Consider the following 72,089-nt stretch of genomic DNA (forward strand, 5'->3'; position numbering starts at 1 on the left):
GCCTTCTAGTCTAGGTGGTGTTAGTGGGGTCATAGCGGATAAGGATGGCAATACCGAATGAAAATACCAACACCGGTATTTTGGTATTTCTTATTGAATACCAGTATTCGTAAAATAATTGGAAAAAACAGAAGTAAGTATTTACCAATAAATATAATACTTATATGTAAAAATCTCTTTAAAACTTTAATATTTTATAGCATGTGTCATTGCTGGTCACCAAGGACGAAAAAGGGCTACGAAAGTAAACCAGACATCTCATGACTTGACAAAAAATTACAATCCTGTTATGCCTTTTATTTTAATTAATATTGAATAACCGGTATTTCGGTATCGAAAAATACCGGGATACCGATTTTAAAATACCGGTATTGCAATCCCTAATAACGGATTTACCCGTTGTCACTCTATCTTTATTAATTTGGTGATAATAGCGTCACACGGATTATGTATCTGCAACTCTATCAATGGATTTTTCCTATATGCAAATGGAGATGTTTGGAATTCACTACAGCGATGACAATTTATCGTATCAAAATTTGTAAGCATCCACGTACTCCAAACATGGAATCTCCATATTTATTTTGAAGCAACCAACCTCTAAGAGCGTACTTCAATGAAACGGCAAATAATATTCAACAGTAGGTGCGACGAAATTTCTCACTAGTCGCCAATCGGAGACCGACAGTGGAGGTGTCTGCACGTCGATTTGTTTTGTCATGGCGTCGGACGAAAATATTCTTAAATCGTGTAAAGATGACCAAAAAACTTACTTAAAAAAGAAAACACGTCAATGAATATACTATTATTATTAGTAATATAACAATAAACATAACATTAAAAGGACGCATGTTGAATTTTTATGACAAATTATATTTCGTTCGGCACGCGTCATTTGCACAATCCGCGCATCGCCTAGCCACGATCTTTTTAGACCATGCCTCAACTGAAGTATAGCCTTAATGTTAATGATGATTTTCAAATTTTCTCGAATCGATTCATTGTGGTTAATTCAAGTAGAGGACTATTAATTGTTTCATAACAATGCTTGACCATTAGATAATCTGAATAGAATAAAAAATGTCTTAACATGATAATGTCGTGATGAAGGAACTCACAATGAAATGCTTGTATCTATGACGATTACGCATTTACGTATTTACGATGACGATAATTATTGATAAAAAGTGTAACAAAATTATTGTTGAAAAATCACTGTTCTGTTTTGTCATGATCTGTTTTGTCGTGTTCTGTTTTGTATACATATACATATACCTATATAAAAGGAAGCACACCGAGTGAACTAAGTAGAACTAAAACCTTATAAAACAACGTCCACCTAAACTTACCCTCACGTAAATGGCATATATCAATATCCAAATCGATTTGATTGAACACAGTTATTGCCCTCCCAATTGGCATTGTCAATGGCAGATTAGTTCTGGACCTTGGGAGAGCAAGCAACGGATACTCTCGATTTTTAAGATAATTATCAAGGTCACAAAACTCGACGCTACCAAGAATGGCAGAGCTTCCATTTACACCGTGTGTAAGTCGGAAAAAATACGTGGCTAAATATAGATCTTTTCTCAACTTTACACAGCACCAGTCCCTATCTAGATTCGTGTCCAACTTGTACGTATGCAGTTCGCCGTTCACACGTCTACACCGTGAAATGTTTATCGGAAATATATGGCCGTATATTAAAGACCATCCAACCTCTTTGGGTCGTATAATACTCATATAAAATTCATGTCTAAATAAAATACGGTTCTTGTCGGTTTACGCGTTACAGGAAGCCAGCAGAAAACAAATTTTGAAAATAGCTGATATATTGGATTATTTGTTAGGTTAGGTTAGGTTTTCATTATTGAATTCATGAATTTTGCCAAAATCAGCTATGAAAATTGAACAAGATAAGGAGGACCGTGCAGCCTCTAATCACATCGAAGGTGAAGAAGTGGCGTTGACCAAGAACGACAGACATGCCCCCCCTACCTAACTCCGGGTTTCAGTAAGGTAAAATTAAGGATAATCCATGTATTTTAGGCGTTTTTTTTAATTCACTTGAATCATCGAGTTGTTGGCACTTGTCATCATAATCTTTTGTGGCAGCTGAGCTACTCGTCGCCATATTGGATAAATAGCCATTCTTATTAGTCAGATAACACACTAAAAATAATTATAAAATAAAATTCTACACCTGAATTATCATTTAATTAAGTATACCAATCATCGTATCACATCAAATAGCATCGCATAGCCATCTATTTTACAACGTTTTTATCAGGTCGTATTCTTGTTTGTCCGGTGGTTGTTTATTCAGTACAAATCTGGCAATTGATTTTAAACTAATTTCCCGACTAGCTAGACTAAGACTAAGCAGACTAAGTAGAAACTTTTAGAATGTATCAGAACACGATGCCAAAGCTTTCTTTTAATACTTTTAGCCATCTTTAAGCAGAATTGAATTCATTTTCAGTTAATTCTGTTTTGTATGAAAAGTTATGTCGGAAGAAATCCGTAAAAAGTAAAATACTATTATTGGTTGCTAAGGGGTGGTCCTAACAACTTAATTAATAATATATACGTGCGTTACTATGGAAATCAATATGAAATGTCAAAATGACATTTCAGTATTCTATATTTATTCAGTATTTCTATCAAGTACAATATTTTTTGATCGTTTAAGCTAGTCAAGTCAAGTTTCATATAGATTCAACAGAATATTGAAAAACGTTGTAAGTATATAAAAAGTTCTTTTTATCTTGTAATTATTTTTATTGTTAATAATCTTAAAATAAAATTGCGCCGTAGGCCACTTTTATTATTATTAGACCAAATTTTTAGTGTGTGTTAATCTCATTTAGCTGTTCGATCCGCGACGCCATCAATCCCAGTCAGTGCACCGCCACACCACAATATGTGGGCCATTGCTACAGATGCATTAAAGGACTCTCAACCTAGCTTGCCTTTTTTTCATATGAACCAGAGATGAGCAATAGGTATTCTTGAAGGCGCGTTGTGGTATCCATACATATTCTCTAATAATTAAGGATCGGGCATGGACCAAGAAGAAAATTGTATTGAATTTATACTATTATGTAGTTATATGTATCACAAATAAAAAAAAACAGCAACATATTATTAAATTGGCAATGTGTTGATTTCAGAACCCTGGTTCCAAAAATGTTTAACTCGAGTAATTACCATGTGGCAAGTCCCAAAGTGATAACTCTGAGAAAAGTGCTGATTGAGATGGTAAACACAGACTCTAAAAACTTCCGTGACATTAGTTTTGTTTACGCTTTAAGATCAGCTTCATACCTTGGCGTTGGAGTACCGTATGCCAACGTTTGTGTCCTGAGTCAGGTAAACTACATCACCTAACATGTTTATTTCTGTGCCAATGTACATATCTAAAAAAAGCTTTCTTGAAAATTCAATACTTATAAGATTTTTCAGGTCACCAATGTTAATGGAATTACGGCTTTGTGGATTTAGCAATTTAGTTCTTATATGATAGTTTATTTTATAAAATATAAACACTTCCGGTTTTAGTATTTATCCAGAGTTCGTAGAGATTAATCAACAATAATAGAGAATACTTCAAACAGTACACGAAAATAGATTACCAAGATATCTATGACTCGCTCTACCCAATAACCAGATGAACTTTCTGAAGAATTAGTTCAGTTCAGGTAGGCAGTGACGTCCCGTGGGGGTAGGCAGATTGAGCGTCGCTTGGGGGCGGCAGTTGCTCGAAGGGCGGAAAATCGAGGATAATCATTAGGAATATGTACATAGACATAGGTACCTAAACTTAGTAATAACGGGAATATCTTTTCATTAAAAAATTGAGCTCACTGGTTGGAAACAAAATGTATTAATTAATTAACATGAAAGGTTTAACAGCAATGTAATTTTTTGTCGAGTTCGCGATGTTTAGTTTACTTCCGTTGTTCTTGGACGTCACGTCATTGATGACCAGCAATGACACGTGCAGATTTGCGAATTATATTTTAATTATAGGTAGGACTAACCTAATAAATGTATCCATATATTTTTGCCAGTCACTCGCGAGTTTTGAAAGTTGTATCCATACAAAAGGTGAAGTATCCATACAACACATTTCTTAAATATTGGAGACATGAAAGGATGATAAAAATACTGTATAAAAAATGGGGCGGCATATTGGCACTGTTTAGGGGCGGCATTTTGTCTAGGGACGTCACTGCAGGTAGGTATCGCATTTGACAACTAGATAACCACACTTAACACTAGAAACTAATCTCGATAGTGTAAGCTGCTTAGTTTCAAAATAGAGGACCTGTATGATCAACAGGGTTAGAGCTAATCAGACTAAGCTGAGACTGTGAGATTGCGGGTAAAAATTACAGATTTGACATAGAGTTAAATCTTAATCCGTCTACATAACGCTTGCGACATCCAGTCAATGGGCAGCGCCATCTGTGGGTCTCTTTTCGGAGTCATGCTGTTACATTCTTTGTTATCAATAGACTCAACATTAGCTGTAAAATATATGATTATATGTAATTTAATAAGTTTAGATAAATAAAACATCTGCACATTTACGATTTTCTGCAAAATCTGGTTTGCGACACTGTCTCTGAGGTGCAAATTTAATCAAATCAAAAACAAATTTATCAAAAAAACCACGTTCACGTAGTTTTTTTCCCATGAATTGTGTACATACGTATACTCAAGGAACGACCATAGACAAGTTTCGTTTTAACGCTATGTTTCTGGATATATGCACTAACTAAAAACAGATGTTTTCGTCAGTGAATCCCAAAGGTTACATGTAAGTTGTACGTATGCAGTTCATCGTGGGACACTTATTCGTGCGCCGCAGTACGTGAAACATGAGTTCGTATAACATTTTATCAAATGACGAGTTCTTCGTTGAACATTTCACCGTGGAATACATTTGTACGAATCTTACAAAATGCGGCGATAGTTTGAAAATAGTACTGTTCCAATTAGATTAACCCTAACCTAATCTAACCTAAGCTAACATAGTAAAGACATCTCCACATGTTGTAGCATACATACAAATATACTCCACGGTGAAATGTTCAACGAAGAACTCGTCATTTGATATGTTACACGAACTCATGTTTCACGTACTGCGGCGCACGAATAAGTGTCCTGCGGTGAACTGCTTACGTACAAATTTCCGGATACGAATCCCCAAAGCGCTGGAATGCAAAAAGACAATATATAAGACAATATGATTGAATACAATATGAAGTTTCGTTGAAGGCTTTGTCATGTTACATTTCACGTAACATGGCTACATTTCAAACGCAGATATTAAAATAAATAATGTTAATTTAAATAACAAAATTTGGCACAACCTTGTTAAAAAGTGTGTGTCAACCCTTGTTTCCAAGACAATGACGGTTAAAAATAGGCCAATCGGGTTTCTTCCCGCCTTTTTGAAAGCGTCTTGTCAACAAATAAATTATTTCCGCCCGCAAGATCCTCACTCCGAGATTAGATTCAGTACCGATCGGACGTGCTTGTTTAAACAATTAGATACAGTTTCAACGCCATTTGTAGTTACTTCCTTTCGGACAGGGAGAAGGATTCGCAGTTCATAATTCCAGCCAAGATGAAGTTCCAGCCATCACAATTTAAACATAAAGTTAAGTAATAATTACCATCTTCCAACAAATGCTCTATGTCCATACCAAGTAAACGCTTCTCAAAGTTGTATTAAAAATCTGTATTTGTTTTAGTATGTTTTTAAATTTCAATGGTTTGTGTAATTAAATAACACTTTTCACGATTAGCTGTGTTCTTATTTTTATACTGTTATATTTAATTTGTAATTACACATCTTTCAAGGCGCCCAAAAATTATAATTTAATATTTCAACGAGTTTACAAATGACATTTTATTTGAGGTAGATAAATGAATTATAAAGCATTCTTTACACAGGGTTAAGTTGGCAGAAAGCCGAATCTTATAAGCTGTGAGATTAAATATTTCATGTTTTATTGATTGAATTAGTTGGCACTCAATGTTTAATAATTGTGCATTATAATTATTAAACTTCTTTTACTATTATCATTATAACGTTACTATAACTATTTTACTCTTTTCGCATTTTTCTATTATGACAATTGGCGCGACAACGCGTATGGCACTTTTTAGTATAAAATTTACTACAAACGTGTTTCTGTTATAATAATTTTGTGTAAGGAGAGTTTTTTTTTCATTTCATAAAATGTCACTGTAAATTTGTTTCGACTTTTAAACTTTGAGATGTGTTACTTGGTACAATACTTTTGAATTAATTATTACCTATTATATTGTATTATATTTTATATTATATTCCATGCTATATTTCATTTATGTTGACAATCTGCTTATTATTGTATATTACCTATTGCATGAATTTTATGTGATTCGTATTTCTTTTACGTTTTTTGACATTCAATGCAGACCTAGGTACCTACTTTATAAAAACTTATTATAAAGTTTGTTTTGCTACATACTTTTCATTAAAACATGAAAGGTATGAAGTAGATCGATTTAAATGTTAGCTGGTTGTTAAATTAATTCAAATTTGTCAAATTCGATAAGAATTAGTTAATTTTCAACTATTTTAGTATTATTATTAAATATGATATAATTACTAAATTTGTGGTAATGTTCATAGCTGCCATTAAAATTTTAAAGCTATTTCCGTTAATAAGGAGGTAGCCATTTTCTGAACTAAAATTACTATGATTAGTAATATTATAATTATAAAAGCATACGCCATTTTGGTTATGAATCCAGTTCAGTTTGTGCCTTCTTACAAAACACTACAATTTGCATAGTCAATTTTGTTGTTTTATTCAAGAAATTTCACGGTGAGTACTATAATTAAAAAAATCTATATTATATTTCATAATATTCAATAATATTATAGACTATAGTTCTTTCTGTTCATTCTTATTATTACCTAGTCATTCTTTCTCACGCGATAAAAACGCCGAGACTTGAACGTAATAAATTTTTTGTTGACGACTTCGTTAATATTTACGCTTTTTTTTGTCTTGTGAAATACGACGCGCCACACAATAAAACGTTGTATTTCAAATTGTTTCAAACCAAAGAAGATTGATCTTTGTTTCAAAACGTATTTTGTTTTGTTGTTTTCAATACCCGTGGCGAAATAATGCATTGACTTCAAATCACGCACGTGTATATTTCTTGTAAACAAAATTATATTATACAAACGATATTGTTGAGTTCATTGTAGAAGCATTTATAATACCTACTTACATGAATTCCCGCTTGTTTTTAGTTTTTGTTGTTAGTTGTACCTACTCGATTTGTCTTCCAAGTTTTTTTGTTTGGAAAAAGATATAAATGAAGAAAAACCATTAAATCTTATCTTTGTGTTTTGGGGAAATGATCAAGCAGATATAATTTCATCGTAATCCGGTTAAATAAAGTCATATTTTTTTCAATTTCAAATCAGTCGATATATAAAAAATTCATTATTAATTTTGTTAAATTATTTTCAGAAAAGAGAAATTAACTCCGCCATTTGCAAAACCTAAAATTTGTTAAAAATGCCATTATTTTAATGGAAAATTACCAATTTACAATGTTGCCAAATTTGTTCCATAGTATATACCTACATAAATTTTTACATAAATTATAAAATACTTTAGAAAGAGAAATCATAAATTTTGTTGTCTCCTTCTAAATTATCCTATGATAATTAAATTCGAAATTAGAATCTTGCATTTGTACGTACTTTTTTAGCTGTATGCTTATATGGTTAGTGAGCTAGTATATAATAAATAGTAAATAATAAACCCGGCCGAATCCGACAAGTACATAGAATGTCTTGTTGCTATCCCAAACACACAAATAAGTGAGTGTTTGAGAAATAATATTTTTTATTTTTGTGGATTGATTTTTTTTCATATCATAAATGTTTGGTTACTTTTTTTAGGATACGGGAATGATTTATAATCTTGTTTCAAGATAATGGAGTATTTATATGTTTTTTTAAAGCAAAGAATGCCTATCTAAACAAATTCAAATTATTTAAAGTTAACTTCTTAATAATTTTTTTTTGTAAATTTATATTGTTTTAGTGTTTTTGAAATTAATGATTTAAAACTCCTTATTTTTTACAAATCACTGAAAAAAGCTATGCCAAATACTGTTTTCAGGTTTTTTTTTCAACTGTTCGTATTGTGATTGATGAGACAACGAGATCATCGACATCGATACTACAACTACTTCTTTACTTCACTTCACTCCTTCACTTCTCTGCACTGATTGGATCTTCGATCTTGAAGAGAAAATCTACATTTCTCAGCACAACTGGATGAAAAAATAACTGAAAAAGCTAAGTAAATTGAAATAGAATTGATTGGAATTGTTTTTATTGAACTTTTAGTAATGCTATAATAATTTTTTTTTTTCTTCTTCTTCTCAACATTAAAAGTACTTACTCATATTTAAAATAAATTAATAAAATTACCAAGCAAAATAATATTTGTTTGTTTAATTATTGATAGTTTTACAATCTATCTTTTCTTATGATTCACATTTGAAATTTTTAAGCGTTGTGATTTTAATTCTATATTGAAATTCATTTAACGTCCATTGGCCATTTAAACAATTTCAACAAATTTTATTAATGTAGTATAAATAAAATTGTAATTTTCAGCTTATATACCTACTTAATAATTGACAACCAGCGAAATATTTTAATTTTTTGTGTACGAACCAATTTTATTCAATATTTTTGAATAGGTTTGTCCAAGCTGTTGTGAAACGAAGAGTTTCACAGCTATATTTTATAATATTGTACATATATTCAGTACAATAAATGATTTGGTTTTACTTTAGAGTGTATACTAAATTAAAAAAAATTCTGGTTTAACAATTAATTTTAAGAAATCCGAATTTTGTAAATCAGAATTAAAATTTTTGGGTTATATTGTAAATGAAAAAGGTTTGCAGTGCGATCCTATTAAATTAGATTGTGTTAAGAATTTTCCAATACCCAAGTCTTCGAAAGATATTAAATCATTTGTTGGTTTATGTAGTTATTATCGAAGATTTATAAATAATTTTTCTACTATTTCTGCACCTTTAACTAAACTAACTGGTATAAAAGGTGGTATTTCTAATTTTAAATGGTCACCAGATGCACAATTAGCATTTGAGTCACTAAAACAGGCACTTATAACAGCACCTGTTCTTGCTTGTACAAATTTTGAATTGGAGTTTTCTTTACATACTGATGCAAGTAATTACGGACCTGTGCGTTATTGTCACTAAAAGGCAATACACATGGAAGACTTGCAATTAAAATTATCAAAATATCATATTAACATTATATGAAAACGGACCTGTGCGTTATTGTCACTAAAAGGCAATACACATGGAAGACTTGCAATTAAAATTATCCAAATATCGTATTAATATTATATAAACCCGGACCTGTGCGTTTTTGTCACCAAAAGACAATACACATGGAAGACTTGCAATTAAAATTATCCAAATATCTATTAATATTATATAAACCCGGACCTGTGCGTTTTTGTCACCAAAAGACAATACACATGGAAGACTTGCAATTAAAATTATCAAAATATCGTATTAATATTATATAAACCCGGACCTGTGCGTTTTTGTCACCAAAAGACAATACACATGGAAGACTTGCAATCAAAATTATCCAAATATCTATTAATATTATATAATATATCCTTATCTACTAATATTATATCTACATATATATTAATATTATTATTTTATAATCTGATTTGTAAACTTTCTGTTTGCAAATATTTTCTATAGATTTAATTGGACCTTTTCCAAAAACAATTATTTAAATAATTTCAATAACGACAATAAATTTAAAATTTAAGAAAGAAATCTATTCAATAATACTGGTGACATTGTTTACCATTAAAACGTTATAAATTTCTTTTGCTGAAATATAGTACTTAAAAAGATTTCACCTGTAATGTATATTCTGGGAGATATGAATTTAAAACCACTTGGAAAATTCCACATAAAAGATATTAAAAAAAGTATTTAATTGTTAATTTAACTCTAAAGAATTAATGATTGAATACATTAATTAATGATTATATAATAATACTACAACTACTTCTTTACTTCACTTCACTCCTTCACTTCTCTGCACTGATTGGATCTTCGATCTTGAAGAGAAAATCTACATTTCTCAGCACAACTGGATGAAAAAATAACTGAAAAAGCTAAGTAAATTGAAATAGAATTGATTGGAATTGTTTTTATTGAACTTTTAGTAATGCTATAATAATTTTTTTTTTTCTTCTTCTTCTCAACATTAAAAGTACTTACTCATATTTAAAATAAATTAATAAAATTACCAAGCAAAATAATATTTGTTTGTTTAATTATTGATAGTTTTACAATCTATCTTTTCTTATGATTCACATTTGAAATTTTTAAGCGTTGTGATTTTAATTCTATATTGAAATTCATTTAACGTCCATTGGCCATTTAAACAATTTCAACAAATTTTATTAATGTAGTATAAATAAAATTGTAATTTTCAGCTTATATACCTACTTAATAATTGACAACCAGCGAAATATTTTAATTTTTTGTGTACGAACCAATTTTATTCAATATTTTTGAATAGGTTTGTCCAAGCTGTTGTGAAACGAAGAGTTTCACAGCTATATTTTATAATATTGTACATATATTCAGTACAATAAATGATTTGGTTTTACTTTAGAGTGTATACTAAATTAAAAAAAATTCTGGTTTAACAATTAATTTTAAGAAATCCGAATTTTGTAAATCAGAATTAAAATTTTTGGGTTATATTGTAAATGAAAAAGGTTTGCAGTGCGATCCTATTAAATTAGATTGTGTTAAGAATTTTCCAATACCCAAGTCTTCGAAAGATATTAAATCATTTGTTGGTTTATGTAGTTATTATCGAAGATTTATAAATAATTTTTCTACTATTTCTGCACCTTTAACTAAACTAACTGGTATAAAAGGTGGTATTTCTAATTTTAAATGGTCACCAGATGCACAATTAGCATTTGAGTCACTAAAACAGGCACTTATAACAGCACCTGTTCTTGCTTGTACAAATTTTGAATTGGAGTTTTCTTTACATACTGATGCAAGTAATTACGGACCTGTGCGTTATTGTCACTAAAAGGCAATACACATGGAAGACTTGCAATTAAAATTATCAAAATATCATATTAACATTATATGAAAACGGACCTGTGCGTTATTGTCACTAAAAGGCAATACACATGGAAGACTTGCAATTAAAATTATCCAAATATCGTATTAATATTATATAAACCCGGACCTGTGCGTTTTTGTCACCAAAAGACAATACACATGGAAGACTTGCAATTAAAATTATCCAAATATCTATTAATATTATATAAACCCGGACCTGTGCGTTTTTGTCACCAAAAGACAATACACATGGAAGACTTGCAATTAAAATTATCAAAATATCGTATTAATATTATATAAACCCGGACCTGTGCGTTTTTGTCACCAAAAGACAATACACATGGAAGACTTGCAATCAAAATTATCCAAATATCTATTAATATTATATAATATATCCTTATCTACTAATATTATATCTACATATATATTAATATTATTATTTTATAATCTGATTTGTAAACTTTCTGTTTGCAAATATTTTCTATAGATTTAATTGGACCTTTTCCAAAAACAATTATTTAAATAATTTCAATAACGACAATAAATTTAAAATTTAAGAAAGAAATCTATTCAATAATACTGGTGACATTGTTTACCATTAAAACGTTATAAATTTCTTTTGCTGAAATATAGTACTTAAAAAGATTTCACCTGTAATGTATATTCTGGGAGATATGAATTTAAAACCACTTGGAAAATTCCACATAAAAGATATTAAAAAAAGTATTTAATTGTTAATTTAACTCTAAAGAATTAATGATTGAATACATTAATTAATGATTTAAACTATTTAAAACTTACTTTATTTTTTTAATAAGAAAGTTATTTATTCCTTTCTATTCAAAAAAAGGGGTAACTCTATACTTTGTATAGACACTTATTTTTAGATTCATTGTTAATACAAGTAATTTTGTATTACTAACAATTCTTTGTGTATGTATTGATGTCAAAGACTAAAAGTCTGTCTATTAAACAAAACTATCATTCTTTTTGTAATAATCGTTGCGCTTTGCAACAATTACCTTATCATTCCTCCGTTATTCAATATATTTTAGAAACTTCTTAATATTGTTTAACTCTAATTAAATAAATCTTCTATGTAAATTGTTTAAACTGTTTTAAACTACATATTTTTGTTTTTTTATTCAAGGTTGATAATGTCGATCCTGAAGTACTATGAATGAAGTACAGTCTACTTGTGGAATTCAAGGCAGCAGCTTTCCGGCGCTTCGACTATGGAATTGCAACCTGATACAAATTGTTGTCCTAAAAAATGGTATACTTTGCTTAATGAATGTATAAAAAACACTTATAAAATAATGTATTTCAGTATATTGACAGGTATCGGTTTAATTGCTTGGTTGTAGTTGTTGAGAGGTTTTCTGCGTGGATTCTGACAAGTACGATTGTCAATTTTTTGTTTTGTTTTACAATACTGTTATAATCCTAATATTGTTTGGATTATTTCTATAACTTACAATATATTCTGAGAGAAAGGTTTAATTTTGCTTATGGGTTAATTTTCTTTATATTTTTTAATACTGCTAAAAGTTTTATTTTGAGAGTAGAGAGCTTGATGCGGTCACCTAGATTCAAAGGTATTTTTTTTTTTCTCTTTTTTCTCGTTCATGGTGATAATTTCTAGTTATTTAACCTTATTGAACGAGGTTATACAATTTCTCTTCTGTAGCTCGGCATGTCGGATAGACTGGTGTAACTTATGTTGGCCAGCGCCTTCGTGTATTTTCTATGGATTGTTTGTTAGCTTATGAAGTCGCGAAAATTTTATTAGGTTGCAACGATTCTATTTCTTACCATTGAGTTGCGAACATAGAGAGGGGATTCTTTACTCAATGGGGCATATATTACGTGATCTCACGGTATGCTATTTTTTCGAGCTCAGAATAGGAAACAAGCCTGGGAATTGGTCACTAAATTAAGTTCTTACTCGAAATGTTTTTATTGTAAAAAGGCATGGTGGAGGCTCGAATGCTTCTTATTTTGTGTCACTAAATTCGTTCTTTGCAAAGAGGTAACAACATGACAAAGTGTTTGTTGCTTCGAATTTCGCTGGTGGAATTCAAAAACTTAATTACAAATTAACTTCGGACGTTTAATGTAATGTTTTTGATTATTTTTGTGGGTTCAGATGATATTTTCATAGCTTTCTTTTTTTAATTTCTTTGTTAATTATACCTTCCGATCGATCCAGCAACTTTGCTGAATTATTTAGTTAAAGCAGTTGAATCTAGAGGAGGAATATAAAAGACTTTGAGATTGTTTTTGTGTTTTGATTGATCTTGGCTTAACTAACCGGTGGAGCAATAAAAGATGATGAATAAAAGCCGTAGATGATGTTTGAAAGTAACGGAAAATTGTATGGTATGTTAGAATAGTGTAGTCATGAAGACTGGGCCATAGTTAGGGATGGCCGAGCCAATTAAAATTGGAAACATTATTATTGATTAATTTTTGTATGTATAATAACCTCGGTGAAGGTTTTGTTTTGTTTGTCATGCGAATATCATGATAATTTTATTAGTCGTAGAATGTCTAATCGTTTAGGAAATGTTGTTCGATGCTATTGAGAGTAACTGAACCATTCATTGCGTTAATCCCGGTAAATGACACAAAAGACCACAAACTCATCTAAATATTTTATTGCTATGTTAACTATTAATTATAAATGTACGGACTACTTGCTAAATGGTAAGTTAGTATATACCGTCGAGTTGAAAACCCTAAGTCGAGTTATTCCTATCACTAAATATATGGGCGTTCTTTTTTTTCATATTTTCGAATATATTTTTTCTCTTTAAATATTTTACAAGTGTAAATGTTTATAAATTACAAGTTAGTACTGGATTGTGTTCTTTTTGTAGCCTGTAATTGCCTTCTGGGACCTGGAGCGAGGGGAATATCAGTTTAGTACTTGCTTAATCTTCTCAGACACCCATATGTTTGGTACCTTTCTCAGAATTTCTATTGAATTAACCCTGTTGAATTTTATCATGCTTTTTTCTCTAATAAATGTATATTCATAATGAATAGTCATATTTTACACGTTGATTCGCAGTTGTTTTTCAAATAAATACTTAATCAATATGAATATAAACATATTGATTTCTCTTAATTGTGCATAATAATTAATTATTGTATAATTTTTCTTCTTATAAATTGTAATTTGATGATATTTAACCTGTAAATTAATATGGTTAAAAGTAAAAATTATTTCTTATTAAATTAAATTAATTATCAATGCAACAAGAATGATTGTAAAACTTAAATGTCTCTTTAAAAATAATTTATAGTATAATTCTATAAATTAAAATTTTCTTTTCATCCAATATAACTTGGATTGTATAAAGTTATTGTAATTTTTTGTTCTTATTGTCAATAATAAATATTATAATGGTATAGCATGGAAGCAACTTAATCTCCAAATCTTTTATCTTTATTTCCATTATTTGAATGATATTTAAATGGAAACAACTTAATCTCTAAATCTTTTAACTTTATTTCCATTATTATGATGATATAGTATGGAAATATCTCTTAATTTTGTTACCATTATTTGAATGATATCTAAATGGAAGCAACTATTGTCTATTGAATTTTATTACCAGTATTTAAATGATGATATTTAAATGGTATTAAATAGTATTTCTATATTTTATTACCAATGTTCAAATAGTATTAAATAACTATTATTTCTTGATTTTATTACCGATATTTAAATGGAATATCGTGGTAATTATAATTATAACTCAAAAAGGTATTGTTTGATAGGATTGTGGCGCTTTTTTTCAATTTTTAGGCGTTCTTTTCATAGAACTACCGTAAATCGCCACAATTTTGTTATAACAACCAAATATTACTAATGATAATGGAATTCTTGTTATCACTATTTATATATAAATAAATTTCTGTAATTTAAGTAAAAGATTGTGGATTTCTTGTTCAAATTTGTTGGCGTACTTTCCAAAAGTACTACCGTAACTTTCCACAATTCTTTATTATAATATAATACTATGTTTACTATGATATGTTATCACCTAAAATGACTGATTAACAATAAGTATTCCGCTTTTGTTATAAAAGAAAAATGTTTAAGATTGTTTCTTTTTCAAATTTTTGCATAATTAACTATATTTACAATTTTCCCCTAAATTTTACCCTATTTTAAAAATTTTGTGTGTACTTGCATGTACATTTTTATTACCTGATTTATATGTGATTGTTAATTATAATTGTATATCTGTTTTCTTCGATTGGTATGGTACATAGAGTATGGTATAATTAATATTTTTTAAACAACTTATTCGACGACGAGAAGAATAAATATAATTTCAAGTTCAGTGCAAGTGTAGATAGTTCCTATTGAAGGAAAGAAAGTGAAACCTTAGCTAGTTCTAAACAAGAATGAAAAGCGAAGACCTGAAGGATGACACGATCTTCTCCGATGTACGACACAATCTTCTCCGATGTACAAAATGATCTTCTTTTGAAGGACAACACTACCTTCCTTTGATGGACAAAACTATGCTGAGCCACTACATTATTCTAACAATCTGTTGGATACTGCTTCCACATGAGGTGCCTACGACTACTGTCGACTGACATTGGACACCCTGGGAAGGAGTTCCAGATTTTTTCATCTATTGCGGAACGAGGGTATTGTCATGTTACATTTCACGTAACATGGCTACATTTCAAACGCAGATATTAAAATAAATAATGTTAATTTAAATAACAAAATTTGGCACAACCTTGTTAAAAAGTGTGTGTCAACCCTTGTTTCCAAGACAATGACAGTTAAAAATAGGCCAATCGGGTTTCTTCCCGCCTTTTTGAAAGCGTCTTGTCAACAAATAAATTATTTCCGCCCGCAAGATCCTCACTCCGAGATTAGATTCAGTACCGATCGGACGTGCTTGTTTAAACAATTAGATACAGTTTCAACGCCATTTGTAGTTACTTCCTTTCGGACAGGGAGAAGGATTCGCAGTTCATAATTCCAGCCATCACAATTTAAACATAAAGTTAAGTAATAATTACCATCTTCCAACAAATGCTCTATGTCCATACCAAGTAAACGCTTCTCAAAGTTGTATTAAAAATCTGTATTTGTTTTAGTATGTTTTTAAATTTCAATGGTTTGTGTAATTAAATAACACTTTTCACGATTAGCTGTGTTCTTATTTTTATACTGTTATATTTAATTTGTAATTACACATCTTTCAAGGCGCCCAAAAATTATAATTTAATATTTCAACGAGTTTACAAATGACATTTTATTTGAGGTAGATAAATGAATTATAAGGCATTCTTTACACAGGGTTAAGTTGGCAGAAAGCCGAATCTTATGAGCTGTGAGATTAATAGTATTAAATATTTCATGTTTTATTGATTGAATTAGTTGGCACTCAATGTTTAATAATTGTGCATTATAATTATTAAACTTCTTTTACTATTTACTATTTAACACACTTTACCCATTTTCTATTATGACAGCTTCTCAAGTGCCAGGGAGACAGAAATGATACTTTTATTTTTTCTACCGTATGAATCATTTTATGTTTAAATAGGTACATAGGTACCAAAAGTAAATGGGTTTTCACCAGAATGTATCATTTTGTATTTTAAGCTATAATTCGCACTGTGAGTGTAAAACCAAGGCAACTGCAAATTTTTCAATTTCGAGATTAAAAATGCAAAACAACTGCAAAAGTCGTGAACTTGATAATTTAAAAGTGAAGTAACTGAAAGAACATGCAATATAATGTAGATATAAACCAAATATTATAGTTTTTTTTAGAAACTATTTCTCCTAACAAAACGACGACTTCAAACCCTAATATATCCAAAATATGTCTTTTGCAGATGCCTTGGTTTTACACTCACGGTGCGATAAGTAAAACAATTATTGTCTTTCAACAACATGTTTCATTGTATCTATGTGGATTTCAGTAGTGATAAATTCTGTTAGTATATCAATAAGTACCTACCGTACCTACATATTACATAAAACTTTTTTTATTCAAATTTAATTTTAAATCTAAGTATATTCTGAAAGGGGCAGTCCATAAATTTTGTAAAAACTACTTTACAAGCTTTAATTTTGTCCTTACTTATTTTTCCAGCTTATAAATGCTACTGTGGCGTATAATGAAACCAAAGATACCCAAGCCGTAGCGAAAGCCTTGCAGACATTAACCCAGGAATTCTCCAACTCAAAAAATATTACAGTGCGTACTGCTCTACTGTCTACAGGGTGCTCCAACGCCAACATCGTTACAATTGTAAGTAGGTACAGCATGACCTGAATAAAATTATTTATTTTCTTAATGGCAGCAGTTTCTTATTCACAAAGGCACAGAAACACTACGGTTGAAAACACCAGTGGCGTAGCAAGGGTCAAGCGAGCAGGACAACCGCTCCGGCCGCAGTCCAGATGGGGGCGCAAAAGTGGAGTGTCGTTGAACGTGCAAAACTAAAAAATTGACAATGTTATGTTCAGAAAACACCTCCGATATTATTTATACCTACTAGAAAAAATCTTTTTTGAAAAAAATATGACACCCGACGGGACTTTCACCTGTAATCGCTGGATTCGCACTAATGTGCTTTACTAATTAAGCTACGGGCATCCTATCTAATAATGACGAAATTAACTAGAACTTATTACAAGAAATGCCTATCAAATTCGATATAATTTTGGCTATTTCAGTACCTATATATTTGAGGCAGGGCTCAGAGCGCACCGGAGCGCCGTTCCGGTTCGTGAAATTGGTAAAATTATCGCTCCATCTCGTGAAAAAAAATGTTTTTACCGTTTGAGCTAGATAGGCCATATCATATAAAATCTAACACACTTATTTTTTTGATAATTGAAAATTTGATAACTATATATAAATATCTACAGAAAATTGTCGAGCGCCTCGGTTCATTAACTTTTCCATTTAGAGCGCTGCTGAGGTATTTTAAAAATATGTATGTTCAATATAAAGAATGTTACATTCTCAAATCTTGTGAATTCTATGAATTAAAGAAATAGTTAACTAATATTAACATTGGATGTTGGAATTCAGTAAAATATATCAATTTGAAATACTTTCAAATAATATGTTCTCAAAGTTTCTGGTCAAAAGTAGATATTATAGAAAAAGAGAAGAAACAACACAATTACATTTACGTTATACATTTTTTATTCTTTAAATAAAGAACATCCTGAAAATGATTAATAGTTTAACCCATTGAAGACTTCAAAATCCCAAGGTGAAGCAGCGCCAGATTGATGTTGATTGTTCAGAATCACTTAGTCAACAGCGGCGTCAAATTGTGTTGTCTCCAATAGGTTACGATATGGAACAGTAGAAATATACAAATACCGAAGAGAGAAACTTTATCGAATCTGGATAGAAACGCTAGTATACACTAGAGGTGAGTTGGAAATACTGTCACCAGTTTGTGTACTCAAGTTTCGGATGAAACTACCCATACTCAGTATGTGTGGCCCAATAAACTTATTCCAAAAAACTTGTGATTAGTACATCATCGCGAGTCGCTGTTCTGTGCACTCGCCAGTTGGTAGACTTTCAACACTATTGACAGTAAATGCGCGCGAACGAGATGTCACTTGAATATAGGTATATTTTAATTTATTAGTCTATTGCGTTCGAATGTATGAATAATAGGTCATAAATTTTGTGTCGCAACACAGTGGTGATATGACGCACAGGCTTAGGCTTGTTATATGACCGCTCAAAACATGTTTAAAATTTAAAATTATTCATTTTTGTTAACAGAATATTGTAACCTAACAGAAAAACAACTCATAAATTTAAAATGTGTTTAAAATTTTACAATAAATGGGACTTTTCGAAAAGCGGAGCTCAGCGTATTTTTAGCGATTCTTTTGAAGCCGATACACAGTCTGAGTTCCCTGAGCCAATACGTATTTCAAATACTAATATGGAGTTGGTTTCAGTTGAGTATGAAACTTTTGTCGCATGCGCACGCCAAACGCTCTATATAGTATTCCAAATACTAGTAAGTATTTTGGAACAAGTTTCGATACTAAGTATTTTTTTATACTGGTATTTTTTTTATACCAGTTTTCTTACCTCTAGTATACACAGAAGCTTAATCTATATAGAACAAAGGTTTCGCTAACATCTTCGACTATATAATGGTATTTTTTTCTTCAGTCATCACCTCCAACGTGCTACCTCAATGGCACAGTAATCCCAATCGATAAGATGTGGACTATATTTGGTCGAATGCTGCCTGCCGTTTTGAAGGATGCCGTCTACGATCTCTACAACTCTGCAGACATTAATGATAAAGCAAATGCTGTGGTAGTCGTTTCAACTATGTCAAACTTATCTGAAGAAGTCTTCGCTGGATTAAAACAAGATGGCGAATTTGAGGTAAATATTGCAAAAGCCACAATCGTATACATAAACCAAATATTTGTTATGAATACTTAGGTAAACATAATTATTTCGGAACCCTCGGAATCTTGCGTATTAGTTGTCTCTGCTTTTTTTTCCAGATAATGAACACAATGACGACAATCAATTTACCAGCAGCTTGCTGTGATGACCTCAAGAGGAGACTTGACTTCATAATGGAGGAGAGGAGTAAAAGCGTTGAAAAAAGTGTTAACCGTCTTCTAAAAGATAAATATTCCACCGCCCCTGGATCAAGTCCTCCATAAGTACCATTTAAATAAAAATATTTGTTTAATCTCATGATCATCATGTACTTATTTCAAAATAATTTTAATAGTCCTGGAAAAACTACCGGGTGACAGGGACATCTATCAAAATTCTTGGGTGTGGCTTAGTTTTGCATCTTTCAAACTATTATGAGAATATAAAATCATTAATTTTTCTCTTACGACCAGATTAAAATCAGTTTATTTTTCAAATTTATAATTTTCGTGTATCTTTCCTTTCACCTTACCCACCGCCATCTTTAGATTACTAAAGCCTGAGCATAACTTTTTGCACAAGCAACGAGTGGTCCACTGCCATACTATTTATTGATAACGTACTTGCAAGCAGAGTTTGGTATTCTATATTGACTGAAAAGTATAAATAAATTATGAGTTGTTGTCGTTTAGAATCGACTGTCACATTGACAAACGTCCTAGTGTATTATGATATTATTATACACAGAAGAAGTTTACTTACTTTGATCGTCACTTCCAATTATTAATAACACATAACCACTAAATCAGATGAACTCCAAGGTATCCAAGATAAGTTAAAATAAACTGAAAGTAATCAGAAACTAAGAATACTCAGACAAGTTAACACAACAGACGCGTCAGTATGAGCACTCTATAGACAATGACAGGCAATGACAGGTCATCCATAGACAATGGGGGGGGCAAAAGTAGGACCAATCGTGTAATGTATCGGCTTCCTTCTTCAGTGGGCAATGCCTTACCCCATTTAAAACACCTCCCTTTCTCGCTCTCTCCAATACATGTATATTATATTTTCTCTCATTCGTTATATATAAATTAAGTTAAATATATGGTCGGTGTTTTGTAAAAAGGGCGAATTAACCAAAATGCTACTTTACAGGAGGAGGATTTTTAGCTTTTGACATTTATTTGTTTTTTACCTGTAGATGATTATAAATATCTAACAAGTTTATAATAAAGCTTAGAAAGAATACTGTCATTATAATAGGTATTATTATATAATATTTTAAAAGGCCTAATATGTCACATTTGCTTTTTATTTCGTAATTTTAATTAATTTAATTTTAGTCGATTATCGTTTTTAAGTACTTTCCCGTGGAGATAAAAATTCGCCGTTTTTACACAACAAAGCTAGTGAGGTACATATTGTATTTTTATTAAAATCTCGATTTCGCCAAAATGGTTGATTCGTCCTTTTTACAAAACACCGACGATATTATAATATTAATATAAGGTGATGTCAAAGTAAACGGTATCACTCCATCCCTCATTAATAATTGTCAACGCCATTTTTTTTAGTGATTAGGAAACAATAATTGATGAGCTGAGGATTAAAATGGTCCATGCGCATATTGAACGACATAAAAGTTACATAATGTACGATTGTAAATTCAACATTATGTAAATTAGGTATTATTCTCAATGTATCCGCTATTACCATTCAAATAAAAAATATTGATATTTCTATATTTATGTTTATTTGTGGTTTTAGCACTTCAATGGCTATAAGTCAATCAAAAACATTCAAATTAAATAGACAGGATTTCATTAAAAATGGATAGGATTAGAAATAAATCAATTAAACTCAACCTCATTCTAATTTAACATATCGATGAAACCCATATAATGTATTAGTGTATACTGTATCCAGACATGTACGTTTTATTGACTTCTAGGGGTAGTCAACCTGGTCCCTGCAGCCCACTAGTGGGCGTTCCAGCTTTCATGGTGGACGGTAGGGGTTTTAAAAACAGCTTCATTATGTTTTCATAAAATTCCCTGTGACAATTTAAATTTTAGAAAATTTACCATTTGTATCGCTTATTATTTACGTTAATATTTTTGGAAAGTAATAATGAGACCAATCTGTGTCAACAGTTCAAACCAGTAAAGAAAGATGCTTTTTATTTGGCAGGTATTTGCTGTAAATTACATAAAGTATTCACTTCTTTAGTACTTCCCTACTTTATAAATCACCATTACTGTGGAACCGGTGGGCGGTAAGAAAATGTTACTACTAACAGAGATACAAAAGTGGGCGGTAGGTATAAAAAGGTTGACTACCCCTGACTCAGACTTTCCTCAATATCATAGATAGTTACCAATTTTAGGGTGATTCAATTGCAGTGCACGTGTTTTACAACAGTCAAATATTTTCATATTTCAAATATTATATTTGGTTTTATAAATTTTAATTACATTGATATTAACAACAAAAGTTATTTAACAGACGCATGACAATAATAAGGGAAAAAATGATAACCCTCTACATCTTAGGTACTTCGCAAGGTGATGGGAACATTCTGTGACAGAAATACGAGACAATATCCAAATACGTACGACTTACTAAAAAAAACACGCAAATCAGTCAATACAATAGAATCCAAATACCACTTAAATAATATTGTAATTTACACAAAATTCTAATTCCCTAGAATAATTTATAATATCCCACCTGCTGGCGTTACTCTGTCGAAAAGTAGATTATATATAATCTTTGTTTTGTAAAATATTTCCTAGTTACGTCCTCTAGTTATGTTATGTCAAAGACATTTTCAGTAAATTTTATTGAATGCAAAGTGCAGTGCTACGAGGGTGGGTCAATAAGTCCTTAGAAAAGCCGACAGGTGGCGCGACTAGTACTGTAAGCGGTTTGTTTTCATGCAGCGGCACTACCGATTCAGTATGCTGCGAAGTTTCAATCAGATTGGTCGGGTTGTTGTTTTTTATTTTCGTACATTTAAAAAAAAAATTTGCTTGTTTACAAAAATGGAGGAAATTGATGAAAAAAAATTAAAAAAAAAATACAAAAATAAAAACTGTTTTAATGCTTTTTTCTAAGGAATTATTGACCCACCCTCGTACATTATTTTTATTAGTGGTATCTAGCAACATAATACGAAATCTCAAAAGTTTCCAAAAACATAAAAAAAAAAAGTTTTCAGGAATTATTTTCTCTTAAAAGTTGTGCAATTCTTTCTTGAGCAGGGGCAGTTTAGGAGTTAGCTGTTATTTATGATGAAACTAGTCAACTTAGGACTATGTTCACTATTGCAGTTTACAATTTTAAAGCTTTTCACATATCTTTTATGCAGTAATCTCAACAATGATATTTTTGGACTTGGTTCACTATGCTTTTGAAACACTCAATTAAGCATGTAAGCACACTAAATGGCAAAAAGCGACGTTGTTGTATTAAGTATCGTGTGACTATGCTGAGTTAGGTTAACTCAACGGTGACATCTATGCATCTAGCCTTTTTTTTTTTTTTTTTCAACCATGTCCGATCCTGATAGGATCATATGGGCCTCCACAGAGTGGAGGTTCGTATTGACAGATTTTGTTTTTTTACGAGAAATGGATGTCAGCCACTTGCTCAACCTATTAGGTCCATACCCTGACACACACACAAATTGAAAAACAATATGACGTGTACTTGCCAGACCCAGGATTCGAACCTGGGACCGATGGCTTTATAGTCCAACGCTTAAGACGCGCGGCCACCGTCGGTGACTATGCTGAGTTAGGTTAACTTAACGGCGACATTTATGCATCTAGCCTTAGGTCTAGGTACAATCTTTAAAAGTGTGAAATGAAACATAAAAATTTAAGGAATTAAATGCTTCCAATATGTTATTGAGAATAATTCTATCTTACAAATAATTTTAAATATAGATGTCATGTCAATTAATACCACGTATCTATAAGGAAAACTAATGGGTTTTTTCATATTTTATTTTATTCAGAAATGTCACAAGATAATGAGTATGATAAAATTAACAATTAAGATATGAAGTAAAAAATCAATGAAACTTAAAATTATTAAATAAAAAAAATGCAGTAAAACCTCATCAATTGAAGGCACCAAAATTTTAAATTATAGCAAAATTCGAATTATGCATTACCAAGTGGCACATTAACTTTTCTATACAATCAATATGGGATGACATATTCTTCTGACATTAAATTACGTAAAACCTATGGATATATGTAATTATAATAACTATAAGCTTGTAAAAAAGTGTATATTAGTACGCTATACATGGAAAATGTACACATTATACTATTATATAATATATTATGAATATTGAATGCATAATTACATCACAGATATATTTTATGGGCACAACTTTCTTATATATTGCTTTTGCAGTTTTACTAAATATTTTAATGTATGTTACGCCGAATGTGCGAAATTGACTATTATATGAAATGGGAAAAATTTTGCTTAAATCATGTAATAGTCAAGCCCATTGCCTTATTCATGAATTAGGTAAATTATCTGCCAAGTGCATGAATTCGCCAGGGTATGGAATTCTTAAACTGTCAACATGACAGTAGAAAAAGTAAATTTAATACGGATGGTTTTATTAGTTATAATTGGACATAATATAATATTATTATTATTAGGTTTGCATTCGCCTTTTTTGGTAGTGATGAAAATGAATGAATGATGTAAAAAAAAAAAAAAAAAGGGCGAATGCAAAGGAGTGCAGCGAGTTTAGAACAATAAGTTTGATGAGCTACATGTTAAAAGTCTTATTAAAAATCATCCATAATAGGATTTTTCGAAAATGCGATGAAAACATGGATGACACACAATTTGGCTTCAGAAGTGGTTTGAGCACTCGCGAAGCACTTTTCAGCTTGAATGTTCTAGTGCAAAGATGCCTAGATGTTAATGTTGATGTTTATATGTGTTTCATCGATTACGAGAAAGCATTCGATACTGTTAGGCATCCTAAACTTCTCGAACTCTTACAGGAGAAAGGCATCGATGCAAGAGATATTCAACTGATAGCTAACTTATATTGGAATCAAACAGCGAATATTAAGATTGAAAACGAAATCAGTGGAGAGGTAAAAATTCGTCGCGGTGTAAGACAGGGGTGTATATTGTCACCTTTGCTATTTAACATGTACTCGGAAGCTATTTTCAAGGAAGCCTTACAAGGTGGATCGGTGGGTATTATGGTTAATGGCAAACATATTAACAATATACGATATGCCGATGATACTGTGCTGATTGCTGATAGTTTAAAGAGTTTACATCAACTGGTAGAAAAGGTTAATGAGGTCAGTAATTCTTATGGTTTAAAAATGAACCTCAAGAAAACAAAACTATTACTAGTATCAAAAGCAGCGACACCAGACACCAACACAATTTTTGTCATTAACAGCGAACCAAACGAACGTATGACCCATTATAAATATTTAGGTACATGGGTCAATGAGAAATGGGACCAGTCTCAGGAAATAAAAACTAGACTTGAGATCGCAAGGAGCGCCTTTCTCAAAATGAGACGCCTTCTTAGCATCGAGATCTTAACCAAGGTCTGAGACTGCGTATGGTACATTGTTATGTCCTCTCAATTCTTTTCTATGGTATGGAAGTATGGACGCTAAACCAAGAGATGTCACGGAGACTTGAAGCTTTCGAGATGTGGCTGTATAGACGCATCCTCAAAATTCCTTGGACTGAACGGGTGACAAATGTTGAAGTTCTCAATCGAATGGGGAAGGACCGAGAAGTTCTACGTAGTATCAAAACCAGGAAACTTCAATACCTCGGCCACATTATGAGAGGACAAAAATACAGCATTCCCCAACTTGTCATTCAAGGAAAGATCAATGGGAAGCGTAGCAGAGGACAGCGCTGCATTTCGTGGCTTAAGATCCTCCGTGATTGGTACGAGTGCAGATCCACCGAACTGTTCCGGGTAGCAGACGACAAAGATAAGATCGCCTTTATGGTGGCCGACCTCCGCTAGGGGATGGCACAATAAGAAGAAGATTATTAGGTTAGGTTTTGTAATTCTGAATTCAACTGAATGTCCATTTTGAAGTTAGCTAACAAGTGTCAACAAATCAAATCATACTATCACAAACAAACAATCGACCATTGCACGATTGATACCCAAGCACGAATCAAATCGCGAAAATACCTTTTAATAAAAATTTTCCGTTATCATATTGTAGTTCTAGATTTTTTTTGGGCATAGTAAATGGAAATGAACGTCATTGTAGTTATTGATTGGTATATTTTTATATAATCAATAACATTTGGTTAGTTTGATTAGTTGCAAAAAACACCACCGAGGAGCGTCACTATCTAATTTGCCCAATGCATGAACGAGGCAGAAAAATTACTGCCAAATTCACACACTCGGCAGATATTTTGCCTAATTCATGAATAAGGCAACGGGTTTGAATTTTTCATGAAATAGGCAAAATTTTGCCCATTTCATGTAATACGCAATCTCACACATTCGGCGTAACATATATACTAACCTAAATACAATTACAAAAAAACCAAAATAGTTGCATAACTTACACCTAAAACTAATATTAAAAATAATGATAATAATATGTTCAAGAAATTTGAAACATTATGAAAATGTCATGCTCTAATAAAATTATATAAAAATATAAATTATTTAAATTATACATTTCCATTATTAGACTAGATACTTTAATTATGGCAATTAATCTTTGGGATATTTCTAGCGCTAAAATTATTATTTACATATTATCAGCCACAAAATCTTTTTGATATTTCCGATTCAGATCAGAGATGAACTCTTCCTTCAGCCTCTTGAGACACCTGAAAAATAAATGAATATTTTCACAAAATATATCAATGTGTGCCGGAGGAATATGTCAGAAAGTCACGTAGTGGATTATGATAGATTAAAGCCTTGAATTCACTAGGGAACAAAATGTATCGCAACATGACGCCAAACATTGAGTCTACGTGCCGGCGCAACATTGCGCTCTGTCGCCCATCGTTGCACGCAACATATGCGGCTTTTCTACGTGACGCGAGACATGTTTCACGATGTCGCTTCGCTTGTGCCTTGTACTCACTAGGGGACAAAATGTCTCGCAACATGGCGCGCAGCATTAAGTCTACGAGCTGCCCCAATGTTGTGAACTGTTCCGTACGTTGTAAGCAACATAGCGAGGCTTTTCTACGTGATCCGTGACATGTTGCATATGTACGCTCCACGAGCGAGCGCAAGGGGGCAACCCATCGTCATTCGTGCGTAGGAATTGGCAAGTGCGATGGTATGGTCCAAACTGCGTAATAGGGAATTTTTATGAATTTTCACACAAACAGTGAAATAATAAAATTAATTTAATAACAATATTAAAATATATCGAAACTCTAACGATGAAAAATAATTATGTTAATTATTTTATTTTTGTTGCCGAGAAAAAAAATCAATGCAAAAAAACCTTTATTTTTATTTCGATTTTTTATGAATTATTTTGATTCATATTTGTTAATAAAGAAAATATTATCGACCTGTATATTCGAAAATTAATATATCCATTATTTAATTTGATATTTTTTGTTCTGTCCATTACAGAAAAATAAATAAAATTTACTATTTTTAATTTTAGAACATAAAAATATTTACTTGATAGATAATATTATTCAAAAAAAAAATATAGTGATCAACATAACTCCGTGATACTCTAGTGCAAGTCTAACTTCTTTATTCATTTCAGAGTGATAACACCATCTTTAGGTAGGTACCTATAATTAGTTGGATTGCAATAACTTGCGATGTTATTTTTATCTCCGTAAAATAAAGAAATTAAAACACCAATTTTCATAAGCTTACTATTTTCTATGGTAATGACGACGTTACCTACACGACTCAGCTTCACCGTTGAACGGAATGAGATGGGTGAATGGCTAACCATTCCTCTTAAAAACTGTTATATATCTGTTATAAACTGTCTATACAATTACACTGTGGAAGCCCATATGCGTAGGGGTGGAAATGGTAACTTCCATTCTTATATAGATACCTACCCATATATTTATATATGGCACCCACCACGGCCTAGTTAGTATAGCACCTGTCTCTGGTAAGACACGGGTTCGATCCCGCGGCTGGCATAGCATTGTGTTTTCCAATGTTTGATCAAGTGCAAGGATCTAGTAGATTAGACGAATGGCTAACAACCATTTCTCGTAATATTAACTTCAATATTTCGTACAGTGTCTCTTAAATACTACCTCACTTTTTTAAATAGGTACATACATACATACATAATAGGGACGTCATCTAACATAAGAAAGAAAAACATATCATTATAGAATATAGATGCTTATTGCTTTGTATCTATATCGATACTTGCAAGTGTCGATAATATCAAGGACCAAAGTATTAAAACTTTTAAATATTTTCTTGAAAAACTACAAAAGAAAATGTTATTTTGAGACCCGTTTTCAAATATCGGGTGAAATTGGTGGTTTATTTAAAATAGTTGTCGTTCGTTCACATCTCCGAAAACATTAATTATTCCGAGAGAAATAAAACGAAAAATAATTGACTGCTAATAACTTAAATATTTATGAACAAGGTAAAACATGTAACACAACAAGGTTCCAATGAATTCGGCGAATGGCTGATGACCATTCCTCGTAGATAACCGAGTTTCTTAATATAATCTATATAATGTGGCAATATGTGGTTCGCGTACTATGTACGATATAAAAAATGTATATTGGTAGGTATAGCATAGCACATCCAAAATACTATAATTTTGAATATCGTAATTAAATATTATTAATATTATTATATTTTTGACAAAATTATTTTGTCGCCAATAAATAATACATTCCAGATTCGCGGCTCGGCTAGACAATAGCTTACGTCATGTATGTTATTACGGCGCCTACCTACACTTAATACGCGGTCAGTGCTTTGAAACCTTTTAATATAATGGAAATTCTGAAAAAAATAATATATAATAAACTTTTATCATATTTTTTAATACGTGGATGTATATAATATTATAATTAACATTTCAAAAAAATGCGGTTGTTCGTTACTAAACATTTAAAAGTTTTCGATTATTGTTTTTTAGTACCTAGTTCAGCATTTTTTAAAGGTTAATTTTTTATGTTGAAAATTCACTGTTTTTCTGAAATACGGGATTTTTACATATTGTAAAATGAAAAAAAAAAATCCGGCATCTGGGTAGGCAATTATATAGATCTTATTTGTCGGGCTACGTCTTATTTATGTTCAATTGCATAATATTTTCGATATTTAACTTCGCGTGTACCTATAATAAAATGAACATTTTATAAATTTACACTCGTTTACGTAGGCATGTGTAGTCAAGATCTTTCAACATGCATACATCATGTCAATTCACTTACACTAAAAACGTTGTGGAATCGCCATCAAGTGTTATAAGTCCCAAATCAAGATAAGTCTCCTGGTAAATAAATAAACATTTTAAACACTGTTTTAAAGTTGCATATCAATTGTTTGCAAATATTTGTATAAAAAATTATTTTCAACTCAGTTGAAAATGTCACTCTGAGGCGGACGAAACCGGTCCTAATCTATTGATTAAAAGTGGAATAAGTACTACAAAAAAATCGCGTTTTATTAAATAAAAACAAGTATGTATTTAACTTTTAAAATACCTACCTAAGGCAAGATATGGGAGATACTGATGTTTACAAAATACCTATATAGTACCTACGTAGTTGAACTATTGGCACTTTTTCGAATGATCTTTCAATAAATTTATTTTATGAAGTAGTGTCCTTGCGTGTGTGCGCGCCACTGGTAATTCCACCTAATGTTTTATTACACTTTTTACACTTAGTAACTTCTTTACTTTTATCACATAACTATAAGAAATAAAATCAGTTCATTGCTCATTTTTTTGATAAAAAAATATATTTCTCTATTATTTTATAAGCTACTATTGAGTAGATACACATCAAATAATTAGGCACGTGCAAGTCTATTATAGACTATAGTAGACCTACTATTTCTATTATATTATTATAATATAAATAAATATTCGCCATTACAACCGAGTTCGAACATGTATATTGTATTGTATTTGAGCGCAATTTCAGATACCTACATCTAAAAATAGACCTGACGGAAGTAGACAGGTACGTATTTTGCAAACCTGCACGTGTCTCACCAGCCACCAAAGTCGAAACGGGGAAGACCAGACGGACGAAAAATTACAGTCCTGTTAAACCTTTTATATTAATTAATTTATTTCTATATCCACTTTCAATACCGAATATATCGGTATTGTCTGATTTCTAAAAGCGGTATTTTGATATCGAAAAATACCGGTATACCGGTTTTGAAATACAGGTATTGCAATCTCTACGCTGTATGTATGTTTGTATGTGGCTATGTAAATCAATATTTCGACAACCGCTGCATTGATTTCGATGCGGTTTTCACTATAAATTTATTGATATTCAAGGAAGGTTAATGATTAGAAAATAAATTGGTGATAGTGTTATTTTATTATAAAAAAAAAACAGTAAATAAAAATAAGAAATAGCGCCGGCGTATGACATTGTGGTGCCGTTGTTCATTTCTAAGTTAAATTATTCTGCCACGAAACACTTCCTTGTGTACTCATGAAATATTCAGCGAATTCTGAAAAAATAATATATAATAAACTTTTATCATATTTTTTAATACGTGGATGTATATGATATTATAATTAACATTTCAAAAAAAATGCGGTTGTTCGTTACTATTTAAAAGTTTTCGATTATTGTTTTTTTAGTAGTTCAGCATTTTTTAAAGGTTAATTTTTTATGTTTAAAATTCACTGTTTTTATGAAATACGGGATTTTTACATATTGTAAAATGAAAAAAAAATTCCGGCGTCTGGGTAGGCAATTATATAGATCTTATTTGTCGGGCTACGACTTATTTATGTTCAATTGCATAATATTTTCGATATTTAACTTCGCGTGTACCTATAATAAAATGAACAGTTTATAAATTTATACTCGTTTACGTTGGCATGTGTAGTCAAGATCTTTCAACATGCATACATCATGTCAATTCACTTACACTAAAAACGTTGTGGAATCGCCATCAAGGGTTATGCCAAGTCCCAAATTAAGATAAGCCTCCTCGTAAATAAATAAACATTTTAAACACTGTTTTAACGTTGCATATCAATTGTTTGCGAATATTTGTATAAAAAAAAATCCTACTAAGTATTTTAAACAAATGTGCACATTTTTGTGTTTCTGACGGTTGGAAAACGTATGAAAACGCACGTGTGGACGTGTTTACAAATATTTTGTTTCACTAAAAGTAACGCCGTGTGGTCTCGGCGAATGTTGTTTTGATTAAATCTCGCACATTTGTATGATATGGACTGCCCAGACTACATACGTGATGTGCGTAGAGTATCAAATGTTTGAAACGTGCATTTGTGAAGTGATATAAGTTTACAATCAATTATATAACTTATTTGCGAGCAGATTATCTTATTATGGAGTGGGTATTCTACAAAAAGATCATACAATAATATCTTCTGGTTATAATCCAAACAACTCTGTGCGGGTTCTCAATTTCATTAAATATATTAAATATATACATTTAAAAAGGTAAAGTGCCACTGGCTCCAACGGCTGGTAAAAGACGCCAGTCGGTAAAACGGATAATAAAATTTGTCTAGACATCGCATGACAAGGCCTGAAAGACAAAAATGTGCTCTAATGATATTGCAATAAGAGTCACTTTGGCGGCTATCGCGTTTCGGCGACAAGTATGTACAAGCAAATGTTCTGCGACATTGCGTCGGAGTGTGTCCGCATTTTGAACAAGAAACATGTTCCGCAGCTTCGTTCCCGAAACATCGACGTAGATGTTGTGCGTCATGTTGCACGATTTGTCCCCTAGTGAATTCAAGGCTTAAAAGTAAAATGAGTCTAGAAAGAAGAGTCGGAAAGACCAAAAACCTGGTAAGAGGGAATACCAAGTCAGCTGAGCGTTATCTAAAACAGATGCTATTCAAATTGGTTAAAAAAAACTAAAGAACAGAAAGAGATGAAAAAATCTTTATTTTATCTAGAGTTCCACTATAGAAAAAACATTAATAAATCAAACACAATTCAAAATTTGCTGATTCGAATTTTGAGCCCCACATATTTTTTTTTACCATGTTTGATCCTAAGATCATTTATATATGTGTGCGAAAGGAAGAAGGGGGTAAGTCTTAAATCGCTACTTTTCAGGACAGCCAAAAGAAGATTAATTTTTAGACCATTTTGTTTGGGAAATTCAATGTTTCTGTATGGAATTTAGTAATTCAGAGGTGTTGATTTGACTTATCCTTTTTCTCATTTGTGCATATGTGTATTATGGTTCATTTGCCATCTTTAACTAATTTTTCGATTTTTAAGACTTACCGCCCCCTTCCATTTGCCGAATACCGAAATGTATGGGGAAAAACATTAAAATTTTGAAAAAAAAAAAATTGATTTTCATCAATTTCGTTTCCGATCATGTTGAACCGAATTGGGTCATAAAATGTCAGGATTATTTTTATTACCTTCATAAAATAAATAATTTTTGATGTTTTAAGAAAAGTCTGTCACAATTTTCAATGACTGGCTCATGAAATAGTGTACTTTATTATGATTTATGGATTATTTTTATATGCCAGGATGCTGAAATCTCGAATTAAGAATATTTGAATTAAAGGTATGGTTTTATATGAAAATAATGTTCAAGGGACTTTTTTTTCGGGAAAATTTCGAATTACGGCAAATTTCGAATTATCAGTGTTCTTACTAATGAGGTTTTACTGTAACAGATTTTTTACAAGAAATGGATTTTAGCCACTTGCTCAACCTATTAGGTCCATTAAAAAAACAGCATGTAAAATGGTATTAATTCTATCTATCTACACTAGGCTTTCAGAGTGTCGACATACATATTTTTTAATTGGTGATTAAATAAAGACTAAACAAAATCTGAATCAAGAATATGTCACTTCCGCAATTTAGGCTCAACTGAACAGAACAACTTATCCACTTACATTCTGTACTGCATCGAACTCCTGAATCTGTTGATTTCCAACGACGGAGCATGTGGCATGTGAACAATGAACGCGGAAGGTAGGACGACAAAAGCGTAGCCCTGGGCATGCATTTCCATCACGTGGGACACCTTATTCCAACCGAATCCAGTGAACCGCGAGTCGTATGAAGGAATTGAATTGTGTGCAACAATGTAAGGTTCGTAATCGGGCTGCCATTCAATCTAAAACATAAAATCAAGAGTTAAAATCAGAAATAAATTAGTAACAGTGTGGAGGATTAGGTGATACACAATTGAAGGCATCCCTATAAAAAGGGTCTATATAATACATTGGTATCAAAAGTGATTTTATTATGTTTAAAAGGCCTATATAACAGTGATACCTCCACGTTTATACGTGGATGGAGGACCCCTTAAGGGTAAAGACGAGCGAAGTTATGGATGCCACATTCATGTTTCTTGTAGTCTGCCAAGCCGGATTTCCCTCTGTCGCTGCTCGATCAGGTGGAATGCTCTATACTTTTATTTGTTAGCGGAATAAATATACTAATTACCAGATACGCGAGATAGAGACTGATCACGCAAGATTGATAATAATTCGAAACAAAATGTAATGAGTACGTAGTTAAAGGACACAGCGCGGGAATTTAAATTTAAATTTTACAAAATTTTGAACCATACTTAGGTAAACCTTGGGTCGTTATTAAGGCAAGAGAAAGCGGGTTTTTTTGATAATATACCTCGGGAAGGCAGGTAAAGAAACGCCCGGTGTAACCCAGGGGTGCAAAACTTTACGAGTGAATTGTTTTATTATGTTGCCCCCGTGGGAGGTATTGTTTTTATTTACATTTGGTTTTGATATCTCTTGCAACTAACTAATAATTAAATGATTATTATAGATTACATTCTTTCCGTGAATTTTCGTTGTGGATTACCCATGTTAATTTTTATAACTTCCAATTGAAGCCGACGGCTCTTCTGTATCAATTGTAGTAATGATAACTATTATTGTAGGTATTTCAAAATAAGTAACACTGTTGGTGAAAAGTGAAATTAAATTTATGTACCTATGTTGACAAGTATCTCGAATTATATATCGCGGAATTTCCTTGCGGAAGTGTTCTTCTGATAAATATTTTTAAATGTAATAGGTATCATTTTATTTTTTTGTTGTAATCCGCTATATGTAAAACCTCGTGAAAGAAAGTGTGTTCGCGAAGTTTTCAGTCCAGGATTTTATACCCCTGACAAATGCAAAGCCGATAGCCGTAGGCGCATAAGCGGGTTGGGTTAACCTGCGAAAGGCACTTCTGGGAAATGAGTTGAGTGACCGTGATTGGACGCATGTAGGCTGGCGAGGCAGTTAGCCGGAGTCTCCGAAACACGACGGACTGTGTGTCCCGTTGAACCTTAGATTTTAATTGACAGCCTACGGCGCCCATCTTTAATAAATTTAGGGCTGTTCAAAATTTATAAACCGCATAAAACTTCATAATTGTGTTAATGTGTATTGATATTGTGTGGTGTATGCTTTTTTTTGTTGTGAACCTAACTGTTAAATATAAAGCTCTGTGCTACGAACCACGTGTGTTTCATTGGGAAGATCCAACATAATCAACTGTCAATCCTGCATCTTTACCTAACCTAACCTAACCTTACACTGAACGTGCTCTACCGAAACACCAAAACCCAGCTTCATTTGACCGCCCTAAACAATTTCAACCACTGAGCTAGTCGAAGGGTGGAAGCTGGTCGTGTGACTCACACGAATCGACCGACAGCCCGCTACCAAGGGCGTCGTCGACGCCCGGTTGACCGGAGAGTCGAGCGCGGAGATCGGATCGGGCTGTGCGGCCCCGACTCCCCTCCCTACCGGGACTTCCGGGGTGTCAACAGTATACACGGCGTGGGGAATTTAATTTTCATAAAATGTTCGAAAAGGTTGGCTAACGTGGAAGAAGGGTCTACATGCGATGTACAATTTGAAAATATATTATTATTATTGTTTTTTTTTATGTTTTTATTGTTTGCTCAATTGGATACGCGTTTTACCTTAAAATATTTTTTTTAAATAAGATAATGATTATCTTTCAAAATATACGCATAAAACATTGAAATTGTTGTATTTATTTCGCTAACTGTTTTTCTTCTCTCCTGAAAATTTTTGTTTTTGCATATAGACCCTTTTTATAGGGATGTCTTCAATTATTGTGATTAAAATACCATTTATAGTAATTAATTAGAATAAACGAAAATATCCTGACTTGTGGTTGGTTATATGTAAATTGTATATATTACATTTCAGTGTATCACAGTTTACCCTGAATTGGTAAACCAGAAAGAGACGGCCGTATAGCGTTGAGATCAAAAATTATGCATGATTCGTGAAGCATTACAGATAGTAATGTTTTAATTTCACCAAGGGCATTAAATAATAAGTCTATGTTATTCTTCTTTACACAACACATTGACATACCCAGTCAAAGAATCCTCAAAAGGCTTCACACGTTTCAAAGCTCAAAATAAAGCCATGTCAACTTGACAATACATATGACCATGATAAACTACATCACATCGAGTCTTCTACTAACCTGATACGGGTGGCTTGTGTTCCGCCACTTCTGGTAATCAGTGGGTGCATGCCCTCTCTTCCAGACGTGATATCGGAAAGTATACAAGTTCCCACCTTCCAGTTGTCTGAGGACGTTTGCTTTTGTCCTGGGAAACTTCGTGCGGTATCGCTGAGTTTCAAACGCAGGAACTACTAGTGCCTGAAAATGTTTAAATAATGTAATTAATTGTCAAGAGAAAAATGATAAGTATTGGGCACACAGAGATGATAATAAGACCCCAAATAAGTGATATTATTATATAAATCAAAATTGTAAGGCTCATAGTAATCCTAGTTTAAGGTAATGAATTCTCAAAAATGTTCAAACTTGATTATACCCGAAGTGTGATTTTGCACATTGGTGATTTTGGCATGATTGGGACGATAATAATTACAAAAAAGTGCAAAAGACTAAGCTAACATTCGGAAAAAAAAATTAAATAAACATTTATCCCAGCACGAAAATTAGGAAAAAAAATATCGATAACTTTAAATCTGTTCCACAAAAATTAAGACGTAAGAAATCATATTATTATATCGTGCATTTGACAACAGTCAATTTAGTCGCTCTGCAGAGGAATTCCAATGATTTCATAACTATTGCATGCTTTAAGAAAAATAACTAATGGGCAGAAATATTTGGTGCATCCATCAATAATTAGAAATATATAAATAATTGATGAGGACTTTGAAGATGGTAGGATTCATGAATCCGCATGGTGTACGTACATGGGATCAATAAATTATTATTAGTGGTCTGCTTTCAATATTGATAACTAAAAGTGTAGGAACATTATTATTATTGTATTTAATACGAAGGACACGCTAAGTACATAATGTCACTATATTATAATGATGAAATTGATACTTACTTTTTTCAATGGTCCAGGGTTAATTAGTTGTATCGATTTTCTGAGGTATTCATATATTCCAAACATCGGTAAGAAATCGATATCCATTAGAAAGACATAAGGGGTCACAACATTTCTCAAAGCAACATTCCGTAGGTGGTTCACAGGGTAATGTGTCTAAAAAGATAAAACCAATATACATTACTGAGGCCCGTGGTATTCATGAGCAGTTCCTATTTTGTATATGATTCTCCTCTAGATGTTGCTGGACATAGCTGAGGGTATTGCCGACAGCAATGAAGATCGTGTCACATTCTCGAGTTGATTGGTCCAGTTTGTGGGTGCTCTTTCTCTCTTACCACATACGCTGCCAATCATAACCAGTTTTCCAAGTCATCACCCTAAGAAGCCTCATGGCCAAAGAACTGTAAAGTTCGTCTCAGACAGATGATTGAGAGTCTGTCTTTCTTTCCTTAAGGCTCATTTAGACGAGTCACTGCGGATGATCATCCGCAGTGAATTAGATGCAAGCATTCACTTTTTGTTTACACGTGAAATACTTAATTCATTCCAAAATGGCGTCAAGGGAAATTGCGATGCAGGTTGGAATTCAAACAATGTGTGATTGTATGTTATAATATGAATGCAGAAATTTCATCGAGAGAAAGAGAAATAGGAAAAAGAGGCGTTGGTAGATAAAATCATGGATAATGCGACGTAATATCATGGGGAATATGATAACAGTACTCAGTGCATGTGCAGCATTTTTAGAATCATCCGTAGTGATCCAGTTGAACATCATTCACTTTTGTTTCCGGATGATCACTTTCGATGATTCGTTGATGAATGTGCGTTTGCACGGGTCACTGGGAATGATTTCTGAGCGATGATCGTCAAAAGTGAATCATGTAAACAAGGCTTTATCTTTTCAAGGACAGATTTGTTTGTACGCTTGCAACCCTTTTTTGATCTACTGCTTTTATGGAAAATACCATGCTTTTACAGTCTACGCCTACATAATAAAATGATGAACAATAATATAATAATATCATATAGATCCACCAGTATAGGTTGTCCGCTGAGTGAGGGCGCCACATGCTTACATTTGACATAAAATTCAATACTTTTTATAGTGTGATGAGCTTAGTTCTAAATTCGAACACCTGACGATTTATGATGGTATATATCTTGAATTAATTTCAACTGATGTAAAGTAATGAAATGAAATATAAATTTACCCCTTGTTTGTAAACGAGATGATAAGCAATATTTTTCCGACTTTTCAAAAGTTCCGACCAATCTTCTATAAATGACAGAAAATCTTGGGATTCCGCATCAGAAACGTAGAGAGATAAACTCATCGGACCTGAAAAGTAAAACAAGGATATATTTAAGTAATATTATAATTATATAGTACATATAAACCAGAAATTTGAACTACCTTCTTCCAGCATTTGGATATAAATAAGTAACTGGAGTATATTTTCTTGGTGTCAAAATGCCTTGTGAATGAAGGAAAAATAATAAAAAAATTATTTTTCGAAATTTTCATTAAATTTTGTATGTTACTGCGTGGTGTCGCAAATTTACGACATTTGGAAATCTTACATTTCAGTACGACAAAATACAAAACCAAATGAAAACAATTATAAAAAACTAATGTACACACCTTATTTGATGTGTAGATATTTTTACCCAACCAATTTCAATCATCAGTATATTTTTTTTAAATTTATTTACAAATGCGGATTTTCGCGTACATACGAATTTGTCAACTGTCAAAGCAGAAATGCAGAGACTATAATGCAGAAATGCTTTATTTCTTGAAATGTCCAAACAAAATCGGTAAAGTAGGATGTTTATGGTAAAACAGTTTTCTAGGCATCGAAAAAGGATATTATTTGATAATTTACACAGATGGCATTGGCTACATCGAAATAGTTTGAAATGTCGCAATTTTGCGACACTATGCAGTAAAGGGTTAAGATTTAATTTTGTATTTACAAATACAACCTAAACTGTATAGGCCCATATGTTCCGGTTAGGATCGAATATGGTATGTAATTAAGTTTTTTTGGCTTTAGCAATCGTATCAAAAATAACCTCCCTAGAAGAAGCCTGCTCAATTTTGAGAAGGCGGGGCCGTACCTGCAAATCTTCCAAAAACACATTGTCACTTAGGCCTTGTCCACATGGCACGTTTTGACTTTTATTTTTTTTGAATTTTTTTTTAAGTTGTGCATTCTCCAGGTACATGTGACCTCATTGAGCCATCTACATGCACTCGCTTCGTGACGATTGTCGCGCGACAAGCGGCCCAGATCGCTTGACTTTGGAGATCGCGACGTTTACAGCCATTCCAAAATGAATTACGACCGGGAGATCGCGACGTTTACAGCTACTCCAAAATAAATTAAATCACCTAGCTTGTAAAGTACCAAGAATAGATATTGTAAGTTATCCCGAAATACAAAATTTCATAGAATCCGAGTAACACAATTGAGTTGATGGCTTTTTTCTTCCACTCACATCTGTTTTTTATGCTGATTGCTTGTAAGCTGGCAAATCAAACGCGTTATCTGGACAGAACACATTTTTGGTACTCAAGCGTAAAATGCGGTTGGACACGCGCCATCTGGACAAGGTCTTACACCCGACCAGTTAAAAACTGGATTGGGTCAGTCAGACTCTTGACCTGTCGACACTTAATCAATTTCATTTAAACTGCAAATTGTATCATGTTGTAATCGTCTTTTACTTCAATAAACACCGTATCCGCCACAACTTTGTCGATTCTTGGAACCTGTCCTGCTCCGCCTCCTGGCCAAGGAACACCACCAAAAGGCAAGCATCACTGCGTACCCTATTAGTCCAGATTAACAAGGTTCTACAGCGTTTTCAATTCATCATAAATCACTATTCAATTACCTAATAAGTTGATTATAAACGCATACAAATTGAAACCAATGATCCAATTGCAAAAGAATTCACCTTCCCAATGTGAACTGAGTTCTTCCAAGAATTGTAAACGGTCCATAGAAAGCTGAGCCACCAGTGTCACATCATAACTGTCACGGTGGCTGTACGTAAACTCCATGAAATAAAGATGCGTCCGCCATTTTGTTGTGTGAGCGACACGGAAACTAAAGCACGGGTCCGCGTCATTTAACTGAAAATGAAAGGTACAATTAATCAATTCATGAAGTATGCAAATATATATTAATGGAACTGGCGTTTACGTGTTGGAACTCCATTACAATGGTTTTGAAACAAAGTTATTTTCGTTAATTCTACATTGGTTGAGTAATTTACGTTGACAGCTCTTTCGGGCTATAAATCCATCTTTGGAATGGTTATAGTTGACCGTTCCGAAGAAAAAAGTATTTACCAATTTAAAAAAAAAAACGAAGAATAACATGAACTATGCAATTCTAGGTGAAACCTTAATGAAACAAAGTGTATGGAATCATAAAGAACTTTCACACACATTGACAACTTAATTAATACGATTGCTATATAGGTATAATATTTTACGGTGAAATGTACACGAATAAATGTTATCACCACATCTAGAGGTCGCGAAAAAGTATTGCGGCATAATCGTTTGAACAACTGTCAAAATTTACACTTATGGTGGTCATAATAGAGAAATCATTCATGAGAAAGTTCCACGATTCGAAGATGAGTGGAATGAGGATATCATTTATCGTGAATTGTATCATGATCGGGAACACTCACGGCAGGCTGGAAGAAGGCATCTGGATGGTCTTTAAGGACAGTTAATTTCAGCACATAATTATCTAGTGTATAAAAATCAAAGCCATCTCTACAAACCTTACTAATGGAGTGATCTTCTTTGCATGTGACCAATTTTGTTCTCAATAGATTCCCATCGTACCCCAAAAACATTTGGTAGACGCTTTGAAAGTATTTGATATTTTTTAGCTTAACTTTATATTTTCTTGGTGAATTCCAGTGAATTATCTGAAAAATAAGTTATTTCATAACATATCATGAATCATGTCAAAATTATAATAAAAACATTACCATTATATAGGGTGTCCCAAAATTCACGCAAGCAGTAATTTTGATAGAAAACACAGGTTTTTACTTAAAAATTGTAAAATTTTTGTTGATTTATAAAGTATACAGTCTAGGAGCAGAATGCACAATCTAAGATTTCGATCCTAAGGATAAGTCGCCAAAAAGCATGACTTAACTATAGACAATCCTGAGTATAGAGTTAAGGAATCCTTAACCATAGACTACTTTTGTTATGAACACACCCCCTTCTGTATTACCATTTACCACTGACAGCTGCTGTCAAAATAAATTCGCATGTCTATAAAACAGTCCATACACTCAAATTCGTTTAACAATGTATCTCAATATGGATATTGATAGTGTTAATTCGTTTGGCATGTACTTGGAGAATATTATTTTACATTTATACGCCAGCCCATTGTTAAAAAAATATTTTGCGGTGCCTGTGGAATCACGTATTTACTTATAACGGAAACATAAGAGTATTATAATTAAATATTAATATGCATTTATAGTTATTGCATTTATAAAATGCAGTTGTCATATTTTTGTCATCATTTAACAATTATAAAATAATTTACCTAAACTATAGGAAAGAGAATTTTTAAATATGGTATTATTTTCAATAGAAATGATCTTAACTAAGGACAATGTTTCTGCATAGTGTTTTCTGCTAAGGAAATTTTAGTTATGAAAAATGTTTCTGCATTCCGCTCTAAGGTAATGTATGGAGTAGCATATCGGGTGTCCATAATTTCACGGAACAACATGGAACAACAACAAGTGGATGCTGATTTTTCGAACAAAATCATCTTCATGGCGTTGTTAATCGACAAAATTGTCGTATTTGGGGTTCAGAAAATCCATTAGTGATTGTTGAGAAAAGAATGCATCCACGTGTCACTGTTTGGTGCAAAGTTTGGGCTGGAGGCATCATCAGACCATTCTTCTTCGAAAATGCGGCTGGTCAAGCAATAAGAGTTAATGGTGCTCGCTATCGCAACATGATAATCCAGTTTTTTGTGCCTAAATTACAAGATATGGATGTCGACATTATTGTGGTTTCAACAAGACGGTACCACGGTACCACAGCCTGAGAAACAATTCAATTACTACATGAGTCATTTCCTGATCGTGTAATTTTCTGTTTTGGTGATCAAAATTGGCTGCCCAAATCATGCGATTTAATGCCGTTGGTCTTTTTTCTTTGGGGTTTTTTGAAGTCTAAGGTTTATGCCAACAAGCCCACGACCCCCCACGGAAGGAGGATATTGAGCGATGTATCAACGAAATTCAGCCACATTTATGCAAAACGATCATGGAAAATTTCGACAAAAGAGTGCATATGTGCCAACAAAGCTGTGGAGGCCATTTTCCCAATATGCTACTCCATACATAACCCTATACTGTATACTTTATGAATCAATAAAAAAAAATTAATTAAAAACCTGTGTTTTCTATCAAAATTATAGCGGATGTTACAGATACAATCAGGGAATAAATTTCAAGCCCCTATAGCAACACTATCAGTTATTTATAAACAATTTTTCAAAATCGGAACAAAAAAAAACAATTTTGTTTGTCATACATTTTATATTTCGTAATTCACTTCACTTTTCTGTCCTGTCAATTTCGAATTAACAAGTTTTACTGTATTTATTTTTTATCCATCGCGCGATCAAACCTGAGACCCACCCCATATCCTTTAGGGATATGTATTCTATGAAGTATGTGCTTTTGTCGTGCCATTTTTAAAATACTAACCTTAATAATGCTATAACTTTTAGTGTAACAGCTTTCACTGCGACTATTATCACTGAGTTGAACATTCCACTCGCACTCCAGCGCACAGACGATCCTAGGGTTCTTCTCGATGACGGCATTGAAGATGTCTTGATCGGCCAGCTTGGTGCCGGAGTACCTGGTGAGGTTATCTTTAGTGATGTTCCTCCAGAGATTGGACCAGTCCAAGGTGATTCTTATGCGGGACAGATGGAGGAGGATGACGCCCGTGTTGAAGCCGCGCCCGATCGCTGGCCACGGCTTGAACTCGTGCCACAACTTTCCCAAATACCAATCGCTCTGGTTTTCGACAAGTCCCAAAACCTGCAGAAATCATTTGATATTTAAACAGACATCTTTAATACATATCTAAATAATTAAATTGAAGGTCAAAGCAAACTGGTATGGTTATTTTCAACCACGCTGAGAAATTTAGAGTAAGTTTACATATGAGGCGTAGAGTGACAAAACCCGCTGTGGGCGATTTTTCAAAAAAAATAGTTATAATGTACGCAGGAGCTCTTTCGTAAGACCTATCTTCTGTTCTAGATGAGAGTTTTAAATTCCTCTCTGTTTCTTCAAAAAATCAAAATAAATATCGAGGAGACTGACTAAACCCGCTCTTAAAATAAATTTGTTCTGGTAAAACCCTCTCTGCGTAACCGGCCAATCAGACGCCGCGATTTAAATAATGACTCTTCACGAATCCTTTAATCTCCATACAAACCGTCAAACCGTTTTCTCGTGCGCGTCATAATTTTGCTTCAATTATTTTACTATTTTTTACTTTTAATAATGAATGTTTCAATAGTTAGTGTGACGGAATCTCAACAAGAACAATCAAGGAAGCGTTTTAAAAATCCAGCTGCTTGGAAATGTAGCCTGTTACTTTCTAGTTTTACGTGTATTTTTTGTTGTCATTTATATTTAATATTCTGTGTGATATAATAAAATATCATAAGGTTCTTACACGTTTTTATCATTATTTGGTTTGTGTCAAAAATATAATTAAAGGAAAACTATTTTCTGTCGGAGAAATGCTTTTTGTTTGATAATTTGTACTATACAAATGATAGATTTAGTAGGTTATGTTACGTTAGGCTAGTTTTTTCATCTCCCTTGATAAAAAATGACATTCCTTATTATTATCTCCACGGGACAAGTTTTTTTCGTCATAAAATTGTATCATTCGTTAATATGAGCGATAATGAATTTTAATTCAAATATGTTTATTAATTTGTAGATTAGTTAAGTTGTAATAACGACACATAGTTAACAATGCTGTGCTATCTTGTAGAAATACCGTTACTTTTATAATACGTTTTTGCAATAAATTTCAGAAATTCCACGTTATCACTATTATTTGTAGGTATATAAAACGGAGCAGGAACAACAGAATATAGGTAATAAATATTTATGTGGGAAAATAAGTAAGCTCATACTTCGCGACTTTTGTTTATCAGATTTGGTTTTCTAAATTAAATGCTATAAAATATCTAATATACCTAAGTAGATTATGAATAATATAACTTAAAAATATTATTATTTTATTTTTACATTTAATAAATAGGTTGGCAGGTAATGATGGGTTTCCCACAGACATGGAATTTGGGGACACAGGTAATACAGGGATTAATTAGGTAAAGGCCTGTACTTAAGTCCGCTGGGTTTTTTTTATTTATGCTATTGATATTATTAAAAAATATGTTATTGTTATTTCAAATTATCTTATAATTACCTTTTAAAGGTTTAAAAATATCTTTCTGATTCAAAATATGGTCATTAATATTAAAATTATTAAGAATTATTAGGGCACTTATATAATTATAAAAGATTAGTTACCTACTAAACAAATTTGCATGGTATGTAGGTAATAACTAATTGTTTCCAGGAAAAGTAACATTTTTTGATATTTTTTTTTTTGTTTGTTGTTAAAAAATATTTTTAAGACAAGTACATACCACTATTTAAAAAAAATATTACATACCAATAAAACAGCTAAATATGTAGGTGCAATGCGAAAAATATACAGCTCCCAGTAGGTAAGAATGGCTATAAAATATTTTTTAGACAAAGAAATTCGAAAATATATTACATAATTATAATAAATACGGACCGCTACTGAACTATCATCTCCTGTCAACAATGTACCACTGTGCGACAAACACCGCTCCTTTTAAAAAAATCCGCGTTGAACGCCGCTCTGTCAGGTAAAGACTGACAAAGACCTCTTTTGGGAAAATTAAAATGCATTTATTTGAATAAATACAGCTTATACGTTGGATTTGACAATTTATTATACTTTTCCGTATGTAACGGAATAAATATAACATCTAAAATTACACTTAAATCATCATAATATGCCCAAAACAGTTTTTCGTCATTTCTTCAAAACTCAAAAAAGTCTCTAGAGCGGGTTTTGTAACTCTACGCCTCATATGACATTTATTTTATCATTAGTTGAGTTAATGGTTTTCAAACTTTATTTCATTTGACAATGCCCTTAGGACCCTATAATTATATTAATGTAAAAAAAGCAGGTTTATGCATTACATGCAAGAAAAAAAATTAATCCGATAATAATAAGACATTCCTATTTCATGTAATGAATGCATAAGACCACATAATAATATGTACTATGCATAGGAACTTTAGTGTATAGAGATTCTTTCATGGCGCCCTAAAACAATGTTCTAAGCAGTCAATTGAAAATTCTCCGCAAGGGGATCACTTCTTTTTGTTTTCGAGCTCCCAATCAAAATATTGTCCTTAAAAGAATCACATGTAAGTAATAGGTTTTTTTATTCATGTTACTCTATGCAGAATATTTTTTTGGTCACATATTACTTTTACATAAATAAATCTATATACAGCCCAGAAATAAAGGACTGCACTTTAAAATGAAGGGTGAATGGTCACGGAAATGTTTCGGAAGCATCAATGTTTCGGAAGCATCAATGTTTCGGAAGCATCAATGTTTCGGAAGCATCAATGTTTCGGAAGCATCAATGTTTCGGAAGCATCAATGTTTCGGAAGCATCAATGTTTCGGAAGCATCAATGTTTCGGAAGCATCAATGAAAAAGCATTTTATATTTTGATTACAACTAAGTTAAATTATGGAGCTGAAATTCTTGGAGCATAATTCTTGGAGCATAATTTAGTACGCCGAGCTTGTCTATATTATGTTAAATTTTAATAATTGCTACCAATAGCTCAAATTCTAACCTCTTCATATTTCATCTTTTCGAACAGTGCCCATAGCTCAGCGATATCCGAGAGAAACGTCAAGTCAGTATCCAGCACGATAACCTGGCGGAGGCCACTCGGAAGAATCTGCGGCAGTGTCAGTTTCAACAGACCGAATATCCCCGAGTAGTGAGCGTTTGGAATCCAAGAAACCAGAGGAATCGCATCGCTCGTGTGATAGAAACTTATCAATACTGGAAGATAACATAAAAAAAAACAATGAAAAATTGAGCTTTGATTCTGAGTAGATTATGTGTTGATTCATATCGTATGCATTTCCATTTATATATCGTCACTGTTCTGGCAGAAGACACTAATTCTTAAAAATGACATATTGAGTTAGTTATACCAAAATGTTCCTTATTTCAAACTTTACCGTCTGGAAACCTTCTTAATAAATAAACAGTCTTTATTTTAAAGTCATCCTTTTTACGATTACTTAATAAACTCACATGATAGACCATTTTAAACATTTTAACAACTTCAAAGTCAAATTACTCAAAACTAGTATTCTCCAGTTAGTGTGTTCTGCCAGAACAGAGACGATATTATGAAATGACATTTACAGTATATGTATGTTATTCATCAATCTACGATAAAATCAGTCATCAAATTGCTGACCTTTTGGCTATGTTTAAAATGATTAATCCGATCATCAACTGCCCCAAGCTGACAGGTATGATACAATTACAGACCTAGAAACTTATCTAAAGAATGGATGGGGGAGCCACTGTCGAAAACTACCCAATCAAGACTCGCAACTGGACAGAATCTGACATTCGAATGTTCTCAAAATGGCGTCCATATGATAGTTCGTAGTTCCATTTCTAACCGTTCTTTAGATAAGTTTGCAGGACTGTAGTTATATATCCCCACTCGACATAAGAAAAATTATTATGACCTGCTTCAATTTGTTTTTTAAAATCAAACTTTCCATGTATGTTTCAATGCCAAGGATTTATTGTCTCAAATGGTTCATCCAACATGTTCAATACTCCCACATACAAGTATTCAAGCAGTATAATTCAAGAACTTTTGTATTGTATACTCAACACGCTTTCTCTACAATACAGCCATGTCTCGAAAGCCTCCATTCTCCGTGACATCTGGTTTTAGTGTCCCTACTTCCATACCGAGGGTATACTGACAGAACGCATTATTTCAGATTTTGCTGTTTTTCTGTTTTAAATGCCAAAATGTATACAATTTTACGCTCTACGTCCTGGTAAAACGCACAAAGGCATAGGAAATAATGGTGAGAAAATAGAAACATTATTAAATCATATTGTTATTTTTTTATTCTGATAGAAAGCATGATAATGACCTAATGCGTTCTGCGTATACAAAATACAGGACTTGTAACATGTCGTATATTGTGTTTGCCATAAAGGTTAGTCTTTATAATGTAGAAAAAATGTTTTTAAATCATAAAAAAATCTACGTGGGAGAACGCTTTGAAAAAAAATTAAAGTCCTTTTTGCGATTATCTCAAAACTTGTTTTAATGAGTTAATGCTTTCTGTCAGTATACCCTCGATACTATACTCGTTGTATATTAATACATTAATCACTAAATAGAGTGTACGTTTTATAACTTTGCCCTGTTCTGCACTTTTTACTACACTAATACGCCTCTCTGACCGATTACCTCGCATAAAATTAGATGAAATGATATACATTTGTATTACTATACAGTTGCCACTCGATTATCCGACAACTACTATAATCCGCCGTTATTTTTACTAATTGAAAGCACAAAATCAAGCTCTATAATTCGCCGGTATTCGATTGTCAAATTCAGTAATTCGCTGTGTACAAATATACAACACAGATGAGACGGGTTTATTTTGGAAACTTCTCTTTCGTAAAACGTACGTTCATCGCGAAGAAAGTAATGTATCGGGGAGGAAAGTGCCCAAGGACCGCATCACAATTATGCCATGCTCCAATGCAACCGGGACACACAAAATGAAGTTTTTGGTCATAGGGAAAGCTAAGAATGCTAAGCCATTCAAGAATATCTGCCTCACTGAACAACTGGTTGTGTAAGTGATTTACTATATTTAGTTAATAAACTTATTTTATAAATATGTATAATTTAGTGAATATTTGATTTTAATTATAAATAAAACCGTAATTTTCTAGTACAAATTTCTCAAAAAAACTATTTTTACGAAATACCTGTTTTAATTTTTACCATATTTTGTATATATGCACTGTACTCCGCCGCTTTCACTAATTCGACACTTGTCTGGTTTATGGGGTGGCGGATTACTGAGAGAGTACTGTATGTAGTAATAAATAAATAAATAGATAATATATGTAAAAAACATATTTTTAGAATACATAACAGCATTTTCATCCTAGAGCTGGAGTGCAAAGTTATGAAGCATATACACTATTTACCAAAATAACGTCTAAATACTGACATTATATGCATCAAGGCTATTGTTTACCTTCGGGTAGATCCCAAGTAGTGAAAAGAGTCTCCAAAATGGTGAATGCTATATCGTCGACCATCAGATGAAAATGTATAGGATTTCTTCTGTAGAATAAGATGGATTTGATGAGAGGAACAATTCCTCTGGTTGAGTTGTAACCTCCGCATACGAGAGCCACGTGAATTGTTTCACACGGTTCTACATTTTCATCAATGACCTGTTGGATAATAAAATATTTATTAAAATTGATTTTCACAATGTTGTGAAATGTGAGCCATTTTCGCGGGAATTTATTTTCAGTCAACTGATCTGTTAAAACGGTCACTACAGCTAAAACAGATCGATTTCAAAATTAAAAAATAGATTACTAGATGAACTATATAGGGGCCTAACGGGGTAGTGCATGCGTACCGCACGACACTGTATCCTGATAGTGTCGCATAGCCTCTCCTACTCAATTCCTATCTCTACCTCCACGTGGTGAGCCCTGGAAACCTGAGCAACTACACCTAAGATCAGGTAGTCAACCCTGGTGGAAGGTGTAGTCAGGGCTAACGGAGAAGGAAGAAATGGCCCTCCGAAAAGGGGGTTGGGCGTGGGGCTAACAACCTCATCCCGTAAAAAACACATTGTTACGAAACCATACCAACAGCCTCGGAAACCGGACACTAATCTCAGACAACCTGGCAAACGCTTTAAGGAAATACGATTTGGAACATGGAATACATTATCACTCTATCGACCAGGAGCACTTAAACTCCTTACAGAACAACTCATAAAATACCAATGTGATATTACGGCCCTACAGGAGATGCGATGGATAGGTCAAGGAGTGATGGAGAAACGAGACTGCACTATACTCTATAGCTGCCATGATAGTGAACATCACTTTGGGACTGGGTTCATCGTAAGCAAACGAGTGAAACATTTAATTATTGGGTTCGAACCAGTCAACCCAAGGATCATGCGACTGCGAATTAAAGGAAGTTTCTTCAATTACTCATTTATAAGTGTACATGCCCCTACAGAGGATAAGTCGGATGAGGAAAAAGAGGACTTCTACGATGCATTAGAAAGCACGTACAACAGTTGCCCAAATCACGATGTGAAAATAATACTGGGTGATCTAAATGCCAAAATAGAACGGGAGGAGATCTACACTGCCATTGTCGGAAAACATATTCTTCACAATGAAAGTAATGACAATGGTACCCGACTAATTAACTGTGCAGCGTCACTAAATATGGTTATTGGTAGCACAATGTTTCCCCGTAAGGATATATATAAGGGAACTTGGAAATCCCCGGATGGGTGCACAATAAACCAAATAGACCATATTTTGATAGACAACAGGCACAGATCGGATCTAATTAGCGTCCGGACATACAGAGGGGCTAATGTAGACTCAGACCATTTCCTAGTGTGTGGAAAAGTTAGAGCAAAGATCTCAAACACCAAAAAGGAAATGGGAGCAAGAGCAAAACCCTTTGACACAGAGAAACTGAAGATTCCGCAGGAACTGGCTCGGTACCAGGAGAGCTTGAACACTCACCTGAGCGATAATGTTGAGGTTGGAGACCATGAAGAGGTGAATCAACACTGGGAAGAGTGCAAGACTGCCATAGTATCCTCAGCTAATGATACCTTAGGACGCCGAAAAACAGGTGAACGATCAGAATGGTTTGACGAAGATTGCCGCGAAGTCACTGCGAGAAAGAATGAGGCTTACTTAATGATGCTACAGAAGAAAACACGGGCATCAGACGATGAGTATAAAAAGCGCCGGCGTGACGAAAAGAAACTACACAAGAAAAAGAAACGTGATTATTTAAAAAAGGAAATGATCCTACTCCAAGAACACTATAAAGCCCAAGAAAGTCGGCTGTTCTATAGAAAGATAAATAATGTTAGGAAGGGTTTCAAGCCTCGTATCACAATGTGCAAAGATGACAATGGCATGATACTCACAGAAAAGCACCGTATTCTTGCCCGGTGGGTGGGTTTCTTTGATCAACATTTAAATACCCCCCATAATGATGCCGGCAACACTAACATTAATACTCATGACCAGGAATCAGTACAAAGTGGCATGGATGATAACGAAGAACCACCGACATTAAATGAGGTAAAAGGTGCCATGTCAAGGTTAAAAACAAACAAATCGCCTGGAATAGATAACCTACAGAGTGAATTAATAAAATGTGGGGGAGAAAGCCTGCTCAAACATTTACATAGCCTAATCGACCAAGTATGGACTTCAGAAAAGATGCCAGAGGAGTGGAAGGATGGGCTGATGTGTCCCCTGCACAAGAAAGGAGACCAACTAGAATGTAGTAACTACAGAGGGGTGACACTCCTTAACTCTGCATATAAACTGTTGTCGATTCTGATATTCCAGCGGCTGGAACCCTTTGTAGAAGGAATACTCGGGCACTACCAAGGAGGCTTTCGACGAGGGAGATCATGTGTTACTCAAATATTCACTCTAAGGCAGCTTCTAGAAAAGACCACTGAATTCAATATTAACCCTTTGGCTGCTACGATGTTTTGCAAAATCCGGTCGAGGTTTGCTACCAATAATTGTTGATAAATTAAAGTATTGTATTATTTTTAGACACCTTACCACTCTAATTGATTCTGCGAAATCGGAATATTATGAAAACACGTTTCGTAATTAATTTATCGTTTTGAATAGATAATGAGGCAATTAGATATCCCCCGCTTCATTTGCCGTTAAAATTAATTGAACTTCTCTTTCTCGCTCTATCTATGAGTGAAACGAACTATCGAGTTTTGATTTTTAACAGCTATTGGAAACAATCGGTTACTTCAAAATATTATTTTAATTCCATTCGATTGCGTTAGCTAACAACACGTACTCCCCATAACATCTTATTGAGAAAATAATTCCTCATTTGGATTATAATTTTAATTCCTGATGCTGATGTGTGAAAAATGCTGATGGGAAGAAAAAAATACAATAGTTATAAGTTCTAACCCTACCCAGTCACAAAACATATATAAATCAAATTATATTACACAACAATAAAACTAAATATATCAAAAATGTTTCATACCGCTGGAGCAGTAGTGTGCTCCAAAATTAACTTAACATTTCAGGCATCAAATGCAAAATGACGATCGTTGTTAGCATTTCTGGCCATTATCAAAAACAACGATATATCGTTGCGTAGCATTCTAAGGGTTAACACGTATCACCTGTTCATCGATTTTAAGACAGCTTATGATAGCATTAATCGATACCGGTTATACGAAGCAATGCGAGAATTTGAAATTCTGACGAAAATAATTAAACTTGTAGAGATGACAATGACACCAGTACAATGCCGGGTAAAGCTTCAAGCGGAAATATCCGAGCCATTTGTATCACTGAATGGCCTAAGGCAAGGTGACGCTCTGGCATGCTTTCTTTTCAATATTGCGCTAGAAAAGGCGATACGGGATGCAAAGATTGATGCCCGCGGCAGCGGCACGATATTTACTAAGCCTGTGCAGCTGCTGGCGTATGCTGATGATATCGACATCATTGCCATATCAAAATTGGCGCTGAAAAAGGCATTCACAGCACTAGAAGCCTCTGCCAAAAAAATGGGTTTACAAATAAACGACGCAAAAACTAAATACATGCCTGTCTATGTCACACCACGAGAAGTCCCACCAAAGTTAGATATTGGTGCATACAAGTTTGATACGGTCGACAGTTTCATATACCTTGGATCTCTTGTAACTCGACATAATGATATTACAGAAGAAATCAACAAGAGAATCATGTCTGCGAATAAAAGCTACTTTGATCTGTTAAGACATTTTAAGTCCCGCTTACTATCTCGTCAAACTAAAAGCACTCTTTACAAGACACTTGTAAAGCCAGTGCTCACCTACGCATCGGAAACTTGGACATTAACTCTGCGAAATGAACGGGCCTTGAACATCTTTGAAAGAAAAATTCTCCGCCGTATATATGGACCGATCAGGGATGGCACCAATTGGAGGAGAAGATATAATGCTGAGCTCTACGGGCCGTACGAAGATTGCAGCGCAGTTCAATCAATTAAGATTGGGAGACTGCGATGGCTAGGTCATGTGCACCGTATGAATGACAATGAACCGGCAAAGAGAGTTATGTCCAGCAATCTAATAGGACGTAGAAGAAGAGGGAGGCCAAAGATTCGCTGGTTAGATGGAGCTGCCAGTGACTGCCGTATTCTGGGGGTACCAAATTGGAAAGCGGCCACACTGGATAGGGACAGATGGAGGGAGCTGTTGGAGGAGGCCAGGACCCACACCGGGTTGTCGCGCCCCTGATGATGATGAGATGAACTATATATCAGTTATTCCAAATGCAACAAGAAATAAACTATATTCGTGACATTCTCACTAAAATAAATCGAAAAAAATGAAGACGCTAAAAATATCCAAGCTTTGGCCGCGCGGTCAATATGGCGGCCGTCCAGTCTTCAAATACAAGGTTTCCACACATACTACCGAGCAATTCGCCACGTTTGTATTTGTAATACACAGGGCTGCCGGAGTTAGTTACGGTCTATGACAGTATATTACTAAAAAATCACACTTGTTCAATCATCAGTGGGTTATCGGCTTATCGCACTTGGTAAGTCGTAAACTCAAATTTTATTACCGCATCAAAACATGAACCTATATTTATTTTCGTCACGTGGCGGATTACTGAGAGAGTACTATACTATAATTTTACCCTATTTTCATATTATGTACTATTCATTGGCATGCTGTCTGTTTCGAAAGCAAGCATAGAGTTCGTATTCATGCTTTTGTAAATTTACTAGTAAGTATAATTAAAATTGAAAAAAATATGGAATATAGGTATAGTTATTACCGTATTGCCAAAACGAGTGATATTCGACGTGGACAAAAACTTCTTTCTCTTGTCTTTTAACAACTCCTCCAAATGATTGTGAGACATTCTCAGCTGCATTTTGAGCATCTCGTTTTGGGTAAGTAAGTTGCTGACATCCGTTGCAGGCCAGAAATACCAGATGTAGAAGCCTGTCAGCCAGACTCCAATCGCAAAACTCATCCATGGTCTTGAAATTGTTCGTATGACGACATTTCTAGTTCGTAGAGCACAAATGATTGCTGCTTATAAACGACACATCACAACAAAACAATTCATCAAGAAATACGACGATGGTTTGATACAGTTTTATTAAACTATGATATTGTTATTATTTATAGGTTAATGTTGTTGTGAAAAGTAAAGGGCGTCATTTAGTCAAATATAAACAAGTTTGTCTCGACGTTTTTTTAGAGATATTAAGATAATGTCTATTTTATTACTGGGTGCACAAGTCTACAATGGTCAATTGACCTTAAATTCACAAATTGAACAAAGGCGCCCGCCAGATAAACGTCATTATTCTAATATAATAATAAAAGCTGAACAATTACGACAATTCAATTGGCAGTAGTGGGGATGCCAGATGAAAATATATAATTTTCCATAGTAAAAATATAAATAATAAAAATGTCTCTATCACAAAGAAATCAGAACTTTAATTTACCTATGTTGTGATCTTTCATTAATGAAAAAACGACCTTTTCCAAAAACTGACGTTGAGCTAATTTTCCATTTATTTTCTTTTATCACGAGAGGACTACCTAGGTCCTAGGTAGATAATTTTAGAAGCATCGATGAAATACGACAACTAAATAATCTTCCAATATTTTATTTATCAAAAAATAAAAATTTTAGCAATCTTAAAAATACTTTTTTTAACACATTTATTTTATGAAACAATGGTTATTATTTTTAGGCATTTTATTTTTCTTTCTTCGGTAACTAACATTGTAGAAGAAATCGTTTTTACCATTCCTATCGGCATATCAAACTTTTTCTATGTCACACAGATGGCAATACTTGTTCAATATTCACGTAAAGGTTATTTTCTAATTAATATTTTTATTTATTTCTGTATTATGTGTTTGATTGGTATTATATTATAATCTAGCTAATAACATATTTTATAGTGTATATTTAAAATTAAATATTTTTTAATCTGTATCGAGTGTTTTACGAATGGTTGTCTCGATTCGACCCTAAGCAAAGCAGTCGGGCTACCAATCACGTACAACGGTTAATAATGTCGTCGTCAGAGTCCTCGAGGCCCATGATGCGATCGAGGATAATAATATGATAAGATAATGGTCTTCTTTCCTAATTAATGATTTTTTTAAGAAACTAAATATTTTACTCACTTACCTACTTGGTTCTTTGGGACATACCTAGATACATAAAATGCTCCGATATCTATTGCATAGTATGAGCGAAATTTACGCCACTGCCTTCAGCGCTCGAAATGGAAAAGTTTACGAACCGGAGCGCTCGACAATTTTCTGAAGATATTAATATAGTTATCAAATTTATGTGTATTTTATAAAAATAACTGTGTTAGATTTTTTTTATTATATGACATATAGCCCTGTTTTAGATGTCTCGTAAAAACCACGAAACCCTGTACGTCTTCAACCTGCCACCGTCATCAATCACATTTAGCACAATATAACTAAAACAACAGAGTATATTCTTGTTGTTTTTCTTGGTACAGGCGCGCACACAAATGTGGTGAAGAATTTCGGGTCCCGACCGTTTTACGCGAATGCAATTATTTAATTTTTCCACAAGACGGGGAGCGTCAATCTCGGGGGTTTCACGAACAGGAGCTGCGCTGCGTTTCGGTCCATTTCGAGCGCAGAATCAATACCTAAGAAACTACTTATCTACGTAGGTAGGTACCTATGATTATGCAACATTTTGATAACAATCACAAAACTTAAGAGAAAGTCCCCGCACCGAAATGTAGCATTTTTTTCTCCGTCAAATCGTTGCAAAACGTTCTTAACAACCTTAATCTGTCAATCAAATTTACTCTGTCAAAATAATAACTATTTAACAATTCACCGCGAAGTAGTTCGATTTAAAAATAGGTAACTATGAGTGCCTACTATCCATTGACCAGCGGCTAAAATAGGTAGGTATGTCTATTTTTTAAGCTGTCTGGCTTTTTGATCTTCGTTATTGCAAAAAAAATAATGATCAGGGCAAAGAGATTATTGGCCTCAGTCTTCAATCTCTTTGGATCAGGGCGATACCTAATAGTGTTAAATCATTCCTTATGGAGTCAGTCAATAATAAAATTATATTATGTTACTAGAAATTTTAAATTGGACAGTGTAGCTTAAGTCTGTATTGTATGAGTTGGCGTACACGTCACACGGAAAGCATTGTGCCATCGCGTTCAACTGTTGCAAGTTTTCAATGGGTGGGAACGAGAGGGAATGCACTGCTGAGTGTTGAAGCGGGGGGAAACCGCACGCCAGCTTATAGAAGACAGACTCTAGGTAGTCGGGTAGCGTCGTAGCTCGTGTTGCTAAATTGCAATTTTTTGTGTTAAACATAAAGTCAGTGGTAAATATTTTTAGTTAATTAAGTAGGAAAGATGGTTCTGTGTGTTGTATTAAAATATGGTAGCCGAACTGATAAGCAAGAAGATGGTATTACGTTTCATAGGTAAGTTGATACATGTTCGTGATAATTTATTTGTATATTATTATATATTTCAATATCAGTAACCTAGTGTTTCTTTAAAATAACTTAAATTATGGATATCTTTACCTAATGGTTGCATTTTGACCGCTTAAAAATACTATATAACGTAAAAAAAATAGAAAATTATATTTTAATTCTGAGCGTCTAGTGCGAGCACTTTGGGCGAGCACTACCGAAATGGTCTATGGCCTCGAACATGTAGACGAATGCGTTCGCTCGCCCACAAACCAAACGCATGGCACGCAGCTTCATTTAGCAATGCAACGGGTGGCGTCTAGATGTATCTATAGTCTATGCTAGGTACCTACCTACTTAGACTCAGATGCGTAGATGGAAAAATGGTTTGCGGGGTCCAATTTGAAAAATTATCCATCATATTTTTGTATTGATGTTCAAGGCGGGGGAGGGGGCGAAGTTCACACACAGTTAGCAGGTGCCGCTGACTTTCACATTTACCCCGCCACGAATACCGTGCTTTTCCAGGTACATTCATAATAGCCAGACACTCCACAATTTGAGTTGAATGGTGTTCACTTACGTGTTATTGCGAGCAGTCGCACCCACAAGTAGCTATTGAATGCGCATGACTTAATTATTACGATCGTCAGTGTCCATTTGTGTCATTCGCGCTGTCTTGCCTTTCAGATATTATGCTGTATCAAAATATTAAGCTAGCATTGAATGCCCCAGATATTTTCTCTAATTTATGAGTGCCACGGGTCTTCAGGCGATCACATGCATTGCGTGTCGATAGAAGTGAACCAACCCATTGAGAAGACTGGTGGACAAAAAAATCATCCCCATTACCGAAATAATTTGTATTTTTCCGATTCTGGGTGGTCTAGACCTAACCCCCCCCCCCCCCTTGTGTGCGCGCCTGGCTAAGACAATAGATACAATAATTATTGTAAACGTCATCGTTTTACAATTGAGAATAAAACCACAAACTAGTATATCCTATAAATCGTGTGTAACATTTATTTTATTTGTAAGATAGTATAACGTAGGTACAAAGGTCAGCATGTTGATTTACAATTTTCAAACAAATCTGGTATAATATTTTAACTTTATTGCGAGAAGTCGTATGCTCGTATAGGTAAATCATTCTACAGTGGCACCATAGGCGTTTCGCATATGTATTAGAATTGTTTGCTGCAATGCCTAATTTAATGCTAACAAAAACAATACCACTACAACTGCAAGTCGCTTTTTCCGTAGGTACCCATGGTGCCACTGTAGAATGATTTACCTATATCAGTGACGAAGGGTGGAGGTAGGCTGTTAAGATCCGACATAAATAGTGCATACTAAACTTTGTCAGTCAAAGGTATTTGTTTCATTGAACTAAGACTACAATGTATAGATAGTGTTTGATAGTTTTTTTTAATTCAATTAAATCTGCTTAATCCAAGCCATAGTAGAGTCTATCTATAAAATATCTAAAATTATATCATTTAACATTAAACCATACATCATTTTAGATATTTAATATATAGATGAATCTTTTTATCGATTCTGGTTTAGTATAATATATTATGTAGTGCTTCATGAAACTAACACCATCTGTAATAATATGTATTCTTAATTCAACGAAAACAAATATAAGTTTGACTGAAAAAGTGTGCACTATTTTGTCGGATTGCGTATTGCATACCTAAACTATTATGGTTTGGTTTAGGCAGGGCTTAATTGAATTTTAAAAACTAACCATCACCATCTGCAAATTATATTATTTCGTCACCGTTCAGGCAAAAGTCACCAACCCTAAAAACATAGTTTTGAGATATCGCAATTTGAAAGTTTGAAAATGCAGGAAAAATCAGATTTTAATGTTTTTAAGGTTTTGTCTACATTAAATTATTTTCACATGTCTTCTTAATAATCTCTTTAAGGTAATTTTACTTTTTGATGCTAATTAAAACATCTGGAAGGTTTTGAAGGAGGCAAGGTAGCTCAATTATGGTTTGGTGACTTTTGTTTGTTAATAATCTGAACAATGTTAGCCAAAAGAAGGATCAGTAAAACTCACCATCCAGAGTATAGTGACTTTTGCTTGTATATTTATAACGAAGGATTTTTTTTTTATATAGTCAATAATGTCTATTCACCTATAATGACTTTTGCTTGTTAAGATTTTATCGAAAGTCATTTAGTGAAAAACAAATAATTCGGATTTAAGCCAAATTTTACTAACTAATGTACCGTGGTGAGTTTTGCATCTTAAAGAACATAATTTTACGCTTCAGGTGACATACTCAACTCAAAACTGCCATTTTCAGCGTTGGTGACTTTTGCCTGAACGGTGACGATTTGTTCAATGAAAACAAATAAGTATGACTGACAAAGTTTAGTGTCCACTATTTATGTCGAATCTTAACAGTCTACCGCTACCCTTCGCCACTGGTTTGTATAATAATATTCATTAATAATTACTTATTTTTTTCGCGATGTGTTCGATTCAAAACGGTCCCTTCGTCAAAACTCTGAACTACCGAGACGGTAGAATTTTCTAGGCCATGCTCGAATCGCTTTTGGGCATTACTTTGATATATCTATCTATTTTGGTGAATGTTGTCTTTTTTCGTGAATTATCTATTATATAAAGGTGAAATATAATATTTTTTCTTCAGTAAAATACTGAGGCCTATGCCTTATGGCCTATGGCCTATGGCCTATAGTGTCGTGTGTCTCAGGTTCGAATCCTGGGTCTGGCAAGTACACACATTGTTTTTCAATTAGTGTATGAGTCAGAGTATGGACCTAATAGGTTGAGCAAGTGGCTGACATCCATTTCTCGTGAAAATATATTCTGTTAATGCAAACCTCCACTCTATGGAGGCCCATATTATCCTATTAGGATCGGACATGGTCAGAATGAATGAATGAATGAAAATACTGAAGATGAACAAAATTCAAATTCAAGTTCTATAAATGTGGCTGAGTACTTACCTTTTTTTAGTTAACTACCTCAGTCTAACTACCTAACGTGATATATATTTGACAAAAAATGAAATACATATTCAGATTTCGCCTGGCTAGAGACCTATGTATATACCTACTGGCTATTATAGGCTGCCGTGATCCCCCGTGCTTGTCACTGTATCATACTGCCAACTCCGATGAAATATCAAAATTCAAATTGGCACTAAGCCAAACGGTAAAGTTTTTATCAAAGACCCATTCACGCAATGGCGACTGTCAACTGTTCTAAATTGATTATTTATATACATATTTAACTATGTTATTTTCTTTTCCCCCACCACCCACCATGACTACACAACTGTAAATCGTTCATATACCGTGGCGTAACAACAGTGACATCCCTAGGCTAAACACCGCCCTTATGAACACTGATAATAATTTTATTCTGCCCACCACTATATCAACAATTACCCTTAAATTGTATTAAAATTCATTAGATATCAGTTGCCAGTAGCGAAGGGTTGAGGTAGGCTCTTAAGACCCACCATAAATATTGCACATTAAACTTTGTTAGTCATACGATTTTTTTTTATTTAACTAGGATTACAATTTACAGAAATGGTGTTCGTTAGTTTTTAAAATCAATAAAACACTGCCAAAACCAAACTATAATAGTTTTGTTATATTTTGGGCGATACTACAAAATTGTGCTTTTTTCATTCATAGATACTTATTTGTTTTTATTGGATTAAGAATACATATTATTGGGTAGCTATACACGTCATATTGTTGGTTCATGCAAGTCTTGCCTAAACCAAACTATAATAGATAATGCCATCTATAAAATATCCAAAGTTATGTATGATTGAATTGCATAATTTTAGATATTTTATAGAAAGACCTTTATTTTTTGACTATTATCTATCTATTATGGCGTGGTTTTAGCAGGGTTCAATTGAATTTTAAAAACTAACCAACACCCTCTATAAATTGTAGTCTTATTTCATTGAAAACAAATACGCATGACTGATAAAGTTTAATGTGCACTATATATGGCAGATCTTAACAGCCTACCTCCACCCTTCACCACTGCCAGTTGCAATGTATTATTTCTATTGGCTATACCTATTAAGCAGAAATATATTAGGTAATTAATAGTGGAAATCTTAATTATATCGGATACCTACACTGTGTTCGATCCCAACAGAATCATGTTGGCGTCCACACTATTTTGTTTTTACGAGAAATGGATGTTTTACCCACTCACTGTTAGGTTTATACTCGAACTCCAAACAGACATTGAAAAACAAGATGTGAATTAGCCGGACCCGGGATTCGAACCCGGGACCCACAACCAGTGATGTCCTTAAACAAAGTGCCACCCTTAAACATACTTAAAACATTTCATTTCATTTAAAGTTAAGTACAATAATTATTTTTCTGCCTGTTCGTTTACCTACGGACTAATATGGAAAAAAATCAAATTGACACCATCATATATCTACTGCGAATTAGAGCATTTCTTCGAAATTCACTTCCAAACAGTGGACGTCTGTGGCGCTGACAGGTTTGGAGGTACCCGTATGTTGCATGTGTGATAACTGCCATTACAATATGTATTAGGTACCTACAATGAATATACAACGACGTTATGATTTTGTTATGCTTCGATTAGAAAGAAAAAAAGTTCATAAACTAAGATGTCTATATATTCTAATAAAGTGACCGCATCATCTGCGCCTGGAAACCGCTACCCCTCTTAAAAGATGTCATATTAATTGAATTCGTTCCTTCATTCGACGTCCCTTTATAATTTGTCACCTCTATGCAACGAGACGTCACTGCTCATGACATTATAAGCCGGCGCCGATTGTTTTCTTTTGTTAACATAGTTTTATGTCTTCCTTAATTTGCAGCTTCTACGTAATTGTTACATGTAAATTGTACGTAAAACTTTCAAGAGATGACCGTATACTATACGGTCTCCAATTTTATTAGATTCAACATGAACATTAATCAGCGCTCGAAATGGAAAATGTTACGAACCGGAGCGCTTGATAATTTTATGAAAATATTAACACTGTTACTTATCTAATTCTATACATATATGTATTTAAAAAAACGATTGTGTTAGATTTTTTTATAATATGACATATCTCGCTCAGACGGTCAAATTAATATTTACACGAGACGGAGCGATAATTTTGGGGATTGTCGGCGATGAACGGCGCTCCGGTGCATTCCGGTCCATTTCGAGCCCTGACATTAATTCAATTTTCATAGCTGATTTTGGCAAAATTCATGAATTCAAGAATGAAAACCTAACCTGACCTAACAAATAATCCAGTATATCGACAATTTTCAAAATCCGTTTGCTGCTGGCTTCCTGTAAAGTGTAAACTGACAAGAACCGTGTTTTGTTTAGACATGAATGTTATGTCAGTATCTACTATATGACCCAAAGAGGTTGGACGGTCTTTAATATACGGCCACATATTTCCGATACAACATTTCACGGTGAAGTGTGATACGGCGAACTGCATACGTACAAGTTTCGTGACACGCTACGTAACGCATGATCCGCTTTATCGTTGGGAAGGAGTTAGCTAATTACAATTAAATAATTTGTATTTTTTGGGTCGGGGTCCAGCAGTAACGTCCCTGGATAAAATGCCGCCCCTAGCCAGCACCAAAATGCCGCCTCATTTTTTTATACAGTATTTTTATCATCCTTTCTCCAATATCTAAGAAATGTGTTGTATGAGTATGGATACATTACTAACAAAATATCAGACTAATTATTCGCAAATGTGCACGTGTCGTTTCTGGTCATCAAGGACGTCGAAGGGCAACGGAAGTAAACTAGATATCATGAACCTGATAAAACCAGTGAGCTGATTTTTTTTAATGAAAAGATATTTTCTTTATTACTAAGTTTAGGTAGCTATTTTTATATATTCCAAATGATTCTCCTCGATTTGACGCCCTTCGAGTAACTGCCGCCCCCAAGCGACGCTCAATCTGCCTACCCCCACGGGACGTCACTGGGGTCCAGACCCGAAACTCTCCCTCATGCGCACAATGCCAACATTCTCTCGTGAACAATTTCCAACGCGTTATTCAATGCTATTAATTACAATCTAATATTAAATAGATACTTACATAAGTTACATACTACCACGCACACATCTTGTATCAATCAACTCACTGAAGCGTGTAAGAATGAAATACTCCGGGTATTAAATTATGATATTTCATTAATAGATTTTCCACAGTTTCCTAATTATAATAGGTACTTTTTTAACGATCACGCGATAATTGGCGTGTTCCGATACCTCTTTCACGAACGAAAACTAATAGCTACTCCTTCACTGAGTAATGAATCTTGTTGATTTATCTGTCTGGTTCATAAAACATTCACATGCATAAAAAAACTGTTGATGCTTCACACACAATAGTAGAGCCTCGTGATACGCTTGATTAACACCGAGCATGGTGCAGGACTGATTGGTTTTGATGTGTCTATGTTTCTGTTGTGTTCTGTCTCCTATGGGCAATTAAATCCATGTAAATTCAGTTAAAGCACATTTGAGTACATGTCTGCATGACGACATCAGTCTTGGGTAACTGTACTGGGGGTGGGAGGACATTACCTACAATGTTTATACGTTTCCCTTTGTTAAGTTATAGTTATAGCTCAAATATTGACGAAACTTGCACAGCTTATGGCATGTTCGCTTTATGTACATAAATAAAATTTAACATACCTACATAATTAATTGAAAACACTTCAGATATATTATACTGCCCTGCGCATATATTCTATACACAAGACTGTTATCGACGGCTATCTTTAATAATACAATAAAAAGAAATAGTTTCTTTAATTCAACTTACCTGAATAAGTCTTTAAAGATAGCTAAATATGATATGCCTATGTTTACCCACGATGGTCGCGCGGCTTAAGCGTTGGCCTATATAGCATCATGGGACCCAGGTTAGAATCCTGGGTCTGGCAAGTACTCATACTGTTTTTCAATTTGTGTATCAGTCAGAGTATGGACCTATAGATAGGTTGAGCAAGTGGCTGATTACCATTTCTCGTAAAAACAAATCTGTTAAGACGGTACTTCAGTGAAACGGCAAATAATTTTCAACTACAGGTGCGACGAAATTCCGGACTGACTGGCAATCGAAGAGCGAAAGTCGAGCTGTGAACACGTCAATTTGTTTCGTGATGGTGACGGGGGAATTAATTCTTAAATCGTGTAAAGATGACTAAAAAACGTTACCCGTTTACTTGAAAAAGAAAACATGTCAATGAATATATTATTATTATTTGTAATAGAACAATAAACATAACATTAAATGGACGCATGTTGACTTTTTTATGACAAATTATGTTTTGTTCTGCACTCGTCGTTTGCATAATCTGCGCGTCGCGTAATCACGATCGTTTAAGACCGTGCCCCAGCTGACGTATAGCCTTCATACCAACCCCCACTCTGTGTAGGCCCATATGATCTTATTAGGATCGTACATGGTCGGAAAAATAGAAACAATTCGGGTGAGATTGTTTCACCGATTATTACCGACATTAAAATAAACACAAATTCGAAGTCTCAACAAAGACTCATCTAAAAATCATTCAGTTTTATAGTTCGGGCTTTAATATTTCTCCATGTAATATCTTCACAGTCCCTATTCTTCAATATTTCCTTTAAATTCCAATCGTCACAGAGTTTCGTATTCAAGCAACGTCAATAATTCACAATACACACTGATTGCCCTATTCATAATTCACGAAATATGGCACACGATAACTCCGATAACCGATCGGCCACACCCTATTGAAGTCTCGGAAGCAGTTAGTTCCTTATTGTCGATGGTACCGTTACCAATTTAGAAGGTTTTCGTACCACCCGTAACCGTCATGAGTATTTATTTAAGTAGACACCTCGCACGAATTTCCTGCGATTTGAAACAGCTTGGTGCATTTTCAATTTTATTGCTAGCATCCGGTTTCTTTTGATTTTATTGGCCAATTTTGCAAAAAACAATCGATATGGATCAACCGTAATGGCCTAATGTATATTATTATTGCAATATATTTTTTTAATTAATGAAACCTATTCTAAAATTATAGTATTAAATACACATTTATCATGATTTTGATATTTGAGTTCTAAAACCAGTAAAAGTTTCGTTTTGTTCTTGGAATATAATCGTGTGTTGTTTCCATCGTTATCTCTTATTACCCTGTCTACATTCGGGAATTTTTCATTCGCTACTTCCCAATTTTTTTCTGCAATGGAACACTTCGCAAACCCGTAAATTTTAACGGAACACTTCGCACCCCTAGTTTTAAACTATTACAAGTCGAAAAAGTGACATTTTGAGTTAATAATGCAGAATGGTTGAAAATATCATTATTTATCTGGTCAAAGACTATCACAAGTCTAAATTTATTCTACGGAAATACAGGACAGAAAGAATAGTCTATAAATTGTACAAATAGTATTATGTGATATTTAAAGACTATGCTATTTTGAGTTGTTATAGTCTTAAATTAGGATTCAAATTTTTAGCGAGTTTAAGACTATGACATCTTGAATTATCATAGGTCAGGAATGGACAAAGTAAATAAAACTTGTGTTGTGGTCACACTGGTGACTAGCCATTCTGAAAACATTGACAATTTGACAGTAGTTTGTTGATAAACACAATAATAAATAAAACAAACAGTGATGAAATCATAGAAAAGGATCTCAGAGGAATACGTGAAAATCGTAAGAAAATTGATACCGAATTAAAACAATATGTTAGAGATCACATCGAATGCATTCCTAGGGTAGACTCCCACTTCCTGAGAGCTCAAACTTTCAACCATGTCCGATCTAATAAGACCATATGGGCCTCCACGTGTGGTTTGTAATAAAAGATTTTTGTTTTTTACGAGATATTTATGTCACCCAGTTGCTCAATCTATTAGGTTCATACTCTGACTCATACACAAATTGAAAAACAATATGTGTACTTGCCAGACCCAGGATTTGAATCTATGACCCACGACGCTACACCAGACTAACTACCAGACAATTTATTGATGGCTCTTTAAATTTAGCAACACTATAGGCTATACAAAGGAAAGTGTCGACAAAATGATCAACGTTTCGTGAAGTTATCTCAGTATTCTACGATCTTTAATACAGAATTTAATATTAGGCGCTTTCAGTCAAAAAACGATCGATGGTCAGCACAGCATATTAATACAAATTTAAATGATACACAAAAAGCAAAACAATTAATTGCAGTTCTCTCATAACCCTGTGGTGAAGTCTCAAACTTCTATTACACCAGAAAACTTGCAATATATTTCACAATCTTTGATATTGGTGAGAAAAAGGGTTCTGTTATATCTGGAACAAAGTGACTCCTAAAAGAGATTCTAATGAAATTGGTAGTTGTATTTACACACCATTAATTGAAAAAGAAATTCTAAAAAATAAGAATGCATTTTTGGTCCGATAATTGTGCTGGACAGAATAATAATAAATATTTAGTTGCGTTGTATTTATTATTGGAAACAGAAAATATAAAGTCTATAACGCAAAAATATTTGACCACGGGTCACACCCAAAATCAGTGGATTGCGATGCACTCACTCATTGAAAAAGAAAAAAAGAGAATGCTAAAAGTGCTCCAGTCTTCATACCAGCTCAATGAATACCCATTATAGCCATGGCTGAAAAGAATGATGAACCTTATAGAGTTAATGCAATGGCAACTGATGATATATTTGACCTGAAATTGCTGTCCGACGAGCTGGGACAAAATTATGTTATAACTACCGTAGGTACGAAGGTAACATGGCAAGCAATCAAATTCATGCATTTGAAAAAAGAATCACCGTATAGTTTTTTCATTATTTCCAATTTTATTGATCCTTCCTACGAGAAAATTAATATAGTGCATCGCATGACGGGTTGTCCGGTTCACATGAATATGATAATTTTACAGAAAGCTTATAATGAGCCACCAGGAATAACCATGCAGAAAATGCAAGATCTTTTAACTATATGCAAAAGAATTGATACCGATGACGTACCACGATTTTTACAATAATTTGAAAGTCGCTAATAGTACTCAAGTGGCAAGAAATGACTTGGTTCACGAAGAGAGTGATGGAAATTACTCTGATTAATTCTAAATTATATAATAATTTTCATTACATAATATGCAAGAATCTTGAAAAGGTAATAATAATCTTATACAATTATATATTTTAAAAATTCGGTAGGTATGTGATGGTTTACCTGTTCCAGTTATTTTATTTTGAAATAAAAATTTCAAATAACCATTTCGTTTATTATTTTACTTGATATGCATAATATATTGAAGAGATTTTATGTTGTTTCATATAAGTTTGTATTGTGTGCATGATGGGTTATTTCAAAATTTATCAAAATAGTCCAATTTTAGACTATGACATTTCAAAAAAACTACCAAAAATATGTTTTCTGTATAATTTTTCAATATAATAATAATTGTATACAAAAATACAAGCCCTAATACACATTGAGCAAGAAAATCAGTTCGGTACATACATTTTTAGATTTAGTTGAGGGGGTTTGAATCTTTGAATCCAATTATCTCAGAATGCTGTTTTTTGACTTGTCATACTTTAAAACTAGGGGTGCGACTTAGTTTATATTGTAGGTTATTTATTAGCGCAGCTAACCGTTCTGCTAATTTTGGCAACTGTCGTTAAACTGACAAGATTTGTCAGCCGGTCAGTTAAAGACAATATACCCTATCTTTTTCATGCGCACGTTGTGAGTCTGTACCTAGATCCGATACCTCCGTTTGTACCTAGATCATGGCCCCCACATCCCGATGCGAGCCCCCAGGCTAGGATCTTTGGCGGGCCCCCTACTTATCGCTAAGGTTAAAGGCGATGTGACGATCTACAGTTGCATATTGTTGATATGCACAATTATGGACATGTCAAATATCGACAATAATCAAAAATTGTAAGTATGGCAAAACCACATATTAGTGATAATATAAATGATCATACAAGTGAAACAGCGCCGAAGGCGACATTTTTTTACTATTAGTGCATGTTTGTGATGTGTGTTTATCTCACTTGACTGGTCGATCTCTCACGCCGGCCTAGGCCCTCAGGTTAGAGGCCTGTCAGCCCCCCCCTTGTGGGAGTCATGACCTATCTAGATACTTGACGTCATAAACATCAGTGGATATTGATCATCACTCGCCTTTTAATATGAAGAAGATTCTTTAATTATTTTAGTTTTACTTATTTTACTTCTACTTTGTAGAAGATCTTTAAATGTGTTGCAGTGTATAAAACCTTTCCAAATGGGCGCGGAACACCTATCCAGGTTCGGCGGAACACTGGTGTACCACGGAACATAGTTTGGGAAACCCTGCGCTAGATGAACACATCGCAGTGCATGCGTAGCATGCGCATTGTCTGCCTCAAACACGTTTCAAAATGGTCGTTTCTCATGAGGAAAGTGCTAGCATACGAAGTCGGATAACCGATTGACTTCTTTTGAACTTTACTACACGTCAACGCTGTTAACCGAATGATTCTGCGAAAAATGTAGAATGAGTAGTACTATATATTATTATACTATAAAGCTTCGCCAAATAAGGATTCAAAACGAAAAATGTTCAGTGTACTATAGTTTCTTTAAAATACTCTATTTTTTTCAAAATCACCATTATAAAAATATGATAACACTGCTTTCCGTGGTAAATTTTAAACTATTTGCCGTACAAGACGTGTAGACAGTTTTCGCAATGCGTAACACGCTTTCCACCTGTCTTAAAGCATGCGCAAAACTGCCCGGTCTTAAAACCATAATTAAAAACTTGAAGTGAAGTGGAAGATGAAGTGATCAATGTAGACATAGTTATAGTCTAATGGCCTCTGCAACGAATCCGAAACGCAGAGGAAAAGAGGAAAAACACAAAGTGACAGCCTAAAACAAATGCATTAATAACTAACTGTGAAAGTTTCAAGCAATATGCTTAGGTGGATTAATTAAAATAATGGGAATATCAGTGCAACATAAAACTGCATTATCAATCCAAACCCTGCACTATCGCCTGTAGGTACGTCAATTTACAAACTAGATGTGGGTGATAAAATTGTATAGTTACTATTACCCCCCTCCCAGGTACCTACTCATTGAAGACGGAGACGTGGATACTCATGGGAGAGACAATAAATGATATCACTGTGAGTGTGAAGTAAAACACAGAAAGTAACTGCGTACCACACGATTATTTGATTGACAAGGATGGGTTATTATGTCAAAAAGTGGTGGCACCGCATTGCTTCAGGAGTCAACAGTGTTGGCAATTGTCGTTAACAAACACATGCAAGACGGAGTACGAAAACAAGCTATTTTGCAGGAAAAACGCTAGATTTTGCGAAAATTAAATTTCATGTGCCTATTTATTCTACCAAAAACGAATTCAATATCTTTTTTTTCGCCTATCGAGAAAAGTGCAAAATTCGAAAAATAAATGGGTTTTGTACATACATATAGAAAAAAATTCACAACACGTTTTCCCAGAAACTTGTTATATACATTCAATAGGTACCGCACAAGGAATCATTCTCCTGTTCTGTGGTAGGTACTGCACTATAAAAATGTAAGAATTTCAATTAAATTGACGCTGACTATTATTTTATAAACGCGGAGATTCGAAATGATATCTATCATTGAATATTGTAGCTAACTCAACCCGACACCTTAAATCAACTGACGACTTTAGTAATGAAAATGATTATTTGATTAATGAATGACTAATATTGAATCATTTGAACATTTGTAATAAAATTACTAATGTCATAAAAGTTAAAAGAGAACCTTTGTTTGAGATATGAAAGTAATAATTTATTTTTACGATACCTACCTAATAATTAGGTAACATCAGAAGGTGGAATCCCCGATAATCGTCAAACATTAAAGTGGGACTACACCAGAAACTTTTGTCGCCAACCTCATAAAATTTAACGGAATAGGAATAGGGTAATAAGCAGCGCTCGAAATGGAAAATTTTACGAACCGGAGCGTTCGATAATTTTATGAAAATATTAACGTTGCTATCTAATTTTATATGTATTTTATAAAAATAAGTCTGTTAGATTTTTTATTATATGACATAATAATTAATATTTCGACGAGACGGAGCAATAATTTTGGAGATTTTATGAACCGGAACGGCGCTCCGGTGCGTTCCGGTCCATTTCGAGCCCTGGTAATAAAATCGAAGGGGTTGCTACGTCTTGTTGACGTTGCTCATTTGTCCACACAGAGAGGCAACGTGTTGCGGCAACGTCATTTTTTCTTGTAAGCCACGGAACGTTCACCTATACCTACCTATCAAAAGGCGCTCGATATTTGCGACTGGGACTCATGCACTCTTTAATGTAGGTACCTATTACAGTGGAAAATATTATAGGTACTTATTTATATATTAGTAGATGCAGGTAAGTAGGTACCTTCTTCAATTTGGTCGATATCAAACTTCGAGAAAAAAGACACCAAAATTAATATTTTACTTTACTATAAATTCTTAATAAAAAGATAAACCATACCAATACGATAATAATCAATATCACTGTCTTCATCTACGGCATATTATTTTAAATCAAACCTCGATGTAGATGTAGGTAGGTACATGTAAACACTTACAAGTAGGTAATCATTCTTACCTATCAGAGAATTATGGTTATATTTTTTTATTGCTCGCGTGTTATAATAATGATGCAATTAGGGATTTCAATACCGGTACATATTATTTCAAAACCGGTATTCAATTATTTATCGATACCGAAATACCGATGTCAAAAATCAATCAATGAGTCACCTGTACCTCCTGTAGGTACCTGTACCTGTAAAATTGGTAACTATACCGTTTATTGAATATATAAAAAAAATATACACAAAAATGAAAGAAAATAAGGAAATATAAAAACATTTAGTAAGTACTTAGTACTTAATCTTTAATAAACATTTTTTTTATTCAACGAATAATTCACGGTTTAAGAATGTAATATTCTAAGTATTGAAGATACATAATTTTGAAAACGCTTCTGAAAAAATGTATTTAACCAATAGAATTTTTTTTCCGACCACTACCTATGCGCGGTGGGGGCGATACCCGAGCGATGCAGGTTCGATCCTGCGGGGTGTCTTACTTTTTTCAATATAATTTTTTCTATTGGTTATTATACTTAAAATTTTTCTTAAACGTTTTCAAAATTACGTATGTTCACACTTATTTTTGTTTCATGTTATTTTCGAGACTTTTTATATCAAGCTGATAAAAATGTCACGTCTAGTCTTTGAATGTACGTGATGCAATATAGAAAAAATACTTTCGCACAAGTACGTGGAAAAAATTTCGAGAACGAGATTTCTAGTTTTTTAACAAATATAAAAATATCAGGCATGCTTTTCCATGTGCGACTTATTACTGCGTCGCGTATTATTTATGATTATAGTAAAATACTATTATTTTGATTCTGTAAACAATGTAACAAAATACGTAATAAATAAGTATTCAAAATAATTGCTATGCTCCCATTGATGGGCAATGGCTACCTACACGGGGGAATAAAGAGTAAAAACCACATAGTCGATATCACTAAATTCCAGTACCTACCTACGTAGCACTTCGTATTAAAATCAACTGGTATGTGAATTTTATTAACAATAATTTTATTATTAATGAACCATTAAGTCTGTCGCTCGCTCTTTGACAAAATACCGACGCTCCTTGAAACAAGCGTCGACAATTCTCGACATCAACATGTAAGTGAAATACGATTCCTTAAACGATAAAAGTAATTAAAACTCGGGAACTCGAGCGATTATTTTTATGATGAGTGACCTCATTTTGAGATGTCGCCACTTGTTTATTTCAGTGAGGACGTTGTTGTCAACTCCAACATTTGTCAACTTAGTTCAACAAACGATTAATGTAATTTATGGTCCAATAAAATATGATAATCATCGTTAAATTTTATGAGGTTGACAACACAAGTTTCTGGTGTAGTCCCACTTTTAAATACCTTTAAATCAATATCACTATAAAGCCATGAATGCACGTATTGTATCATTGTGTTGTTATATTATATTTCTCAGGGACCGACCTACATTCATTAAATATTTGATGGTCAAAAATTTGATTGCCTGAAATTATATAAACTAAATATCTAGTCACTAGTGTATTTTCAGCATATTTAATTAAAGCATTTGAGTTTGATTAGTCAAATTTTGACTAATCAGTAATCATAAATATTTGTCGATATTAATATTATTGTAAATGTTGATTTGTTTCATATTTTGCGTTTTGTTAATATTTTAAAATAATTTGTATAGTGCCCCTGATGTAGTATGAAATATTGATGTCCAACCTCAATAATTTTAAATTAATTTGTTATTGGGAAGGTATTATTGGACGGATAATTTATTTATGTATCTATTATTATATTATTTCTGTCGATTTGGATTTTGTTTGATAAATATTGTTTTTAAAAAAAATGTCCCTCTGAGGCGGACGAAACCGGTCCCAATTTATTGATTAAAACTGGAATAAGTACTACAAAAAAATGCATTTTATTAAATTAAACAACAATATTTAAAGCTGTTGGAGACATCAAAAAATGATAGTAAAAACGCCACAAGCTAGATGAGTTTTTTGTCTATCAAAAATGCTAGATCTGGCAAGAAAAACGCTAAGTTGGCAACGATGCGTCAGCTACACACTGAAATACGTTAACGGAAAGATAACATTTTTTAGTTTAGGTAACTCAACTGGATAAAAAAAAAACATAAATTTTCAGTGGCAGAAACCGTCATCGGCGTGTTATCGACATCTGGTGACAGTACCTAGTTAGTAGCATGTCACATTTGCAATCCCTGGATCACACTCGACTCTTCATCTCAAATTATTTAGAATAGATGATTAGTTTCACAATAATAATGTTCGATTCGAGTCTAGTCCCGGAATCCCTAAATTTAAAAATAAATACCAACCAACGTTCCCTCTAATTTTTCTATTCTGTGTGCCGATCAACGCATCAGTGCAGCGGCGCAACTAGGGTTGGTGTCACCCGGTGCGGTAAATTTACACCACAATTTTTCATTAAAAGTTATATTTTTCTTCTTCTTATTGTGCCATCCCCTAGCGGAGGTCGGCCACCATCAAGGCAATCTTATCTTTGTCGTCTGCTACCCGGAACAGTTCAGTGGAGCTGCACTCGTACCAATCACGGAGGTTCTTAAGCCACGAAATGCGGCGCCGTCCTCTGCTACGCTTCCCATTGATCTTTCCTTGAATGACAAGTTGGGGAATGCTGTAATTTAGTCCTCTCATAATGTGGCCGAGGTATTGTAGTTTCCTGGTTTTGATACTGCATAGAACTTCTCGGTCCTTCCCCATTCGACTGAGAACTTCAACATTTCGTCGCTATAGGATCGGTTTCACGAATACCCGTTATTGTCGAAATCGACCTTTTAATGCAGAATGTTTTTTGTATCTAATTGAACTAGAACCATCCCTTTCTTTAAATTACTTCGTAATGGTAATGAATACATCATTCATATGCTGTAAAAATAACAATTTAACTATCTCCATGTATTTAAATATAGGATTATGAAATTTGTTTTTCGTCTCCTGAACATTTGGTCTATTCGGGAAACCAATACTA

General features: G+C 33.5%; 2 protein-coding genes across 3 annotated transcripts; one reads left to right on the top strand and one right to left on the bottom strand.

Moving 5' to 3' along the window:
* The first annotated feature begins 8,207 nt into the window (after positions 1-8,207).
* On the top strand, positions 8,208-20,187 carry LOC147077656 (uncharacterized). Its single transcript, XM_085960660.1, has 5 exons — positions 8,208-8,390; positions 12,401-12,526; positions 17,394-17,552; positions 19,461-19,682; positions 19,808-20,187. Exons 2-5 carry the CDS (start codon positions 12,524-12,526, stop codon positions 19,970-19,972), a joined length of 549 nt encoding a protein of 182 aa, XP_085816786.1. The 5' UTR covers positions 8,208-8,390; positions 12,401-12,523; the 3' UTR covers positions 19,973-20,187.
* Positions 20,188-26,354: 6,167 nt separating this feature from the next.
* Positions 26,355-53,271, bottom strand: LOC147077657 (xylosyl- and glucuronyltransferase LARGE2s-like). 2 transcript variants are annotated; one of them, XM_085960661.1, is made up of 11 exons: positions 52,679-53,271; positions 47,818-48,019; positions 45,342-45,556; positions 42,097-42,438; positions 40,123-40,272; positions 39,280-39,457; positions 37,527-37,654; positions 36,310-36,465; positions 35,418-35,597; positions 32,825-33,048; positions 26,355-26,573 (listed from the first exon to the last, which is right to left on the bottom strand). In XM_085960661.1, the coding sequence occupies exons 1-11, from the start codon at positions 52,877-52,879 to the stop codon at positions 26,492-26,494; spliced, it is 2,058 nt and encodes a 685-aa protein (XP_085816787.1). In that variant the 5' UTR covers positions 52,880-53,271; the 3' UTR covers positions 26,355-26,491. The 2 variants fall into 2 exon arrangements, with proteins under 2 accessions (XP_085816787.1, XP_085816788.1); XM_085960662.1 differs by lacking the exon at positions 26,355-26,573 and adding an exon at positions 30,264-30,417.
* Positions 53,272-72,089: the final 18,818 nt, after the last annotated feature.

The sequence above is a fragment of the Rhyacophila brunnea genome, unplaced genomic scaffold, assembly GCF_057557595.1.
Source record: "Rhyacophila brunnea isolate RB1 unplaced genomic scaffold, BYU_Rbru_1.0 scaffold_12, whole genome shotgun sequence".
Lineage (NCBI taxonomy): Eukaryota > Metazoa > Arthropoda > Insecta > Trichoptera > Rhyacophilidae > Rhyacophila > Rhyacophila brunnea.

Excerpts from the sequence above, each read along its gene's own strand:
- LOC147077657 (XM_085960661.1), bottom strand. The coding sequence starts at position 52,879 with ATGAGTTTTGCGATTGGAGTCTGGCTGACAGGCTTCTACATCTGGTAT. Across the intron at positions 42,439-45,341 it reads AAAAGATGAAATATGAAGAG|GTTTTGGGACTTGTCGAAAA; the intron begins GTTAGAATTTGA and ends TGATTTCTGCAG. Across the intron at positions 37,655-39,279 it reads ACTCAGTTCACATTGGGAAG|GTCCGATGAGTTTATCTCTC; the intron begins GTGAATTCTTTT and ends TTTACTTTTCAG.
- LOC147077656 (XM_085960660.1), top strand. Across the intron at positions 17,553-19,460 it reads ACGCCAACATCGTTACAATT|TCATCACCTCCAACGTGCTA; the intron begins GTAAGTAGGTAC and ends TTTTTTCTTCAG. Across the intron at positions 19,683-19,807 it reads AACAAGATGGCGAATTTGAG|ATAATGAACACAATGACGAC; the intron begins GTAAATATTGCA and ends TTTTTTTTCCAG.